This window comes from Monopterus albus, unplaced genomic scaffold (assembly GCF_001952655.1).
Source record: "Monopterus albus unplaced genomic scaffold, M_albus_1.0 scaffold70.1, whole genome shotgun sequence".
Lineage (NCBI taxonomy): Eukaryota > Metazoa > Chordata > Actinopteri > Synbranchiformes > Synbranchidae > Monopterus > Monopterus albus.
The window spans coordinates 1,862,460-1,926,946 of record NW_018127950.1 but is presented as its reverse complement, the minus strand read 5'-3'; the positions used below and the strand labels follow the sequence as shown (position 1 = coordinate 1,926,946).

Below are 64,487 nucleotides of genomic sequence, written 5' to 3'. Positions count from 1 at the left end.
CACTTCTACCTGGTTATTCACTTCCTTGTTGATATCACTGTAAATAAACTGAGCACTGCTTGCACTGAAGTCAGCCACCTGGGTCCGTCATTTTGTGACTCGCTCACCTCTGTGTCCGAGCAGATCTAACAGAAAGAACAGACCTGAGTGATGCTGTACATCACTGACATTCTGTGCTGCTGCTACGCTTGACTCTGAGCTCTGTGTAATAAAAGGTAATGACTACATGTCATAATTAGAAACTCATTTGTTTTCTTGTGTACTTAAAAAAAAAAAAGGTTTGCATGACATGTTGTCCAACCACACTGGAGCAGGGAAGTATTGATAATTGTACTGAAAAGCCTCAGTTGGGGTTTCAAACCTGCTATCACGGACAGAGGTGTGGGTGGAGAGGTGGAGGTGAGGTTTAGACCATCCAGCAGGCACTTAGAATGTATTGGTTTTTGTTTTCATGTTTTCATGATACAGTATATAGCTGCCTGACATCCAGCTTGGCATCTCTGGAGCCAAAACACAAGCCTGTAAAATGATTTATAGCTATAATGTAAATGTTGCTCTGTTCATTGATTTTAATTTCTTTCATTTAAAATGTTTCAAAATGTTTTAATTAACTTCCAAGACATTCGACTTAGATTTTGCTGAACAGTTTTTTTTTTTTTTTTTGTAGTGTTGTTGTGACTCTCTTGGCTGGGACAGCTCCTTTAATAACACATTATCAGCACATGCTGATGTGGAAACCCATAAACCACAATGTCTAGATAGGCCTACAGTGACACATCTGTCTCGCAGTGTTTCGAAGAATGATAATGAAATATTGACTCACCAGCCAGATGGTTTACACTGATTCTTACATATGATTTATGTGAAGGTGAGCATTCAGTCTGTAGGTGAATCTTATTGGGCAAAGCTGATGTGGCAGTGGCCCATTACACTCATATCAACATGCCTATCAGCATACCTTTTCCTACAGATTGTTTCATTTTTCTGCCATTCGCCGCTGCTCTTACTGGTTGCCAGGGAACAGAATCAAATGAACGCTGGTTTTTATCTTGTCACAGTCCTAATTTCCTGTGGACTACCTCTCCCCCTGTGGGTGCTGTTCTCATGACGATGCAGATGAAGAAGTAGAGGGGAGCTAGTGTTGGTGTGACAGCATGGCTCTAGTCGCACAGGGATAGAGTGGCCTGTAATGACTGGGTAAACAATGTGAAACATATGGAGCCCTCCATTGCCAGGGATACCACCTCCACCTCAGCAAATACACCTCACATTACTCATGGAGATTCAACAGGACAAAGGGTGCATTTTGATGACGGCATTAAAAAGTCCTCAGTAAAAAGAGAGGTTTCGCCAAGCCATGACAATACATGCATGGCGCTGAATGGCCCCATTCCTTTCATCAGTGCAGCTAATGCAGTAGTTTTGGCATTGTTGTCAGGGAATTTAAAATAGGCAAGTGAATGCCATTTTATTCACTTTCAGTGGAGCTGCAGTGTGAATACTATTTACACCCCAGTCTAAGATAGATAGCCCAGGCAATTTTAGATCTGAGATGTATAGATAACAGAGGCTGTTTTCAGAGCAGGCAGAGACTGAGTAAGTAGTGAGTGATGGTAATGGTGTTCCAGCTGTGGAGCCTCCTCTGGATCAGCTGCAGGGAGTCCAGGATGGTCAAAATCCATTAAAATCAGCTGGGTATTCTTCCACATTCATGAGACATTTCAGAAAAAAATGAAGGAAACCTGCAGTGTTTCACACACTAGATAGTAGACTACACTTACAGTTGCTTAAGTATTGAACATTGTCCCATGACTTGCACTGTACTTTAATACTGTATTTCCACTTTGTGCTTCTTTATGCTTTTATTCCACCACTTTTCAGGATGAAGTACTGTATTTTTTTTTTACTTAATTACTTGACTGCAACATTTACCACTTGTTTTACAGATTCAGGTTTTACATACAAAGCAAATTAATAGCGCATGAACTACAATGGCCAGTTGTACCCTAGCTTATACAGTATAGTGTGTGTTGAACACAATGAGAAATACAGAAGTTGGAGACACTCGTGTAACCTGTTTTGTTCACGTTGTGTTAGTGTTTCCTTTAATTTGTCACCCATCTGTGTGCACTGTACATGGATGTGTAAGCATTAGCACTTAGCATTAGCATTCTCAGTTTTAAATAACATGCACAGTATATTTCCTGGAATTGGCCCTGAGTATCAGATAAACACTTGTTTTTCCTTTAAAGGCACCTCATCTTGATTATGAAGAGCCTGAATAATCCCTCAAACCCCGATTAGCATGTTGGGATTGCAAATGACCAGGAAACAAGAAATCTTAAAAGCTAGGAGAGCTAAGAGAGTGGTGTTATTCTTTAGCAGCTACATTTTTTTTATTATCTAAACCAGGACTGGAGTCCAGTGCTTCAGTCTGTAACAATTCGTCCAGCAACCAGATGTCAGGCCTGGAGTTGTATGGGTCTGCTCACTGTGTGCTCTAGATCTTATGTGATTAGGGTCTGTTGCAGTGCAGCATAGCAATTCAATTAGTCAAGTGCTAAACAGTAGATTGTACACAAAAACAGGGCACCATGTAACAATAATTAAATATCAGCAATCAATCCCTGTGTCACAAAGACCAATTGCTATTTTTCTCGCTTTTTCCTTACTCCAGTTAAATAGAAAATTACATCATGTAAATGAAAAACGATGCTAACCTAGGTTTTCTGCATTAATTGGTTATAAATGTGACCTGATCACAAGCATGGTGCAAACTACGGGGGAGCTCGGCTCCCCCTAAGGCTTGAGTTTTACTCTAGTTTAGAAAATTGAATTCTATTTGTCCTTTCCCAAATAGAAAGATGAACTGATAAGTGTTATGTGAACCAGAAACATAACAGCTTTTCAAGCTGATGTTATATACAATAAAGTATTATCACAGGCAGTGACAGGCAAGTAAATGGCTCTTTTATTTTCTAGTGTAAATTCAGGTTATATTCAAACACAGTACACATGACATTGCTGATTGTTTCAGCAAGGGCTCAACGACAGCAGAGCAATTCCACAGACATCCTCTGTCTCTGCCTTCGCAAAGCACTAACTCTTCACCTCCCAGTTTTCAATTATGTCGCTCAGTTAACATGTTATCACAGGGGCCACGTATTGACATCTGCTAATCATCTGTCCAGTGCCTGTTCACACATCTGTCCATCCAGTCTGGAGATCTGATTGCCTGTAGTGCCCCCTGTCTGGCCCTGAGTCATTCTCACCTTCTATCTGTATCCATACCTGTATGCCCACTTTTCACACTCATCCATGTTGAAACATGTATGCCCACAATCTGAATGTGGGTATAATGTATAGCATAAAGCAGTAAAATATATCAGTTCCTTATAGTGCATATTTTATAATCATAGTATACAGTATAATGCAGATTTGGGGCACAGCTCTATTTTTACAGATGATATTTTCATCTATTCCAAATGCCTTCACGCCTTCTGATGTTGTTTCCTTTTCATTTTGTTTCTCCAGTTTTCACCGCAACCTGGGGCCGCCTGCATTCAGACTGTGTGTATGATTGTATGTGTAATGTTCCTGCGCTTTTTGTGCATTTAGTGGTGGTGATGCATCTTAGCCACACACCTCAGCAGACGCTGTATAGTACATACTTGTGTCTGTACTGTGTATGTTCTTGTAAACTGTGCGCAGTGATGCATGTATGTACGTAGGCAGGCTAGTAGATGTATGCTGTGAAAGTCGGAGACTAACTGCTGTGATCGTCAGTGCACTGAGCCTAGCAGAGAGTTAAAAGGAGAGTCCATGGAAGCTTTACTTGATAACACCAGTGAGGTCTAGTGAAGTGGTTGCAAAACATTGCACTCTAGGCTCATTTCCCAGAGAGCTGTGCTGCTCTGACCTCAGGGATGATCTCTGCTCCTCTATGCTGCAGTATTCTGCCAAGCACCATATGACACTGTAGCAGAACAGAATGGACTTTCTTATTTATTTGGCTTATCAGCGCGTGTGTGTGGATGTGTATGGACACACGACATACATGAGGTCAAATGATTAGACTTGTGAATTTCATGGAGTAGTATGCCGTAGTAGTTAATTTTCCTGAACACAGAGAATGTGAATTGGTAGTGCTGTGCAGTACAGCCCACAGATTTCTTCAGGGTCACAGACACTGAGCAGCTTCTTTCTCCCTGCATATCTCTAATCTTCATTATGCCGTTTCCTGTCACCTCCATTTATCAGTGACACATCCGGTAATAAATTACAGTTCTAACAGTGAATCACTGGCACTGTACTCTAATGGCGATGAATGGGGGATGGGTTATTGTAATTTTATATAGTAATGGTAAAATATCTCTTGATGGGTGGCTGATATATAAATATGTTCCATGAAATTCTTATTTTTGCATTAATGTACTTTGATTTATCATGTGTTGAGTTTGCTGGATTAGCCAAAATGGATATTCCTGTTTACTTATCACTGACAAATTCACAATTGATTTTCAAGAAGTATATATAGTCCTACATTAATTACAGTACAAAGTAATACAGGATTTTATCTTTATCACCATCTCCTGAATTGACTTGTGATGCCTTAAAATGAATCATCTACTTACAATAATAAATGCATTCTTTCTACTTTCCTGTCATCTTAATTGATCCTCCAGACTGATTATTAGCAGAGCAGGGAACTGCTGCTCTGCTAATAATCAACAACATCTCAATAATGTTATGTTCGCACACCACCAGAGGTAGTGTGACAGAGAGGTGGACTCAGAAGGCTGACTTCACCATAAGCAGTGCTTTATTTTTTTTGTGCTGTACAAGGTAAGGAGTGCAATGACGTAACAAATAACTGTGCATATGACTAGGAGGAGATGGTATGGATGTCGCCAGCAGGATGGCAAAATCAGGGCGGTTGCTGGGCCGAACTGCAGGGCGAGAAGATCACTCACTGGCTGGTTGTGCTGAATTGGTGAGGCTGGAGAGCAGGGAGAAGGTAGAAGGGGACGATAAGTAGAAGGGAGTTGAAGAAGAGAGCACTGACCTGGCTAGTGAATGGTTGTATGATGGAGAATGATGTAGGTCCGGAGGTAACGGTTCCATGTGTGCAGTAAGAGTCCACATAGGAGCGGAGAAGGCAGGAGAGGTCGAGGAGAAGGCGTCGTTGGAGCAGGAGAAAAACAAACAGGTTATTCCACAAGGCAGGTATAAAACAGTTCTTTGGAAACTCAAGGGTGGCACTAACTGTCTGTGTGGAAACAAGACGAACTGGCAGTGGGCAGGTAGGAAGGCAGTGTATATACAGTATAGGAGATCTGGAGTGGAAACAGGTGGTGTTAATGGGAACAGCTGGCAGGTGTGAGGAAGAGAGAGGGCAGGTGAAACCGAGCAAACCTGACAATTTGTCAAATCTCAATTGTATCACGTTTTATGCAGTCACATCATTGTGGCTGCGATGGGAGAGAAATTCAGTTTTGGTTGCTGTATTCCACTAAAGACATCTGAATAGGTTCGACTGTATTGTTTGATTGCTGTTTGTATGTTTGTTTGCTGAGCAAACATATTTGTTGTCACAGTTTATGTGGGTTTGTCCATCTCTCCATAAGTAACACCACCACCCAGGCCCTCAACTAATCATGTGGTGGGGAGTGTCTGAGCTCTCCTCGGTTACAGGTACTAATATGGCAGTGATAAGGTTAAAAAAACACAACAGCACTGACCGCACATGTAACAGCAGGTTCACGAATGAGACATGACGTTGTCATCTTGTCTCTGCTCTGGCTGGAAGTGATGAAACATCAGGAGTCCAATTGCCAATCAGGGATAAAGTGCAGCAGCAATAGCTGGCTGAACACACAACAGGAGAAACATCACAAAGCAGGAATCCAGACTCTTCTATACATACATCAAATTTAGATAGATGTTTTTGTTCTCTGTGGTTTACTATGTAAAGCAGTGCCCCTTTGAAGTTCACTGTCAGCTGAGACTCTGGCAGGAGCAGCTGTCTCCACCTTTAACCTCCAGTCAGCATTTGATGTGCTTTTGTGTAGCAGACTCTAGATTATCCTAGGTGTGATGCAGCCCCTACAAACAGATGTGGTGTTCTCTCTGTGCATACTGTAGATGTGTGGGGGTTACATTATAACAGAAAACCAGAGTGAAAACTCCAGAAAATAAATGTTGTGAAAAATAATGCTTCTCTATCTTATTGTCATAGTTTTGGCCATTATTCAGATTAAATATGCTGCTACTGTACCTGAGTACTGCTTTCCTGAGTCGGGTTGCTGCTATCTGTTATCTCTGGTTTGACATATCAGTGTAAGGAAGGTTACTTTTAAAGTGCAATAATTTACAGATTACTAGTTACCCTGTTTAAAATGTAATAAGTTATGTAACTATTTTAATTTCTTCATCAAAGTAATGTAACACTACCTCTATTTTTTATTTCTTTTCTAAAAAAAACTGGGCAAGAATGCTGAAAAGCCCTATCTTAAATTTAAACAGGCAGTGAAAACCTCACAACAGTACTCGACACGGTGCAAAGTCAAAAGAAGAAAACCAATCGAAAGTTCAAAATTCAATGCAGTGCTGCTAAATGAATGGTGTCTATTTGGACATAGAGGCAGCTCCTTGTACTCCGTCCTACCTGTGATCACGCTGCACTTGAATTCATCTCAGTGGCTTCGCTGACTTGCATTGTTCAGTAATATGCCAAAAGAAGTTGTTCCTGCACAGCGTAAAGATTTAAAGCAACAGAATAGATATTATTTTAAGCTTTTTACCCAAAAGAATATATTCAGATGTAACCCCCTTTGTAATCACCAACATTTTGATTAGTAACTGTAATTTAAATGTGTATTTCTTTTCAGTAACTGTAACTGATTACATTTACATTTATTTTGTAATTTAATTACAGTAAGTGTTACTCCCCAACACTGCGCATCATCATACCACCAGTGTGCACTCATGACTGTCGGCTCAACATGTACACTTGCTGTTGGTGCATCATCTTTCAACCCAGTCATTTGGCTTTGCCATCAATAAACCAGTGTCACAACCAGGGGAACCAAGGTCCTGCTGTCTGTGCTGTCTATTTACATCTTAGTCACCTCTCATTGCTGGTTGTGGCCACCAATTTCCTGACAATGTTCTGCCTCATCTTTACCTACATAATTATTATGAAAACAGTGAAGTATTATGTACTGTTATCTGGAAAAGGTATAAAAAGATATTTTATTGACACAAGATTAGAAAAAGCTGTGAAAGGGGATTCAGCAAGGCTCCGCACTGTTAATCACATTGCGTTCCCTTCCTGAAGCTTTAGATGATGCTAATATCTGTAATTGGCGACTCGTTTGTCGGTGCACACAGCTGAGGAGCATCCCGATGATTAGTTTTCCTCCTTATTTATACCTCGGGCAGACGCTCCGCCTGGGCCGGTTTATTGCGACAGGTAATGGACAAATACCACATGTACGTGTACTTAGTTTGTACCCACAGTACATGATAGTTGTTTTTGTTTTAACCGCGTAAATACACGTGTGCGAGCACGCTACGCTGACAGTGACTGTGCGTTTTGGCTTGGCTTGATCACGAGATTTATGCGTTTAGCAAACGTACTACTCCCAACGCTGACAGTGACTGTGCGTTGGGTTTTGGTTGTTTGTTTCCTTTGTTTCTTTGTTTTCTCTCTCGTCCGCCGTCAACTCACCGGTTTATTCTGGTCTCCTTAACCATCTTCACTCCACCCCGGACTGTATACGTGGACTAGGCCTTTGTTAGGTTCTTTTGTTACTTTGTGTTGTTTTACCAGTAAACCGTCCCCCTCCCAGCACCTGGGTCAACATACTTGAGTCCTACCTTTGTTCTCCCTCACCCACCTGGGGAGGGGGGCGTCTCTAACAGTGAGAGAATAATATCCAGGTCTGTTATGAAAACAGGACATTGTGCTGGTGAGTGGGTGGAAGGAAAGCGTGAAACTACTGCCATGTTGATGGTTAACAGTATTTAGTGTTATTGGGCACTGGGATTATAGGAATTATGGGTATACACGTACTGCCTGTAAAATCCTATTAAGTGCTCATTATCAATTTTATTAAGCAGGGAGATGCACAAAGAGCTTTTCCCTCCATCTTTTACACTTATTTATGCACACACACACACGATTTCAAAGGCTGACATTGAGGCTATTAACTTTCTACCATATAACATTTTCTTTTTATTAAAAAACAAACAAATAATAATTGCAAAGATTTGTATAATTTTTTATTTGTCCCCTTTGTCACACAGAACTAAAATTGAAACTGTGGATGATTTTTAGCAATGCCAGCAGCATGGCTGTGTGGATGGTACCACTTTGTCCCAGCAGTGAAATATCTCATCAACCATTTGATGGATTTCTTTGAGATTTTCTACATTCATAGTTCTCAGATGATTAATCCACATACCTCTGGTAATCATGACCGCAGACCTTTACTCTTAACAATTGTCATGTTTACTTCATCTTGACTGCTGCAGGTCATAAACAAGTTTTAGTCTTTAATTCTGCTTTCTAAGAAGTTTGGCTTCTTTTATCATCAGCATCACAGCCTCATAGAGCTGATGGCACTCTATGATCAGTCATGCTTTGCTTTCAGAAAAGCCAGATCTACAGCCTTTGGCAACACTGATTGGCTAATGTTGAACTTTAACTCTGAAGAGAATACTTGTCTCATAAGGCATAAACCTGTGCCTCTCCCCTGCTGTGGGTTTGTAATTCTTTATGACTGCAGCTCTTCATGTCCCTCATTGTCCCATAAAGACCTCTTAATTAATCAGTCATTGCTTTTTCCTCTTTATTTTAGTCAGTATTGCATTGGTAACACTAGGCAGTGTCCATATCAACAGAAACATTTAAACACAGTTGCTCTGGTGCTTTATACTTCAGAGGCTTTCATAGACTGGCTGTCACTCAGCTGACAGCTGGCTGATGAGAACCACGTCAGCCTGTCTGTGACAGCATATACAACAGCCGAGCAACGCGACTTTGGCAGAATTTCACACATCATCACCCAGAAATAAGTCTTCGCTGAAAAGCTGATGAATTCATGCATGTCTGTTTCTTCATTTTCAAAGTTCTTGAACCATGAATTGCAAGCAGAAATCATGCAATGACTCCAGTGTGCAGAAAACAACCAGCTGCATTATCAATACACAAAACCTCTGTTATTTCAAGGACCCATAATTTAAGAGGGCTGGGTCACTTCTCCAATGTTAATTAAAGCCTATAAAATAATGCTATGGCTCAGTTCGCTGTAATTGAGTTAATAACTGTTGGTAGCCTGACTGTTCATATACCTCCCCATTTAGAGAGGTTGAGAGGTCAAACACACCTACACTGACACCATGGATAGAGCTGGGTCGACACTGGTCACTGTGCCTGATTGTTTTAAATAACTTTTAATTTTGGAGGGTGGGAATAAACCAGCCAGCCTCACACTGATTTGTTAGAATTATAGAAAAAAGCAGATTAACAATGTAGAATTAACCTGTAAATCCACATCAAAACAATAACTAACAAATATTGAATATTTAAAGCTTGCAGATTTATCCAAAGTTTTATTGCTGCAGGTTCCCATGAAACTGTACAGAAACAAACAGCAGGAGGAGGATAAGGAATAAGCCAGCATTTCTTTTTCTTTCTCATGCATTGTAATCGTATAACTCTAAAGTTACCTTTTTGTGCCTTCAATTTTTTTTTTCCTTCAGATCTTTCTCCATCACCAATTTTCTCTCTTCTCCTCTCCTGGGACTCACAAGCTCCAGGACTAGATTAGCTATCATTTATAGCAGGCCTGGGAGGCTGTGAAGAGCAGACTCCATCAGCTGGAGAGATAATAGTGCTTTATGATAGATCCTGGCTAATGAAATGCCACTGTCTGTAATGAGATCAGTAAAAAGTGAGTTTTTGACCCTCTGAAAAGGGCAGACAGCATGTTGAGAACACGCTGAGGATGTTGCTGACATCTAAGATTTCTGCTTCCTCATGCTCACAACACAGCCCTTCTAAATTCATGACAGTAATAGTTTTGTTGTGGGGGTATAAAACTGTGAAAAATGTCTCACAGAGCTACAGTAACGCAGAGTCTGGCTGCACACTCAAGCTGAAGCACAGCATGAATCACACATGCAAAAAGCACAAACAGTGTAAATGCCAAAATGCTAATGCCAACATTTGCCAGAGGCTGTGGGGTGGGGCTGTTCATACAGTGGGAGGTGTGTAAGGTCAAGAAGGGGATTACTCATTCACAGCGTGCCTCAGAGGTCCACACATCTATTGAACGGCAAAAATACACAGTATCATTCCTGACATTATCGTGATGAGCGTTAAATGCTGAGCCCGTAAGGACAACTAACAAGGAAACTTACACCCAAATACCTGACCTGCCTAAAGCCTGAGCCCCGGGAAACATTTGGTAAACTTCCACTCAGATTGGTGTGAGGACAGGTTTTCCCATAGTTCAGAGAACGACAGCCTCTTTGTGAAACCATATGGTGTGCTAAGAGAAACAGGCGGGGGAGGAAAAAGGGTTTTGTTCTGCACAGATGTTAGGGTTCTGGTTTTGAGTTTTTGATCACATTCGGGATATGATCTTTACATGGAACATAGAAAAACCTTTTTGTTATTCACCTCCTTGTGTGCATGATCATAACAATATCAGGTTTTATGATGTGTCTGTGTGTCCTCAACAGTTCAGCCATTAATATCTGTAGTTCATTATGAATTTAGTTCAGGTTTCTGGCAGCTAAATTTCATGGTTAGTATAGTTATTCACAAGTAAGTGTGACGTGGAGCTCGCCTGTACCAGAGTTGGTGCCAGCAACAGTAGAACAAGTTTGTCCGAGTTGTCCTAGCACTGACCTGGTGAACAGTGTCAGCAGCAGCACACAGACCTATGTTAAGCCAGAGGGGAAAATGTGTCTGTCTACTACTGCACTGCCTAAAGCTAAACTTTAAGAGAACGTGTCAGTGTCAGACCTTTGGGTGCAACATACTCTAAGCCTATTTCCTGGAGTCATTATGTACCAGTGTAAACTTGCAAAAATTAGTAGTAGACATGTTGATTCTTTCATTTTGGACCAGCGCTAGTTATGCATTGTAGCATGTATGGCCCTTGCTTCGTAGCAGAGTTCTCACAGTTCTCGTGTGGCTCTCACAACAGGTTCCTTTTAAAGTTCCTCTGTAACCTCAGTCTAAAGGCCCCTTTTCTGGTACAATAAAACTGCATGTTTAAGCAGTAACTCCCTCTCACCTCTGACTCCAAAATGATCTCATATGGATTTAGTCATTATGCAATTAAACAGAAACGCATAGAAACAAAGATTTAAATGCCATACTTTGTATAAGAACCTCTAACTATATCTGATGGACATGCTGACAGCTTCCAGAAGTGAAGCCGCCATGATTTAATCGCTCCCTGGTGACTGCAGCCTTATTCAGGGATAAACAGTATAGATAATGGATGTATGTACATATTTCATCAAACCTAACACTTTTTTATATGCTCTGTATAATGTATGTGACTAAGTCAGAGACAACATGTGATACTAAACTAACTCGTATGAAAAATAGGGTATAATTATTTTGTGTACACTCATCTTAGTTCCTGTGATGCATACTTTTTAAATGTTACAACAATCCTGTCCCATCATCTGTTGGGAGCACATCACCTCACATGAAGCAGGGGCATGAATCTATGAATAAGAAACCAGCACAGCCTTCCTGTTACTAAGTGATTATTGTCTTCGTTGCTTTTGCTCTCCTTGATTTGTTTTTCTTCCTTTATGCTGCACAGGCCATCAGCCTCTCCTGTTCCCTCTCATTTCTGTCCACTTCCCTCCTTGCTTTCAGTAAGTGAAAGAGTTGTGTGACAGAGAAACACGTCTGAGAGCTATCATCTCCCCTCCTCCCATCATGCCATGCAGCTCAGCCACATGTTTGAGTCTCTGATGGGGTGTCACAGGTTGAGCAAATTCGTCTGTAGCTTCAAGAGAATTCAGAAGGGGCTTATATGCAACTTGACAAGATTTCATTTACAGCTTTCTCCCTCTCCTCACTCAACTTCATTTTTCATCTCTGCTGTCTTTACTGGGGGAACAGCGTACATTTACTTCCCCTTGAAAATATATGTTTTGTATCTCAGAAGGAGACAGTTTACAAAGAATAAATTGGTCTCATTTTCTCCTTGTATAGTGTGTTTATTAAAGTGTCAAACTGTTTTATTATATATACTTTGCCTGTATCTATTTAACTATGCCATTTACAATGGGTGTTTTGTTGCAGACAGATGTTTTCCAGTCCACCTGGCTGGCAACAGACAACTAGAGAAGTCATAGAATAATATACTTTTTTAGAGTTTTCTTTAATTGAGGAGTCATAGCAGGACTAAATTTGATTTGGTCCAGGGGAGCAGCCAGTCCTGGTGAGGTGACAAATGAAATTGATTTTGTGCTTCTCATGCTCTCCTGCAGCTTGTGGTTTGCATATGGATGGCACAGCACAGTGTCTTGTTATGATGGGCCAAGATGCAATAGAGCTTTATATGTTTCTTTATCTCAGAATGACAAAGGTTGATGATTTAGCTGTGTGGAGACATTAAACATGAAGGTAGAGTAAATCAAACTGTAGCAAAAGGCATCTTATTTTTTATATATTTCACAGGTGTCGGTACAGTTTTTAGACTAGTCTAGTGTCTGCCAGAGGTCAATACGTGTTAGAAAAATGTATATGAATGCATTATTAGGATATGAACAGATAATATGTTCTGACATACACAGAAGTTAGAGGCCATCCCAAAGTGCATCTAAAAGATTTTCAGATTTGTGCCAATGCCTTTCTCATTTAGATCCTTTCAAACACGCAAATATACAGTATATGTCTATTCTCAGTGTGTGTAATGGAGGCTTCAAGCTCTCGAATCACAGATTGACTTTCACTTTCATTTTTATATTGAACCATAATTGGCTTCCAAACAATCTGTGATGTCACAAAATCCTGCTCATAGGTACATGTTCAACTCAGACATAAGAAGAGCACAGAGAAACCCTTCTCCAGGTGAATGTGAAAACACAGATTTGTTGGTCTGATGCAATGGTCACTATGTCAGGTTACACTATTAAAGAGTCACAAATTCTTGGACCAGGGATATGACAGACTATGCTTTGGTGCCCAACAGATCTCAGCCTGATGCTGGGCAACTGTGGACCTGTCTGTGGGTTGCACAAAGAGCGCAGAGAACTTGACATGGCAATTCAAAATAAATGTTTTAAGACAGTAGCAAAACTGAAAACTAGCTAGCCCTGATAGAGTAGCTACTTCACGAGGCTGCCTGTGAAAGTCACTATGCTGGCTGTATCACTGTGATAATTAATGAACATGGTTAAGTCCAATTTGTCAAAAATGTCGTGAACAGAAGAGCCATCTGTGCTCCTGTTGTTTAGTGCCCACCTCGTAGTAGATGTTGAAAAAATTCTGACATGCCAGGTTTTGTGTCGGGACATTGTTAGGGCATTCCAGATGGAGCATCGGTTGTTGTTTTTAATATAACACACTATATGAGATAAAACGCCCTACGTCTGTTGTGTCAGGCTGTTATCGAGCTTAAATTGAGTAGTCTGAACTTTGCATCATACTGTTTGTGCATATATCATTCTGCACAGGGACTTTAATTTACCTACATGGTTAAAATCCTGTGTAATTTTGCATGTAGTGCTGGCAGCTAAACAAATATGTGCAAATAGAAATGGCAGTGGAAAACAATATAGCACAGAAAATGAAGCAATTAAAACAATTTCTAACTTGTCCACTTCCTGTATGAATCCAAATACAGATGTTTTTGTATTATAAACACATTTGCTTTGTGTTACACCCCTATAGAGAGTGGCATTTAATCCTCTGTTACACTTTATATGCTTTACAGCTGAGCTTCATCATCATGTCAATGGCTCTGCATCAGGTTTTGCCATGTTCTGATGGGCAGAGGGCTGGATTTGAATTTCAACTACATCTGACCAAAACCTTTTAGGCCCATTAAGCTTGAGGGAACATTGCCCTGAATGACTACCTCTGGGCATCTTGGCAATATCATGTGCAGTGGTCACCTGGGACAGTGCTGACAGACCGAAATGTGCTAAACTGACCTTTTGCGTCCAATTAAAGGGTGTTTCTTGTGGCCAGATGTGGCAAACCAGCCCTGTCTGTGGAAAAGGGCTGAGCTCTTGTTCTTGTAGCAGCACATCACATTAGCTCGTCTGCCTCACTGTCACCTCCTTCACAATAATCTGGTACTTTACAAATGTGTGAAGTCTTGACAGCTCACTGAGTGTTACGTGAGCCGCTGTCCGCGAAGAATGTTAAGTGCACCAATAAAACTGATTCAACATGTCCTTGAACACGGAGCAGAAAACCATTTATACAGGCTGCATGTACAAACACACATATATACTATACACATGCTGACACTCTGTAGAGATACTCCCCTTGTGTATTCAGTTATTTTTTACTTCATGTCACTGAAAACCGTGAATTGGAAAGATGGACCATTTCTCACTAGACGCTCGTCATCCTTTCAAAATAATTTTCCTTGGGAACAATCTGTTCATTTGGTGGAGAGCTGCACTTGACGAGGAGACTCTCCAGACATTTTAGATGCCTTCACAAAAAGAAAGGATGAAATACAGAAGTGACTATAAAGAAGGGGGGGGATGACCATTTCTCATTTAGAATATGTCAAAACATTTTGTACCAGTAAAGCACCTGTCAGGCTTTGGCTCAAACTAATGCAGCAGGTCATTTCAGTTCACTAGGACTATAAATCAAAAGTGGCCTCTTTATTATTCCCTAATAATGAAGAAACACCTGCAAGGTCTTAAAGTGCTAATGAGAATTGTCTTTTTCTGTTAATGGCTGTAGAATCCAATGATTGAATCAGCATTTGTTAATGTGAGAAATAGCAGAGAAAAGGTTTCAGTATTTTCCTCTCCAAACTGAATGTATTAACAGCACTTCTCTCCTATTAAAGATACTCGCAAAAAAATTCTCTTTCACATCTTATACTTTGATTTCTTTGAAGGACAACAAATTTGCTTTTTGTGGGATGCAAACTGTCATTATTGACAATACAAATCAGCACTTGTTTGTACTGAAAGGTATTTTAGTGAAACGTACCACTTATGTTAAAAAATAAACATCAAAAATGACACAAAAATACGCCCAACAACTTTATGAGATGACTGCTGTTGAGACAAAATTTGCATTAAACAATCTAAGAACATAATGCTTTGTTATCAAGGGTGTTTTGCAGTAAAACTGTGATCTGAATGAGACCAAACAACCCACTCTACTTTCCAAACACAATGGTGAAACAACATCTGGTGAAACGATTAGTTAAACTGCCTTGATTGCAGGACAGCGCAGAAGGGCTCTGGTCAGCGTCGTCTGATAGGACATTGTCTTGTGCTTCTGATGGTGGACATGCTGTTTGTTGGTTCTTGAAGGCGTCAGGGGAGAGAAATTACTTTTAAGAGTCCTCACACATATTTCAAAGCTGTCACTGGTGGGAGTGTTGACAGCTGATTGCTCTGTGGGAGTGTGATGCTCAGAGAAGCAGAGGGTGCTAAGATAGCAGTTGTCAGAGAGGTTAAGGGTGGACAGACTTTCCCATATGATGATGCTGGATCCTCCAGCTCTCCTTCTCCGTGAGCCTCTGGATCCTCTAAGACTGACAGTGATGCCATGCCTGCACCTGCTGCTAATATCTGTCCTGGATGAGTGAATTATAATTTCTCAGATCCCATATGGTATTCATGGATAAAATTACCAAGTTGTACTGAAGTGGTTATTCTGTCATGTCCAGGTGCGGTTAGAGCAGCATGTAGATACGAACTCTTGATAACACAGCTGAGCAGCCAGTAACAGAGGCTGTATGAGCAGTTTATCAAACAGCTGTTGAACAAGCAGAACACAAACTTGCAGAAATGTGACATCTTTACTACTTTTCCCCAGTCTACTAGTTCAAGTCCGTGTTTTACCCCTAAACCAGCGAATGAATATTTGCGATGTCTGTTTTTCTTGAATAACTTTCAAAGTAATAATGATATCATTGTCTTTCCAAATACCACCAGTAGGTTTTCATGGTCAAGCAATTTTAGTATGAGGGTCAAACTGTCATGGGAATATTACTTTTATGGCATTATGGGAAACCGAAATGCAGCTGGCGGAGGTTTGCGCTCTCTGAGTGTTGTCCAGTTGCCAGTGCTTTACATTTGATTTTTGCTTCAAAATATGCATGTAGTAACATTGTCATTCAGTTTGTGCATCGTAAGTTATGAGATTTAAATGTGCTATTTAAACTGACAGTCTCTCTCTCTTTCTCTCTCTCTATCTAACGTACACACATGCGTTTCCACTCTTTTCTGTATGAAAGGACAATTGATTAGTGTTTTGGTCAGTCCTTAATTAAACTGATTTAGTTCTCCTTACTTCATTTTGGGTGCTTGCACCCTACATTATTTTTTGTGTGATTGTTGTCTCCTTGGCATACTCGCAGAAAATTTGATTCTTGGTAAAAGAAAACAGGGCTCCTCAATGATACAAGAAATGCTTTGGCAAGACTTTATAATGCCATTTACACAGCACACACACACACACACACAAACATACAATTTTTGTGTCAATCAACTTGAAAATATCAGTCCTATCAGTGTCTTATCCTGTTGTCTCCCCATCACTCAGCATCACTTCTCCTTCAGCAACAGTCGGCAGAGTTAAGAGCAGCATGGCCTTTCTGTTATTATTAGCTGCAAGGTCAGACTATGCTACTTTGTGGCAGTCAGTGGCAGGCTAGGACAGTGCATTCCAGGCTGTCTGGAGGCTCAAGAGTCTGTCAGGAGGAGCTGAACACACAGCAAGTAGAGGACAGGGCATCACTGACTCCTACAGAGACGCATCAAGGATAACTGGCTACATTAACTTTGTCCATTAGTGGCTGTCTCTTGTAGACAGGAAGTGACTGATTGAGTCTGATGTGTGGGATTTATTTATACCCAGGCATATTTAGCTGCTTTGGTCGCTGGTTGTTTGTCAGGCATCATTGAAAATAATGTCCAGGGGATCTGTGACAGACAGCAATGGGCAGGGAGCGAGTGTGTGTATGCATGTGATTAACTTGTTAATCTGTGTATCTGCCTTTCTATGTGATTGTGTGTGAGCCAGGTTGTAAGAAGGCCCAGAAAGTCATTGTTTCACAGTTCTGTTTTTGCTATTTTCCTGCTTAATTTATGTACAAAGTGAAAGACCAAAAATGCACTGATAAAGAGAACATACAAACTAAAGATCAGAGAAGCATTTCTTCCAGCCAAAAACAGCGTTTGTTATGCCACTGCCAATACCACTCAGTTATTAGCATGGTTTTGAGAAAACAAACAGCTGTTGGCTTGTTCATTTCATAAAGTTCTTTGTTTGGGATTTAATTGTACAATGACTCTGCAAAATCACCTTAAAGCTAGATTTAGTAGAATTATTCCACTGTCAGAAATAAGAAAATACAAAATATAAACAAAAAGAACCAATTACACCTTTCATTCCTCATTCCCCTCAGTCCAGACTGCAAAAACCATGAGCCAGATACATAAAACTCTGTGTAGACTCATGACTAAAAATGCATGATGATATAATCATGCATAAGCCTAGATATTTTCATCATCATCATTAATTTTGTAAAACTTGTGTTCAGGGTTTGACCAGTTCTATAAGCAGTGTTTATAAGGTTAAAAGCCCAGCTGCTTTTTGCAGCAGACAGTTATCACATCATGATTTTTTTTCTCTGCCTCTCACTGTCTTTCAACGATTAAAAGATTTATTTATATATTATATAAACAAGGAAAGCACAGGGTGGTCTTGCATGAGACGCCCCTCTCATGGTGCACACACCTGAGGCGTATTCCGGTGACTTGTTGGTTTCCTTATTTATACCTCTGGCAGACGCCCCGTCGTCACCGGAGCATTGCGACATGTGACGGACAATACTTACCCTAAGTCAGTCAGTCACATATGCTGTGTTTGGCCCGCATTTTTTAGACGTGTGTAAGATGCAACGCTGACAGTCTCTGTGCGTTTTGGCTTGACCTTATCACGCTAATTATGCGGTTAGCAACACAGAAATACGTGCTTTGTCTTCCACGCTGACAGTCTCTGTGCTGTGGATTGCATTGTGTATGTTGGTTCTTTTTGTTCACCTGTCCGTTCTCATCCTCCTGCTATTCTAGTTCCTGTCGTTAGTTTGTGTGTTTACCGTCCTGGTCTCCTTAGTCATCGCTGCCCTTCCCTTGTTGTATGTATTATGGACCTTGTTTTGTTGTCATGTTGTTTTTATTCCATTAAACCACCTTTTTTGTACTAGCACCTGGGTCAGCCATATTGAGTCCAATCCCAGTTCTAAACCATAACAGTACACGTCTTAAAAACCATGATAAATAGGGACAAAGCATTAATCAACCAAACTGGATCCAGTACTTAGTAGCTAAATATTGTTTTGCAAAAACAGATGACAGAATAAACTAAAAATAAATTATTGCAAGGGATGTTGACCTGCTAGTCTAAGTTATAAGGTAAACCAACTTTTCTGTATTGGGGACAGAACTCGGGGGTTTCTCCGACTGACTGGTGGCCCACAAGACACTGGTTGCCTCTACGTGTATGCGAGTGTGATGCTTCCCAGTTGCTCTGCTCCATTTCAGGAACTGGAAATGTGTATCTTCTGGGTACACCCACAATACAGAGGAGTGGAAAACCAGATCCACATCAGATCTGACCCAGCACGGTCTCCCACTGACCCAAATACAGGCTGGCTCAACTGAACCCAGGTGAAATGAGCACTGTGTCTTAAAAAGAAAACATGAACTATGTGCACACAGCAGTGAGAAAACCAGGTTTTTCCACATATGAATGAAGATGTGAAGTGACTGCAGTCTGATGGTTTGTGTTTAGGGTGGTAGATAGTATTTTTGCCTTTGAAAGAAAGCTGTCACATAAAAGTAATTCACAGTCTGGACATGTTTCTTCTTTCTTTCCCCCTCTCACTCTATATTTCTGTATTGACAGCCATTGTGACACACTGAAAAGATAAATAACCTGTGTGAACATGACAGGCATTTGATAATATTCCAGCCGTTTCTCTCCTCTCTGCCTGAGGTGCTCGATATCTCAGTCTTTCACTCAGTCTCATGTCTTAATCTGAAGCCTAAATTGACAACCAAGATATGATATACTGACAAGTTCTTGTTTAGCTTTATGCTCAGATTTGGTATGAATTACTAGAGGAGGTGTATGCTGATAAAAGATAATGTCATAGACGGCGCTCTACCTTCCTTCTTTCTTGAATTTACACAGCTAACGTGGCTACATAGTCTTGCATTGATTTTTATTCTGTTAAAAATAATCTGCTCGAGATTGTGGTGTAAGCACACCAGACATACAGAAATCTAACTGTGACTTTGTTTGATCATCTGATTTGACATGTAAATCTTTCCTATAAAGCTTTAATCCAAACCAAGACCAAACTGTTTGTTTAAATTTGGAATAAGATAGTATCAAGTTTGTCACATAAGATCATTCATGGTGTATTCCACATGTGTGAAAACTGTGTGAGGTCTAGTTGTGGTGTCCTACTCTCCTCTAGCTTGCTATGCATGTTGTGTTGTCCTCCTCTTATACATCATTGTCCTGTGTGTGTGTGTGTGTGTGTGTGTGTGTGTGTGTGTGAGAGAGAGAGAGAGAGAGAGAGAGAGAGAGAGAGAAAATATCCCTCCTCCAACCACACAGAAATTATTGTGCCACTGCCTGTTTGACGTCAACATTTACACATTTCTTTTACCTAGAGCTACTTAAATGAAAACACCTGCATCCAAGGTTGCAGTCTGGAAAACCAAAGCAAGAAACTAAAAGTTGCTATAAAGTCCCAGAACTGAGAGAGGCTGCAGTCAGGTGATCATTTTCTGGGTTTATCACTACAAGTGACCCCTTTCAGATGGAATATAGTACCGTATACAGATCCGCTCTTAATATTAAAAATATTGATTATAGACACTTTAATGTTCTTGTAAAATGTCACACTTTTGATTTCTTGTTTACACCCCAGAGTGCAGAACCAATCATTCTGCACATTTGTGTGTGTGTAAAATTACATGTAATAAAATCTGATCAAAGGCTTTGGGTTCAACCCTGTGATATTCTAAAAGCTGAAGGTCTACCATGACTTGGAGGTGTGTGTTATGTTGTGAGTTTCTAAACCATCCCCTACATCACCGACAGCTTTCAGGGTTGATAGACAGATAGTAAATGGCCTGATATTCAGGATAAAAACATGTCCATCTTTTCATCTTCCTCCTCCTCCTGTTCCATAAGTGACTGGAGGTGAGTAATCCTCAGCCATGTTGCTGTCATCTGTTTACTGCTGTATCTCTGGCAAATGTTGCTTTTCTATGTGACATGTTGAAATTTTCTACTGGGACACTGAAGTGTATTTTTTTAAATTTTTGCAATTTTTGTTAGTGAGGCCAAAAGTACAGTTACAAATTAATCTAGTACTAAATACAGCATACTGTGATAGCTAGGAAATTACAAGCTGTGTGAGGCTGCATTTAATAAAAAGCAGCTTTTTATACCTCTGCCTGCTCCAGTGCCCACTTGTTTTATTCATGTCTATACTTTCAGTTTGCATCAATGCCTCATATGCCCTCATTTGTATCTCTTGAACTTTAATTAGTGTTGAGGCTATGGATATTGCATAACTCAGAGAGTTGTCCCAAGTAAGAGACTTATGATTAATTATTTTTCAGAGCAAAAAATGATGACAGTATATCAGTTTAATTGGTCTTTACACCGTTGTGTCCAAGCGGTTCCCACTTCTGAAGTGATAAACAAATGATAGCTGATACTGTTAGCAGCAGGGGACCGTGTCTGCACAGTGTACTAACCATGTTTGGCAGAGCTAAATGCAGGAGACCTGTGATTTTGCCCTTCTTCACATAGACCTGTCAGAATCATTTGGAGCCCAGCTCTGGTTTGCAGCAACTCAAAGGCTGCATGTGGCTTCTGCTCCCAAAGGAAGGATTCTGCCAAATTACATTTCCCAAAAAGAATCAATAAATGAATAGTTTGTTTACTTTAATCAGGATCTGGCTTGTACAGTGAACAGACCAGCGCAAACACGGGCAGAGCTTGTTATCCGAGACATAGTTTGACTCTCACTTTGTTAAATAGATCTAATTAAAGCTGCCCTTGTTTTGTCCTATAAATTGACCTGATAGAAACAAATAGGACTGGTGCACATTTTCTTCCCTCTGGACATACATCTATCAGTGCAGAAGAAATAGACAGACACATTTTATTTCAGTATTCTCCAGTGTGCACTTGCTAGACCCGGTGGAGGCGTGCAGGAAACTGAGAGGATGTATGAAGAGCGTATCCGCCACACATCTGTTTTCTTCAGTGTAGACACTGTGATGCTGTTGTTGGTTCTGAAAACAGTTTTAATATGTTATTTTAGATAAAGTTGCTCCAAAACCGTGGGAAATGTTCAGCTCAAACTTTAATGTTACGTGAACAGAGGTGACATCATCTGGTCTGATGTACTCAGAGCTTTTATCTTCTCTTAGTTCACTGCTGTTGTTTTACTGTACAGCCAGCAAAATTAGCTTTCATCAGCCTCGTTTCTGTGTAATGTAATAATAATAAGCAATTTAAAAATAATTTCTTTTTTATATTAAAATAATTTTGCGTGTGTTCTTGTTGCAAAGATGCAGACAGGAAACCTGGGGAGAAAGCGAGAGGGGGTATGACATGTGTCAAGGGTTCCCAGGTGGAATCAAACCATGGACATTGCAATTACAGTATGTGTCATGTGCTGTAACCATTCAGCTACCAAGGAGCTCCAATAATAATTTCTCAGTAATTCAAGAAATTGCCATCCAGGTCCTGATACAGCTCATGCCATAATCAATTTAGTCAGGAGATGATGCCATAAGCAACAATAACAGCGTATAAACTATACATTGTATGTTGATGTTAAGTTGTTAAATTACATTTTACTTGTATTGTTTTAAATTCAGATTTTCAGTATAAAATTTTGCTTTTAACTATGTTTTACAAATGTGTGAGCTCATCTCATCCTGTTAAATTATAGACAGTAATTAGCCAAAATATCTAATTAATCTCCGTCTCAGCTTCAGCTGGTGTTTGCATTACAGCTCACACTGTCACAGAAGGATTTCTAAAGCAATGACTAGCAAAATGCACCAGCAACAATGAATCTACACAAATGTAAGCTGACCGCTCATATTCATTTCTCGTATGTCTGTCAACTCATCAGAGGCCAGACTGAACACTGGTACATAAAGCCATTCTGACTGCACTCAAGCTTGCTACACAGAAGCTTATTAATCCTCACAGCGCTTGCTTTCTCTAGTGTTTCAGTGAAAGTGGTCACTAAATGATTTGATGAGCCGCTCATATCATAACTGTCTTTGTTACTAAACAAATTAAGAAAGAAAGTGAATGATCTAACTCTCAAAACATGAGAAAGTGCATACACAACAAACCAAAAAGTGAGAGGAGAGCAGAATGAACCAAAATTCATGACTGAATCCATTTGCACGTGTTCATCTCTAGGGAAAGGAAAGTCTATAAAATCCTGTTGCAAAAAGGACTCTTAGAAGAATGTTGTGATCAGGTTAACATACTGTCCTCAGTGCAAGCCATTACCGAGCCACAACAGAGCCTCTAGACTCACACTTTTACGACATTTTTGTCACATCACATTCTGTGCTGTTGCCATTATTTTGACGGGAACACTCAGTTTTATTGAGAAGGATAAAACAAGGGCTTTCTCAGCACATACTGTAGCTCAGTGTTTGACTTTTGTCAGATCAGAAACTCAGGATGACCGTACAGTAGCAATCTTGTTTTTTTTTAAACACTAACTGTAATCAGCTGTTTTAAGAAACAAAGAGAAGCTTTGCTTCATCTTGTGGCTTTTATTTCATACAGCGTGAATACCTGTTCTCCTCATTATGGGCTCATTATATATCAGGACAGGTGTTTGTATGTGAGTGAGGGATTGCATAAATGTATGTTTGTGTCCCTGCTGGTAAACGTCAGCCACGTCTGGCAAAGAAAAGTGATTAATCTGGAGAGTCGTCTGTCTGTCAGATGGCAAATGTGTTCTTGTCTGAGTAAAACACCAAAATGATCAAAAGACTACATTTCTGGGTTGCAGGAGGTCACATTCTTTTCCCTTCAGACAGGAACAAAATATTTTTTATTTTGATGGGAACTAACAAGAAGGAACCCTTTTTTTCTTTCTTTGGTTCTTTGCTTGTTTTTATTTGGGCAGTGTGAGGATTTCTTCAAGAAGTGTTTTGTCCACTTAAAGTGTTTGTTTTTTCATTCACCCCAGAGAAAATAAACCATGAATGTTAAAGTGAACCTTTAGTTAAATGAGAGTGTTAAAAAAGTTCTCACATCTGTATGGTAAAAATGAACCTATAGCAGCAGCTGGTTGGATTAGCTAAGCATTAAGACTGAAAAAAGGGGAAACAGCTAGACTGGCTGATAAACATGTTCTATCTTGACATGTAAAAACAGCAGGTTGTGATTTTTCTGGAGGGGTAGCCTATAGCTGTGTCTCAATTCAGGGGCTGTAGCTTTCAAAGAATGTGGTTTACGAAGGTGTGGCCTTCATAGTTGTTGTAGACCTTGAAGACTTAACAGAAATAAGAAGGTCTGGTCTATGGAGGATTTCCTGTTTACGTTACCAGCTGTTCCTGCCCATTGCACTACAAAGTGCTGCTCCTGTCACAAAGCAACCTTGACAGCTGCTCTGCGCTCTGCTAGCGGCGCAAATAATCTTGGGATAGGGTGGCCCGTGAAGGGTCCACTGGTTGGAGCCTTCTTTGCCCAGAAACACTTCTTGGCCACATAGAGTGCCGCAGTAGTGAGTTCTAAAATCTGAGTTTAGCATTTTTGCACTTCTGTTTCCCTCACCCTGAAGTCAGTGGGTTTTGGTTAGAACCAAAAATAAGGTTTGTGGTTAAAGGTTATGTGATAAAATACATCAGTAAACACCCCACTCATTATTTTTTAATGATTTTACACATCTAAACAAAAGTGGTTGCTAACAAGTGGCTAAATGAGACTACAGAGGCTGTCTGGGATATTAACTGTCATCATGCTGAACACAGAGACTCATCTACTCACTAGTCCACCTGTACAGCCTTATGTTTAAACTCACACACTAGCAAACTATTCTAACTAACTGATACTAAGAGGAATGGAGTGTGTAGAAGAAGTAAGCACTAGAAATCAAATTACAAATTGGAAGTTGTGGCGGTGACGCTGAAGTCGTGGGTCTGTGGTGTAGTTCACTTATAGTTCTTTACTTCTGGTGACTGTATCTCAGCTTCAAAAATAATAAAAATGGAGTTCACTCTAACCCTAACAAATCTTGTAAGTGTCATAAACTGTTGTTTGTCACAGAGTTTATTTTCCACAACAATTCAAAAGCCTATGTAAAAATCCCATTGGCTTTATATTGAGGAAACCAGGGTGATGCAAACTTCTGGGTTGGCCTACAAAAATACGTCTTCCTTACAGCACTCTATTTGAGGGAGCCTTTGAAATGGAACAGCCTCGTCGTGATACAGTGATGCAATCTGTCTTCAAATGCAGCCTTCGAAGTATGTGTCCCTTGAACTGGGACAGAGCTTATATGTGCAGGACTATTTCTTGGTTGGCACAGTAACTTTGCAGAGTCTTGTCATCCAGGTAACAAGCAGAGAAAAATTCCTGTAAAGCCACACATTTATTTCCAAGACACAACCATGGATGTACTGTAAGAAGTAGACACCTAACTCAAAGATGGCCTCTTCTCACTTGAATGAAAATCGCTCACTAAAAGGTTTCTAGCTGAGGTTTCATGCCCTGCTTACAGAGAATAGTGTTTCCTATCCCCCTACCTGTGTCAAACAGGGTGACAGGAGGTCACAAAGTATGAGAAGAGGATAATTAGAAAGTATATGACACCATGTTGTGTCGCCAAGCAGGCTGACATGTTTTAAAGACATGCTGCTGACATATTTTGTCAGTCGTGTCAAACTTGTTGAACTTTGTTGTAATGTGTCCATGAGAGGAAAGATTCCAAAAAAAGGTTCCTGTTTGTTTGTCTACACACAAAAAACCAACAGAGAATAGTATGAAATGATAGACAATTTTCTATCATCAGATGACATATATATATATCGTCCTATCACATGTCCCTGCTCTCTGCGGTTACCCCCTGCTGAAACTCTGCATGTTTACCAATACGAGAACCTGTGATTCTGATGCTGGATAGCCCACTTTGAAGTGACCTGTGTGATTTAATTAATCTGCCTGTGTGAAATTTCTGAAAAAGTCTGAGGCTCCCGTAACAGACAAGCTGGCAAGCAGGCAGGCAGGCAGATGTTCAAACAGTATGCATTCTTCTTTTGTGATGAGTGGGCTGCTGTGTTTGGCTGATTTTAAAACAGACATGGTGTGATGGAGATTAGGAGCAAGCTGTGCAACCAGTGTTTACTGGGTCAGTCAGGTAGGCGGATGAGACAGATTTTACATATCAAAGCCAAAGAGACAGAGGGAAGAGAGTAAACATCAGGCATGGCAGTCTGCACCCCACTTCATACACAATGACATCAGACTTTCAGGGGCCCCATAAGCTCCACATTCTCTACATGTAGACCGATATGTTGTTTGTGGTTTAGTTGCTAAGATGCCTATTGTGAGATAACAGAGTTTTGTCTGCTAGTGTGATTATTGCAATTATAATTACATCAAAATAGAAGAGTGTCCCCACCATGAACATTACATCACCATCATCAGTATGGTGACCTTAGCAAACACATGCTTAGCTGTTACCTAACAACACGATCATGCTTCTAAACGCTCCACTATGTTCCCCAGTTAGTAACTAACTGTAGTGCAACAAACTACTGTGGCCAAAATGATGCTACTGTATGAGAGCAATGTGCAGTGAACCAAATCAGTAAAGCTATGGACTGTACAGCTACTGGATAGTCAGTTCAGTCTCACTATAAAACAAGGTGAGCTGCAGATTCAGCTAAGAATCACTTCAAGTGACTCCGTTCATATTGTCATGTTGTTTTCACCTTTGATACTTTGTTATTACTGTATAAAAATACTGATGATAAGCACTTAAAAGCCTAACCTTAATAATGGCGTAGATCAGAAAGCGCTGTATGAATCATTCTTGTATGCAGCCATGTGCACTTTGGAAGGAGCCGTCCTACTGATGGAGCCAGTCAGTCATTTCATTTGAAAAGTAGCTGTCCATTTATTACCTAGACATTTAAGGCCACTGATGACAATGTTAGAAATCAGTTAAATGGGTTGCTATATGGATGATCAGATTTACAAGATTCTGCTGCAGTGTAATTACAGATGTCGATTAGTCAGGTATTAGATTCACCTCTAGATTAGACTAGCCAGATTAGCTCAAAACCAATTTCTGCTAGGTTTTTTTATGTATATAAATGGTTCTCCCATTGAATTTACAGTACAGCAGGATACTATATCACAGTGCACGTCAATATCTTTACATAAACTTACATATAAAAATAATAACACCTCATTTTTGCCCAAGATCCTAAAGCAGTTTAATCTAGCCATGCTCACAATTTCCTTCCTGGTTGTGTGAATAGTTGAAATAATAGATGGATTTAAAGCGATTAACCACACCTATATGTCAGGTATTACCAGAGGACAAAAAACAATCAGACAAACCAAATGACCAATCGGTCATTCAGTACTCTCTTAATAATTTCAGCACTTCATCCTATTCACATCCTGAGAAAGTGGCTTCCTATGTAAGTTGTCGACACCCGTCACTGTAGAATTAACATTCTTATTCTCCCGGTGGCAATGCAGCAGTGACCATTAGTGTGTGAGAACAGGAATTATTATTTCCAGTGGAGCCCTCAAGGACTGTTTGCTGCAGTCGTGGGCTGAGCAGGGCAGCAGTGGAAGGAGACAGGACAATTGCAATTTAGGTCCTAAGAAATTTCCCCTGAAAACCCAATTATGTCTCTGTGGGGACGACAGGGTGATAAGGGTCATTTTGCTCTTTATAATGGAATGATAGAAAGGCTGTGTGTAACGATGGGGTCTCTTTTTATTCTCTGGGCTTTCACTCACTGCCCACATCATTGTCACACTCACACACTGTACAATATACTACACTGCAGGAATTGGAGGAAGATTAAAAGTCCTTCAAAAGAATGTCATTAAAAAGTAATAGACTTTTCACTGTCTGAAGATGGATTTCAAATAATGTCTCAGAAAAAGTTCTCATGCTTTTGCTGAAGGCTGTGAAGTGAGGAATTGAAAAGTAGGAAACAAAGGGGAGTAGTGGGTGTTCGCTCTCTTAGCAGTCGAGCCTCTGATGTTGAAATTTGTGTGCGTTTGAATTTGTGTGATCATATTTCATTAAAGTGCATGCCTGCATGTGACAAGTACAATTTCACAGAAGAGGTGGTGTCAGATAAACGATTTGTCCAAAGTTAAAAAGTGCTTATCCGGCACAATGTACCCTGGAGAACACAGTCATAAAACAGCAGAAAGGAACCAGGAAAACAGACAAATGAGGAATAAAGGGAGTAAATACTTAAATGGAGCCTGGGTTTTCTCCAGGCTCCATACATATTTTTAAAGGGTTGAGACTCCAGGCTTTCAGTTGTAGGAGCCAGAGAACAGAAGAATTGTGTAGTGTGATGTAGCAGTAGTGTGGAAATGCCTAAATATGGAGGAAAAGCACATACACTTTCCTTAACAAAAACAGCCGTATGTTTGCACATAATTGTGTGTGTGTATGTGAAAGGGAGAAAAGTTAATAGTGCCTTTAAGTTTCATTTATTCTGTGCTTCCTAAAGTAGCTGTGGTTTTGATGCCGATAGGTTGAAAATTTATTATAAAGCCCTTGGCATGCTTTCTGTGTTATCTACTTATGCTGTACCTCCATGCAGAAGCAACTCAGTTCATACAAGTCTCGTGAACTGCTGCTGGCGAGAATTTTGTTTTTCAAACCATGTAAAGTGATCTTTTCTGTTTCCAGGCTCCACATTTCCCTCCAACTCTTCTGTTCTACATCTTCCCATCTCGTCCACTGTCCCTGCTGAGCCTGGGAGACTTTGCACATCTACCTGCCTCTTCTTGCCTCCTAATCTCATCAATAACCATCTCCCATCTGTCAGCTGCTGATGCTTTACTTCAAGAAGGCTGTGATGTGCTTATACCAAAACCACCACGTCCATGCTGTACCTGCCCTACAATATCCTAACCCTGTTTAAGAGCTGCCTGAGCCTGCAAAACTGCCTCCTTTGGGTTTCACGTCCTCCCTGCTGAGACTGTTGGTGCTGCGCTCTGCACCACTACATCCCTGGATTCCAACAGTGTTATCTCCAGTCTAGCCTTAGCACATTTTAACGCCTATGTTAAACTGGTTATAGGGAGCTCTAAAATCCCTTTTCCATACAGGGCCACACTGCTGAGGCAGCACGATGCTCCCAGCCACTTCCTAATGTATGTGCTAAACATTCTCTCTGGCTTCTCTACCTTAGAAATTGGTACATCAAACACTGTCCGACGCACAGCAGAGGCATCATGAGTGTCTTTGAAGGACATATTACATTTGTGTGTCTTGTGTTTACCACTGTGATGAATACCACTCACAGCTATTGATTTTTTTGTGAAGGGACATGGAGTCATTGCATACATTAACACCAAACTTCTCTCAACGCTACAGATGGACCTGCATATTCCAGTCACTCCTAGCAGTCCCTGCAGAATCACGTGATTATCCAAAGATCTGAGCATCAGGTTGTGTCTCAGGCTGTGGGTTGGGTTTCAGCAGTGAGGCAGGAATTGATTGGTCCTTCGATCTCTCGCCTGGTTACATTAGGAGGAGCGATGAAAGGGATGTCCCAGCGGATGCTTGGAGTACTGGAATGAACGATTCACTCCAGCACTTCAGTCCAGTCACAGACACTAGTTTTAAGGAACCAGTATTTACACATTCCACACGCATGGTCCACAGGCAGGGTTTATGGTAATATATGCATGGAAAAATCAATGCAGTCAGCTATTCATTCTTTTCAAAGCATGTCAGCATCAGCTGTTTCCATTGTGAAGCAGACAAGTTGAAATTAAAGTGGCACACAGAGAGATGAGGACTGCTGATGCTATTTGCTATCCTTCTTTTTCCCATTTCCCACAGGGTTACCCTCCATGGATAAGGGGGAATAAATCACAGCGCTGCAGATGAGACACTTGATATCTGCAGTTTAGCTCACACAAACACACACGCAGTGTTTTCATTCCTTGTGGGGACTTTACATTGACTTACATTCATTTCCTGTAGACTTATCCAAACCTTAACCATAACCACTACTTGCCTAACACCTAACCCTGACCCTAATACTTAACCGAGAGGACTGAAGGACACAATGAGGATCTCCTCTCTCACACACCAACACACAGACATACACACACACACCCCATCTGTATGCTTGCTGTCACTGCTGAAGGGCAAAGAGGTTACCATGTTGCCATGGTGACTGTGGTGTAAGGAGGTGGCTTGTGTTTTGATTGACAGATGCAGCATCTGTTTGTTGTGTGTGTGTATGTGTTTGTGTGTCTTATTGTTTGTGTGCATGCAGACACTTTGGTGTACAGTATATCAGTAAGGTGGATCAGTGAGCCACATTTCCCTATTAGACACCACAAGTGGCCTAATTAGCCATTCATTCACAGTTTGTGCAACACAGCCCAAACAAACAGCTCACTGTGGATAATAAATGAATCAGCTCCACATCAAAACATCCCCAATCTGATCTCTACGATGAGAAAGAACTGAAAATTATTGTGCATAGTTTTTTTCTTTTTCTGACAGAGATTAGATTAGTGGTCTTTGTCATTTAGAACTTTTTCAGGCAGATTTGAGCTGGATGACAGTGTGAGGAAGTCAGCAAGACGGGCTCCTGATGAGCCTCTCCATGCCTTGTTATTAAGTATTCATGTTCCAGATATTTTTAACCTGTGGAGACATCAGTGTCAGGGTCGTTAGAGCAGAGGCTGAAACGCCTCAGACAGGAGCTGAGTCTCTAAAACTGACAAATATGGTGTCACCAAGGTCTGCCATGTGATTGCTTTAAGTAAACAGAGGAGGAAGGTTTCTGGCATTGGTCTCAAACTGTGGCCCTGACAGGTAGCCTATTGAGTGGCATTAGGAAAATCACTTTTTCTCAGTGAGTAAGGTCAGTAACTATAAATTATCATCAGGGGCAGTTTGGCAGTGGAATTAGTTCAGTGTAACCCAGGACACCGTGCTCCAAAACTACAAGACGATGTCACAGTCACTTCTGACTCACCCTGGGAAAGATTATGAGCATGCAGCTACAGTATTTCTGCTACTTGTAAACTAGTTGTTTACAATGTGTTACACTTTGTTGCATCATTCATTCATATTCTACCACTCCACAGCCTGCTTCCTTACTAGGCTAAGGTCACTAAGGCTTCACTCTTTTGTTTGGTCAGGGAAACACAACAACAAATAAGTAACCCCCAAACTTTAAGATACTTACATTAACAGTTTCAGGGTAAATGGAAAAAGTAAAACTGAAAAATTACTGGCACTGTGAACGTTTTAAACTATTAGCTGTGAATATAAGGCCCATAATATCCCAAGCCAATGGCTGGCGGTTGGCCACTGTCGGGTCATTGCTGAGTGTCTGTCGCCATCGTCTTCTCAGTGTGTCCGCACTACTCGAACCCTGCTGGCGGCTTTTCAGCCGATTAGCTGTGTTGAATCGGCGTCGGACCTCAGTGGTGAGAGAGTCCACTCTGACTGTTCAGTTTAGCGATTCAATGCACAAGAAGAGAAATGTTCGAGGAAAGACCCTTGAGCCTGTCGCTGAAATATCCATGATTTAACCTATTTAGTGTGGTGAGTCCTTGTTTTTTGCTTCCATGACCTCATTTCTTCTTCATCCACAACCAAAAGACCAAGGGCAGAGAACAGAAATGCTATTTATAACTTCTTATCAGACATATTCTCGATTAGAAGCAGCTATAAACAGCAGTTATGGAGCTACTTTGTTTAGAGCTTGTATTTCCGCAGCCTAGTTCTTCTTCTTTCCCTTTCTGAATGGCAAATACAGATATCGCCACCTGCTGGTAGAGGGAGTTATTTCTCTAACGCGGGCGCAGAACGTATGTGCTAGTTGGCCATTGTGTGTAGTCTGTGCAGTGTGCCACTTTGTTGACCTGACTGGCTGAGACAAGGCGATGTGAGGTGAAGTAAAAGTTGGCCTATGCTGCTGCTAGTTCTTTCACATCAGCTTTGTGTGTCTCTGGCCTAATATTAATAAGTGTCATTGTACGCTCGATATACAGTAGGGGGCACTATACTGTAGCTTCTCTGATGATCGGCTGAACTGGTAGTTTATGCATACATCAAGTTTCCTTAAGCAGAAAACTTTTACAGCAAGTAGGAGATTAGATTTGTACATTTTGTATTATTTCATGTGACAGATATGAAAAATGAGGCAGTGTTTTGAACTGCTACCCCCCAGTTTTAGTAATAACTGCACAGTGGGTGGTTGACGGTTGACTGTGTAAAAACTGATTTCCAGACAGCAGATGATAGAATAGAGCATATTCATATGAAATGCCCTAAATGAAAAAATAAACCCACTACTGCTCCTTCGGCTTTATTATTCAATTGAATCAGTAGGTCATGTATTATGTTGAGCGGTGGGTGAGTATCATCAACAGTGTATGCTTTCGACCAAATCATCATATTAGTTTTATTATTACTCGTCTCTGTGTTTTATTAGCACATCTCTGTATTGTAATGAGCCAATTTCTCTCCATTGATGTATAATTTGCAAATCATACACAGCATGAGAACAGTGGCAAACCTTGTGTAGTGAGTAAGTGTACAAACACACACACAAGGATTGAATTATAGGATTGAAGTGTACAAAGCATTTTAGGCTCTGTGTAACTTGAGTGGGTGGTTAAAACTGCGGCTTCATAATGAGAAGGGGAAAGGCTCTGCGAGTGAGGAGTTGAAGCAGGGGAGATCTTCTTCCATTGATTTTCCTGTCTCTGCTGCTGTAGTGGGGAAATTAAGGCTAAGATGTTCTTGTAAAGTAAGATACGCTGACTTTGTGGTGTTGAAGAAGCTTGTGTGGAGTTACCACTGTGCAGCATAGTGAGTTAAGTACCTTTATTTAGTTTAGTTTAGTGTCTTCTGCTTCCTGTTGCTCTGATCTCAATTTGTTCTTTGAAGAAATGTCTTGTCTTATCTGAATCTTCATTTCCATTGAGTGTTAATGCAAAAATAGACCAAATATGAGCAGTTCAATAAAATGAATAGTAAAAAGGCTGAAAAATAAAAGGAACAAGGCTTCCACAATGCGAGACTGTGTTGCTCCGCTCAGACATACTGTACATTTGAGAGAAGACCACATAATGCATTGTTTGGGTGCGTTTGTTAGGCATGATGCATACAGAAGGTGATGGCATTACTCCTCTGTCTGGAACAGTGGGTTGACTCTAATCAGCCTCTATTCTCCAATAAACACTCTTCATATTTCTCTCTCAGCATCAGCAGTGTAGCTCTTTATTCACACACCTTCTCTCTCTTATATGCACTTTATGCATTGAGGAATTATGGGATTGTCCCTGCATTAAGTGTCACTTGCCAAGGCACTATTGGATTACTCATTAATATCGTGCACTAACAATCATAAAGAGCTCATAAACCAAACTTTGATTTTTTTGTTGTGGCAGCAATAAAAACATAAAGCAGAGAGAGCTCAAACAGCATTTATTACCATCTCAATATAATTTCTATTTAGACAAAACTAAGATTGACTATTAAGTGCAGTGTTGCACACGTTAAACAATGGATTTAGTGTATACATGCACAACTCTTGCAGAATGATCAAGTTTGTGTTTTCTTATTGTTTTGTGTGTAACAATGCCTTCATGAATGCCTCTGCTATGAAACACTAAGATCACAGTAATTCCAGTAATGATTGTGTCTCAAGAATAAATCGAGAAATTGCAAGTAAGTGATCTGTTCTGTCTCCCGAGGGCAAGTAGATCTCTAAAATGTGTTTCCATACATGTCTCCTTCTGTCTGGAGTCTGTTGTTGTGGTCAGGGACCGTCTGGGTTTCAGCGGTCAGCATTCATCTTCCGTAGCTTCGGTGGCAGGTTGTCCCCCAGCTTCCCTCCAGCTGAGAGCAGCGGGCTGTGCATGGGGAGTGGAGCAGGAGACAATGTGGGCTGTAGGCTGTGCTGATACAGGTCTCCAGTAGACTGGGTCATGGGTTCAAAGCCCACCTTGAGGGACTTGAGTTGCAACCGATTCTCTGCCTCAGGGCCAGTCGAGGAGCTGAGGCGCTGCAGCTTCAGAGGCAGGTCTCCTGTGCTGCAGGCCTTCTCAGAGTGTTGGGAGCTAAGCAGAAGCACTTTCCTCTGCAGGTCCTCCTTCCCAGATGAACTCATCCTCTGCAGCTTTCTAGGCAGTTGACCACCAGTACCTCCCTGATGGCCCCTTTCTTCTGAAGTGTTGATGCAATCCACAGAAAACACCCGGTCACGCCTGGTGCCATGGCTTTCAGTCAGCGCAGGGGTGGGAGTGGACAGAGGTGAGGGGAGTGAATTTTTCTCTTCATACTCCTTGACGCTGTACGGCGGTGTCGGTACCTCAAAAGTGTTGTGAAACTGAGAGTAGTCTACCCTGAAAAAGCCCTCCTCCAGGGACATCACCGGCAGGAAACGATGGCCCCATAAAACCTCATCCTCGGTATATGACGTCCGTGCCTGGCATGTCATACCTATGAGAGAGTGGAAGGGTAGGAGTTTTAATAACTACCATAGCTCCAGTAAAACTATTATTGGCTGATAATGAGGAACGTGAATGGGCTGCAATCCCTCCAGTTTTTTACCTCTCTGCTCTGGGCTTTTTTATATTTTGTGGAAAATACTGCTTCTTGCACAACCTACCATATAGTTCAGTTTAGTCATATACTGGAGATTTCAATATTGTCTGAACAGCAAATCCATATATTCTTATTTCATACTCTAAGCATGTTGCCTCTCATAGACTTAATCAAATAACAATGAAGATGACATAAAATGTATTATTACAAAAGGAGAAGTTTTATATACTAGTGTTGTTTGTTGCTTGGTGCTGTTTGTTTCCACACAACAGCGAGCAATTCCCATGTTTTCAGCCAATAGTATAGGTGAAAGGGGAGTGATGCTTGCCATCAACATGTCCCATGCTGGTTGTGATAATTGCCAGTTTAAATCTGATCAAAATAATTAGCGTTAGGTTGTCTAGCACCATTCCTACATCAATATATCAATGGCAGGAGCCATGGGTCTTGTCTTTACATGTCTTTATTGAAACATGTGGTGGTGATTGTGAATTACACTGGCTTCTCAAAACAATCTATGCTCATCTGGTAGCTGTTTATTAGTGTGCGTATTTATCTGTTATTTAAGGATCACATTTTGAGGGTTGGTATAAGCAGTTATTCCATTGGCCTGATGCTATTCCAGGCTCCACCGAAAACATTTAACAGTCTACATGTAGTCCAGGATAATTTTTCACCTGCATTCTCATCTCTTATAAGGAGAATTTCTGCGGTCTGTAGATAATTAAGACAACACTAATACCAGTGCTGTGAAACTTTGTGGCTTTGAAGCCTGATGGGCATGTCAGTTTTATTTCATCTTTTTGGCATCAAATCGGTATTCAACCAGCCGATTAATATTTGGTGCATCTTGCATGAAAATAAAATCCCTCAGCACAACTTCGGAAACACTTGGCAGACAGTGAGCAATGTTTCCCTGAAGAACACATGAAATTCCTGCATGTGGCCTTTGTGGGCCACTGTTCAGAGAGTGGTTTATGATGCTGCGTCCTTTATGTGAGACTCCTTTAACTCTGACTGCTGTAACTAAGCAAGACTGTAAATTATATCATAGTACATACATAGTGGTATGTGTCATCTGCATATTAGTGAAACCGTTACCTACCTGTCACCATGTCTGAGCAAAAATAGAGTAAAGGGGCCAGTATCAAGCCATGTTGAATACACAATGGTTTACAAAGGTTTGTTCGATGGTATCATCTGTTCCCACATTGGGTTCTGCTCTCTTCTTCACTGTTTTCTTGGTTTCTAGATATTCAGTTTAATTGGATCCAGGTAGGGTCCCATTCTACTGCCATGTCTCTGGTCTGTGAATCAATATATCTGTATCTCATACACATGTATCTCAGCTATCACTTTTGATCACGTGATGTGTCCTGATCATTTCAAAAGGACACGCATTTGTTTTATAAACAAGACAGGATGTGAACATTGGTGTCGAGAGGAAAAATGGCCTGTATCACTGCTTTTTTGGACCCTTTTGCACAGGGTCAGTTTTTTTAAATTAATTTATGTTCATCAAATTTTTGTAGGTTATGCATGGGTCCATTTTGCACTTAGTGGGTACCTTTGGTTTCCAGATTATATATGGTTGATTGAACTGGAAAACGCTGCTTCTTGCACAACCTACCATATAGTTCAGTTTAGTCATATACTGGAGATTTCAATATTGTTCAAATAGATTTTCTAATTGCCATTTGTTTTTCTACAGAGAAGGGTTTAAGGACAGTATACCAATGGTGTTAGCCTAGTTTTGTCACATGAATGAGTCACTGAGTGTCAAACAATAAAACTGTAAATGTTATTTTATAGAGACTAAATTCTACATTCATCCATTCTGTATAGCTGCATATACAGTACCTACTCAGATTCGCCAACAGACCTAACAGAGAAACCTTTTGGTCACATTGTGAACATTTTGTTCTAATGTATATAAACAGAATCAGTATCAATGCTAATCAAAGTCATTGCATGTTTGATTGATAAATAGAATGAGACAATCAACAAACTGAATACCTGTGTCCGCAGTTACTGGATGTGAGGGGATAACTCTTAATGTGTTCAAGCTAAAGGGACATATGTTAGTGTGAGGATGATGGAATATCATGGCCCCCTGAAGGTGACACTGTTAGGGCTTCTGTCTTCTATTCCTCGAGAGCCACAGTACTGCAACACTAAACTTCTGCTGCACCCTGATTTGATGGCATTATCAACAGAGCACAGACCGTGTTGCCTGTCTACCTCTACATTTCCCAGCTGATCCCTCCCTTCTGCTCTAAGCCTATTCAGCTCTGTGGTTTCTCCTACAACAGTGGCAGATTGAGGGTTATCAGGGATAGACTGAAGCAGAGCTGAAAAGAATAGAGGAAGATGGATTTATTTGTATTGACTGTTCTGTTAAATTTGCAACAGAGAGAGCTGTATTGTCGTAAGAGTACATCAGTATGGCAGCCTTTAGTTTACAGCAGTGGCTGTATACCAAGGTCTCACAGGCTCAGAATTACCTCTGCTCTCGGCTGTCATCTGAAAAATGGAGTGGAACTTCTACTAAAACCTTAGCTCATTCATCAAACTGACATACACATCTGACCATGGCCTTTTATTATGCATAAAGTCGGCATAAACTAATTGTGCAGCAATAAAATATCCCTTATAATTCCATCGCAGTGTCATTCTCATGTATTGTTCTCATTGTCACTTTTTTCTATGCATTCTTCAAATATGCAAAAATGGGAAGGTACACTGGGAAATAACATTGCACAGTCTAGATTATCTACTAGACAAGAAAATTATGTTGGTTGATATTAATATAAGAGTTTACATTTAGATTGGGAGTGAAGAAAAGAAGCAGTGAGAATGGGATGGGAGGGGACAGGATGGAGAGAGCTGAAAGAAATAATGGGAACATATTTCTCACCAGTGGTCTCCACGATGCCCTCGAGGATAACGACAATCTCAAACTGTTCGTTCAAGAGAGAGCGCTGGGAAAGGTCAAAAAAAGGGCTCTTGGCATTGATTTCATGGCAGATGGTGAGAGGAGACACCAGGAAGAGCTGGTCTGCACCTGTCCCAAAACCAACATCTAACTCACACTGGTCCAGAGGCAGGAACTCGCCTTCCGGTGTCTGACGAGACTGAAAGGCAGTCGACAACAAGAGAGTAACAGAAGTGGACAGAGAGGAGGAGGTGTGAAGAAAGTGTAATAAAGATAGAACAGAAGAAGAAAGACAGGGAAGAGAGGATTAGATGCACTCATTGCAAAATGGAGAAAGAAAGATTTTTGTTCTGCACTGTTTGGCCTCATTTTGCCTAATGAATGAGAACGGATACCTTGGTAACACCTTTTTAAGGGCCCCGTTTACCAGCTAATTTAGTGGAAACTTTCCATCCATCCATTATCACTTATTTGAGGGGGGGAGCTGGCGCCAATCCCAGCTGATATTGGGTGAGAGGCAGGGTACACCCTGGACAGGTCACCGCACACATCCACACTCTCCCCTATGGGCAATTTATTCACAAGTCAACCTAAACCTAAAAACCTAAAAATTGGCTGGTATTTAGCTGTAAATTTCTCTGATATTTACAAGAAAAGCCTCTACAATTTGGTCTTAATTCTACAGTAAAGGAACATGTTCATTGCAACAGTTAAGTACCTGCTATTTGTGAGTTTTAAAGAAAAGACTAGGAAATTATGTAGCTGATCAGTGAAAAATAAATATTAACTCGTATCAACAGTTATCTATCAGAGTTTCCTAGAAAAACAAGTGTTTGGCCTCCAACAGTTGTCTAAATTAAACCATGAGATATGTTTAGAAATGTCTTTTTGGTGAAACAGCCAACAACTCATTGTAATTTTGAAGCACGTTAAAGACACCTAGACACGAGACACTTGTTTCTAAAGGAGAAACCACTGGCTAATTATATAATAGTGCTGTGTGTTTTACAATCAGTCTGTTCAAAGGCTAGAGTAGCAGAGCAGAAATACTCAAGTAGTTCAAATACCTGAAACTACAGTATTTGACTTAGTTATTTGCATTTTTGTATGCAGTCTAAAAGTGTGATGCAGCAATTCTCTAAAAACGTATTCCTCATCCTCCTGGAAAGGTGATAAAAGATACCGTCTATCTCTAGTCTCTTGAATATCCATTGGTGGCTTTCTTGCAGTGGCTACAGACTTGGCACTTCACACTGATTTTTAGAAGAACTTGCAGGTGGACATAGTGTATGAGACAGCCATGCCTGGACAGGACTTATACACAGAGTGTTAACTGATGGGGAAGCATTTAATTGCCCAGATGATGTTGAAGCACAGCACCAAGGTCTTGGATGTATTTTGTTCTTTCCTGTTTTGACTTCAGAGAAACAAGCTTGTGCTAATTGGGATCAGGGTTACTTTGTGAGATAAAGCACTTTATTTTGTGTTTTACTATACAGCATCTTTCTTTTCTACTTCAAGCATCATCACAAAAATGCTCTGTTTGGGAAACTATGTATTTAATCAACTTTTAAAATGTAAAAATACTAAAAGAAGTGAGATTTTTTCCAAATGTTATTCTTTAATACTCTTTTCTATTTTTCTGCATTGTTTCACCTCAGTAGTTGGGATACATCAGCCACCAACCACCCACACAAACACACACACTACACTACCACCCCTTACAGCTTCATAATGATCTCCTGCACAGATACACACTCAGTCCCACCCCCTTCTTTATAACCCTCTCTGCCATTTCTGGATCTTTTGTTCTTGTTGGAAATCTTAAAATAATCGACACATTATTCCCACAAACACGAGTTCCGCTTTCAGCATTTTTATTTCTGAGCCACTGTCATCTACTGTTTGTTCTGGTCCAAAATACAGCGATAATCAAATAGACAAATGAATAATGCTTGATTTCAGTGCACTCTGGCTCAGAGAAGTTACATCATTCTGATATTACCTAGAAACAGACTGTTTGCTGAGCCCCACTCCCTTTACTGTTGCTACAGCCCACATTCTCTCCATTCTCGCATGGTACATATACCATTTATAGATAACACTGGCAGATTTACTGCTTGTTGAAACAGTGGGTCCTTGATATCAGACATACACTGACAAATGCAGATGTCTTATTTATAGCCAATGACAATTGAATTTGCTGCCTGAAAGATTATTGCTAATAATCATAAATTAGGATCATACTCAATGGCAAGAAATCACTTCATTCTACAAGATGTTTTCAGCCTTCATCAGTGTCACAATCACACAGTACAACTGCTTCTACAATTTTACACCATTGAAACCTCTTGAGTTAATTAGCCTGCACCTGGTTTAGTAATCATAGATGAAACAACATGAGCTCTTAGAACACAGGTAACAGTTACAATATATTCAAACCCATGTAAAACCAAAGAACAGGCTTTCTAATTTAACTGCATCAAAAAGCAGAATAAAGAATAGAATAAAGTGATTTCTTGCCATTTAGTGCAATCTTAATTTATGATTATCAGATAATACTACTGGGAAAATGCACCAATTTTTCCTGAGTGCCCAGAATCCATACATCAAAGACTGTTGCTGACAGACTTTATCAGATGTAGCTAGCTAATTTAGCTAATGTTAGGTCTATGAGGGATGGCACAGCGGCCTCACAGCAAGAAGGTTCCAGGTTCCAGCCCAGGCTGACTTGGTGCCTTTCTGTGCAGAGTTTGCATGTTCTCTCTGTGCCTGCATGGGTTCTCTCCGGGTACTCCGGCTTCCTCCTACAGTCTAAAGACATGCAGCTTAGGTTGACTGGTGACTCTAAATTGCCCCTAGAAGTGAGTGTAGTTAGGCCCTGTGATAGACTGGCAACCTGTCCGGTGCGTACTCCGCCTCTCACCCAATGTCAGCTGGGATTGGCTTCCTATTCAGGAATAAGTGGTATAGAGGATGGATGAATGGACAGATGAGGTGAAGATGCTGACTTTAAAAAAAAAATCTTATCAACTAACTCATTTTGTATCAAGAATCATGTAAAAGTCCACACAATATCATAATAAATGTGAATGTAATGTTTACCTATACTTTTTCTTATATTTCATTGTAGAGCTAGTTAGCCCAAATATTATTTAGAAGTGTATGTTTTAGAACCTTTTGTGTGGCTGACTGTATTTGTAGAACTTGGTACACACACCATCTAAGGTAATAGTTAAGGCTCCTACAAGGTAAACTTCCCAAATCCAGTAAAGAGCAGGACAGAGCTGCTATCATTTGCCTAAATTGTGATGGCATTCAGGATCAGCTTTCACACTGAAAAAAGCTACTCAGTAGATGTACTAGTCATAAATAAGTCTTTTGTCACCTGTATCCCCACACGCTGATTAAATTAATTATGGGTGTGCTTCTTGGCCTTGGAAGAACCTGGATCAGATTCTTACTGGAGGTGGGAAACTAGTTAGCTAGACATGCTGATTGCAACTTATGTTAGAGCACACACACACAGCGTTTAATTGGTCTTTTATACTTTTAAAAAGGTTAAAAAGAGACACCACACTCCAAGCTCTTTAGATACGGAGTATGCATGGCTCTAACTACAGCCCTGTGCATGCCTTTCTATAGAGACAGCCAAAGCTTGACAGCTCTGCAGTGCCCTAGTCGTGGTTGTTAATTGGACAATAACTGCTCAGGACATGATTTTACTGGCATAAAAAAAACAACTCTTAGCAGAAAACTAACTATAATAAGATTAAAACAACTTTGAGAATAGTTTTGAACTAGTCTCTGCTGACAGACCGGTGGTGCTGCCAGTTTTATTAAATAAACTGGGGGAGCTTAGGGGATTTAAATCAATTTCAAAATGGTAAACAAATGAGTTTCATTCGTAAATGAACTGACTTTCAGTGGCTTTACTACATTTCTGGTTCTGCTTTCTCACTCATCCTCCTATCCAGGCCTTTCCAGTGACATCCCAGTAACACTGCCCTCTAGTTTATCCCTCTGAGACACAACCTATTACTGTAGTGTGAGTAAACAGTTTTTATATTATCAGAAAATATTGCATTCTATTTCTGTCTCCTCTGAATATCAATGAGATGAGATTCTTGTTTACACTGGAGAATGGCTTTAATGTTGGGGGTGGGCATTGTTCACTTGTCAGGTGCTTATAGGCAGCTGAATAGTGTTTGGCATTGTTCCTCCATGTGGGTTATCTCACACTAACTTAGGGAAATTACACTACTTTCTGTCTTTGTTTAAGATTAAAAAGATGGATGACTAATTTGCCTTTACAGTCTATATAGCATACAGACCCTCTGTCCTAAGACCCTCAAATTTTGTGTTCACAGTTTCAGCAGTTTCAGGTTGACTTTATAAAGGTCTCCATCCACACGCAAACATCAGAATAATGGGGGAAATCTTTTCTTCACTTTGGATTAGAAAACAACAAAACTGAGCATTATAGTCCACATCTGGCAAAGAGTTAGTAATCCACAGCTGGGTAAACCTCTGTTGAGTCCTCTCAACCCACCTACACTGGGTTTTAATTCAGCCAAACTCATAATTTGGTCTTCTACTGCATCTCTTCTTCTGCTGGGAAAATGTCTGCACCATGGCCCAATTTCAACTGACTGATTACTGTTCACATTTTCCACTAAACTTAGAAGTCACCAAGATGACAAAGAAGACACCATATAGTTCATCAAATGTTTGGGACAAACAAGAACATGTTTTAATATTCAGTACCACTGTTATTTGAATTATTTATTTCTGCAGTATGCACATATGGCAGTTATTATATGGTGAAGGTAAGGGAGCTGAAGTGCACTTGTTTAACAACATGAATTGTTGTTCCTCTGGCTTTATAGTCAGACAAACTGCAAACCCAAACACCAGGTAATTTCTATGGGTATTTGACTGTATTTCTCTTCAGTACTTTCTGGAAACTGGAAATACAAACCCTGCAAATTGTGGCTAGACTGATTGTAACTAGTGATCAGGAGACATGGGATTCTTTGACTGTGGAGATTCATGCGCCACCAAAATTAGAAATTAGACAGGTTGGTACAATTATCAGGTCAAGCAAAAAAAAGAAGAAACTGGCATTAAACACTGAAAATATTAAAGCCGGGAATGTGAAGCACTTGTTTTGTGTTCATCCCCGGGAAGGGTTTGAATTCTCAATCTGACACTTGGTAACTTTGGCAGGAGTGGGCAGAAATGGTGTTACAATGTTCTTGGCCAAATATGTGTTTTGTTGTGACTGTGCGGCCACTGAGTTGTACTTGGGTGTGGAAAATACTGTAACAAGGCTCTTACACTATTATTATCAGAAGCCTGAAAATGTAGAGTTTATTCAAAAATAAAAAGGGATACTTTAGTGCTAGTGAATTTTTGACTTTGGCCTGCTGGCTCAGGCATTACAAATAGTACACACTCCACCTCACACATGCTCTTTTTTAATGCCTCTGAAAGAAAACCTAGCGAGGAAACCAAGGTCAGAAAAATTTGTAAAAATTAGTTTTTGTTTGTACACTGTTTGTGTGAGGTTGTGCAATTTTGAGCAAAATATCCTATTCAATAACTGAATAACATCAATAATTCAACCACAAGAAAAAGGAGCACGAGTAGTCCAGATTCTTAAGATTTTGGTCCTGGGCATCACTATTCAGTGACTGCAAGGCTTCAAGGACTTTTTCCAGTCCTCCACAACTCCATCTCTATGCCTAGTAGAAAAGAAATGGAAATCAATTCTAGTTCTCCTGACTAGTATTTGTAGCGTACCCTGAAATCCTTTGAGAAGATACAGAGCCAAGATGGTTTGTCTTCCTTCTGAACTAGAAGTGACCACTCATGCAATATAAATATCAAGAGATAATCTGTAATTCTTTTTATGTCTCCTCTCTTTTACTGTGAGTCTCTCTCTAGTTTTTCACCACTTTCTGTCACATTCAGTCAACTCCTTCTCTCTCTCTCTCACCCTCTTCCCACCCTTCCGGTAATACCAGAGTCATATTTTCAGCGAGGATGTTCCACCAGGATGCCTTCTGAGGCTGTCATGGATGCCCTGCAAAGCTGGATTTCAACTGTTTGTGGTGAGACTCTTGTATGACAGCTCCCACAGGTCTGTCTCTTCCTTCTTTCTGCTGTCATTCAGTAATCACCCATGACAGTTGATAAGAGCTCTGCTACACCTACATACTGTCCAGCACCAACAAGTGGCTTTGACATTTAACAGGGCTCATTAGAATTGACTAGCCTCATAACTGCATGTGTCTGCTCACAATGAACCTATCCACACTCATGTACATGCAGAAGCACTTTTTGGAATCACCATAGAGACAGGGAATACCAAAACTGTGTACCTAGGCGTGGGCAGATGGTCAGAGGCCCACCAAAGGTCATTTATTATCTTCTTACACTGTATTGCGCTATGATTACTTTTGTGCCTGCTGCATCCCCACCCACATGAACAGGACTGAGATTTAGGTGGCCAGTATGCTTCTTCCTAAATACTCGTACAGTAGCTTGAGGAACCCCCATCAACTGCACCGAAGCTGGACACAAGATTCAAAACTTTATTGCCATTTCACCATAATTAATAGGATTAATTTGGTTTGGTGGATCATTTTGATAACTTTACAAAGCTGACAATCTGAGACAACCACTTCCTGATGTGATTGACCAGATGTTCAGAGATGACAAAGAATACAGGGTTTGAACTTTGTTCTCAGGTTTCCTCTTTTCATTGTTGATACAACTACTTCTGTCACTTTTCATGTCCTGCAACACACTGAACGGTGTCCAGGTGTCTCAACATATGCACCGTTATCCTCATATTTAAATGATATCTTTTCTCTCTATGAACGCTGGCTTTTGACTACACCTTCAAACGTGGCCAATCGGAACACTTTCTTTTATGATTTGGTAAGTAATTACATCAAATCCAGTAGTTATAACTGAGAAAAACCCGACCCTCATCGTGATGTGATGATTATTTAATTTGATTTTCTGTGTAGAGACCAGCTTGACTAGAAAAAAGGTGCTGTTTGCCTTCTCCCCATTGAGGGTGAAGCCTGTGTAAACAGAAAGTGGTTGCATATTATAACCCTTGCTCATTGGAAGAAGGTAAAGTCTGACAACAGGCACCCATTTTCACAAATACAACAAATAAAAAAAATCTATTCATAAAATCTATTCATTGCCAATTGAACCTGAAAAACATGCTGCTGCTGGCCACCGCTATTCAGATGCTCAAAAGCTACCCTGCAGCGCGAGGCTGAGAACTGTTTGTGGGCATGTACTTTGAACAACGTAGAGACAACCAATCACGTTTGTTTTGATTCTCCCAGGAAACAAAAGTCACTTTCACAATGAAATGAATGGAAAAGTGTGAGCAAGCTTTTGACTGGTAGAGGAGGTGTTTTCTACTCCAACGCAACTACAGAAAAGAACTTCATACGAGGAAAAACTGATCATCATAGTCAATGGTGTGCTGATTCTTTCAGATATAACTTTACCATCTTGAGTAACACTCGAATAAGGAACACAATGTATGGAAACAACACATTTCAGTGGCAACTATATGGTAAAGATGCCCATATGCCACAGGTCCATGAGTGGCAAAGGGCAGCCATTTACTCTGACTCCATATGAGTCAACAATGATGTCGCCTAATCTTTTAATTGACAGAGAATGGAGTTAAGACAATCCTTTTACAGGCAGAGACCTAACTAAACCAGTCTTTATACATGTAGAGCTTCTGTATTCTAGTATATCTGCAAAGGTGAGTGGTCTGTAGAGTCCCATTAAAGGACCTGGACCACAATCACAGAACTGAGGTTATAGTGCAGAACTTAAAGGTTGTATATACATCATACTTTGACCAAAGATTAAAATGCAGCCACCTAACAAACAGCAAAAGTTTCAGAATACAAAAAAAAAAAATCACATTTTTATAGTGTAAGTTGGTGCCAGAGAAATTATTTTTCTTTGATTTGAGGGCAGATGAAACAGATTTTATGTGACAGCTATTGATTTACTGTTTCAGATGCAGCCTGATGAACAAGTCATCATAAAAGCCTTTTCTCAAACTCTGTCCCTCTCACGCTGTCTCCAGTTAAAATGATTCCTCTGCCAGAGTATTTTAAATGAGGCACGAAGAGGGCTGCAGTTCAACAGCACCACCAATATTTCTATACAGGGACTGCACTGAAAACATTCAGTCTAGAATATGATGACTTCAGTTTATTTTTATTTAATTGCATGAGGTATAAGGTTTATTTAAACAATATTATATGTATTGTGTTATATCTTAGGGTATGTTCAGTGTGAACTGTGCTTTTGTTGATGCATGACAAGTCACTATTCTTTTGTTTTTTGTGTATTGCACTCACAGCTGCTGCAATAATTCTGTCTCGGTAAGAGAGTCTTTGAAGTGAAAGAATACGGTTGGATCACAAAGCCCTGGAGTGAAAAACAAAAACAGTGGAGCACACAGTGGATGCTGTATTTATTGTAGGTAGGGAGAGGTAGGGAGTGTAAAAATGTTGTGGGTTTGGCAGAGAGGTCATGGATTTATCATATTTTTTGGAGGCCAGAAAAAGGTAAAAGGACCATGGCTTTACCACAGAAAGATTCCTGGCACTTCAGTGATTTGTGATGTCATATCTGCTCTTATCTCCTTTGGCTTGTTGCCCTTCTTTTGAAAGTAACACGAATCCTGATCATTTCTCTTTTAGTTGTGAGTGCCATGCTTTAAAAATGACTGTATTTCAGTTTTATCACACTTAAACCAGACTATTTATTACTGTTCCAATGTGGTGATGCACTACAATTCAAAATATCATAGTAACATAGATGGAGAAGAGTCTCTTTGAGATGCTGAGACCTCATGGCTCAGCCTGGCTCAGAGAGACAAGGGAAATCAGTAGACGTGTGATTGTACCTGAGGTCTATGGGGCTGTTCACTTCGTCCATGTTTGTAACTGTGGAATAGCTCAGTCTTCCCTGCCTCCCTCGCTGCCTGCCTGCCTGCATGCATGCATCATTAAGCTGACCAATGCTGTGCTCGATGTAGCTGTGTGGAGGAGACCACGGATATAAACAAGCTCTAAACACCTCACTAATGCTGGTTGTCTTCATTATGGCCCATTTTGCACACTGAACGTGGTTGTGGTTGAGAGGAGCTCTATTATAATAATTAAAAGAGGAGCCAGCCAACCTTGCTACTGTTTGTTGTAATTTTCTGCATTGTTGCTTGTTTTCAGAGTCCGAGGTTCATTAGCTATATTTCCCCCCAAAGCTGCTGAGTTCTTCATTAGTGGGTAACCAGTGTGGCACAGTTGGTGGTGGTGGGGTTTTGTTTTACTACTTGTTGAGAGTTTTGTTGCAGCCATAATGATGCTAGGTAATGCATTTTATATCTCAGTGAAGATAAAATAATGAACCATAAGGAAATATGGAAATCAATGTTATATGAATGTCATAAAGACCATTTATGCCTTTATACTGTCTCCCAGGAGTGCTTTTTATTGTGATCTGTGGCTGTGCATGTTCACTCTCACTGTTTCACTAAACCTAGCTTTCTTCCTCAGAGGGACATCTTTCAGTTTCATCCATTTCCTGGTACACACCTGACTGTGCTGGTGTCACCAAGTGAAGTGGAACTGATGATGGGCACGGTGTCCACTAACCACAATGCAGTGTTCCTGACCAACACTCCCTTTGCTTTGTTATCTCAGTGGTTTGACATGCATGAGGCTACACAGACCCTGACCATCCTGCAACTAAAGGATCATGGTAAAGCCACATATTTTGTTGAACAAAGCATGCATCGTGCAGCGAGACCTGCTAACAATTAAGATTTGAGTTGAAATGTTAATATTAACATTTGATGCGCAGTAAGCAACTGTTTCTCTTCCTTCTGGGCTCAGATGGAGGAAAGTAAAGGCACCAAAGTTTCCTCTGAGACACAAGCTGTCAGTCAAGAGTGCAGTCATTGTGTAAATTTCCAGTCAAGAGTGCAGTCATTGTGTAAATGGCTGTTTTCCCCTTTCCCCTAAGCTTCCACTATTTGCACAGGCCTACAGTATGTGAAGGAGTCCACATTGCCTGAAACACTGTGCTGTCCATTTCAGAAGCAGGGACTCTCTAAGTTAAAATAAATTATACTGCATGTTTATTTCCATGTAACTCTTATTCTACTATTTTATCTGTGAAAGAAGGTGTAATGTATCTGCAGCATGTTGCTAACTTCAACCCAGCCCCTACAGATCCTGGTTTCGGTTAGTTTTCAGGGAGTTCTTATCATCAGAGGCAACCTGCAGCTTCAGCTTACCTTGATGAGTTTGCACCTGATCTGAGCGGACACCATGTGGCTGTTCCGCAGGTTGCCAACGCGGAACATGAGGCACAATTTGCCGTCTCGCTGAGAAATCACCGCGTCCTGACTGAACATGAGCGTCTCTGCGCGTTTCTTAGGCTGGGACATTTTTATGAACATGCAGCCGATGTGAAAAGCGTCCACTATGGAGCCCAGCAGCGACTGGAACAAGAAAAGAATGATGCCCTCCGGACACTTTTCTGTAATGTACCGGTAGCCATAGCCGATGGTGGCCTCAGTCTCAATGAAAAAAAGAAAAGCTGAGGGGAAGTTGTAAACATTGGCCACACAGGGGGTGTAAGACGAATCGTGGCCGTGATTGAGGTCTCCCCTGATGTAAGCGATGACCCACCACATAAATGCCATGACCAGCCAGGCGATGGTGTAAGTTAGGATGAAGATGAGGAGGTTCCATCTCCACTTTAGGTCTACTAAAGTAGTGAAGAGGTCAGAGAGGTACCTGCTGGTCTCTCCCCCAAGGTTTCCGTGCTGTACATTGCAGCGACCGTTCTTCTCCACAAAGCGCTGTCGTTTTTTCTTGACTGGCGCAGAAGAAGTGGTAGCCCGATTAGTGTTAACCACCTGGTAGTCTTCGCCAAATTTCCTACGAAGTGCCGCCATTTGAGTTCTCCTGAAGTAACGGGAAAAGTACTTGCTCTTTAATCCATGTTTTTGTTAACTGAGCTCCCAAAACACTAAATACCTGCAGTGCGTTAAAGGCGCCATGGCCATTTTTAGCGCACATAGAAAATCATATAAATAAAAAAAACGTGTATATCAGTACTTATAAAGTTAACTTTTTATTTAAAAATATCCGCTGTTCTTCCAGTGTTTTTACATGACACCAGAAGATCGCTGACTGTGGCTGTGCGCTCTGCTCAGTCTCCACTCACTCTGACTGGCGTGAGTACAATACGCAGAACCGTCTCCCATTCACAGCTTCTGATGGGCTCAGGATGAAGAAGGAAGTGTGCGAGAGGGAGAGAGATGCGAGGAGAGTGAGAGGAAGGGGCTGGGAAAGAGGAGGAGAGAGTTACACAAGCCTGCGTTAAGGGGCGAGAGAGAGAGAGAGAGAGAGAGAGAGATGGATGATGCGCGCAATCTTAAGCGTCAGTGTAGTCCATCAGGTCAGTTAAATTAACGCGAGACATAACTGATATATTAATTAATAAATTAATTAATTTTTATTCAATTTTCAATTACCCAACATTGTCTTAACATTGTAGCTGATTTCCTGCACTATTAACAACACTGAGAGTCACACAGGGATCTAAGTGGTGAGGGATTTTAAAGGTTTCAGGTTGGACTGTGCCATCTACTGGATGGACGACCTATGTGCATATTTGCTCTAATCCGTGCTGTGATAGGGGCAACACAGAGAACATTGACTAAATGAGTTACACATAGGCTACAGTATTGTTTTGTCCTTCTGGTAACCTGCTCAAACCTGTGCCAAAACGGATGGAGTTATTTAAATGGAGGTAATAATGTTGAGTAAATATAGTGCTCATTTGACTTTTAAATATTTGTCTGAAACGTTGTCATTAACTGAACTGGTTGCCTTAATAAGATTAAATTTTACTACCTATTGTTTTCAGGTTTTGTCCATTTTAAGTCTGTCATTAAATCTATGCTTCTCTTCTTTCCTTTCAAGGCTTCTTATTGATTTAAACACTGGATGGCTACTACGGTGGAGGTTTTCCTGGACTATTCTCCCAAAGGACAGCTGTAAAAGGGATGGTTCGTCCTTGCATCTCTTTTGTTCTCCGTTTAATCAGGCAGAACTCAAGGCCCGTATTGCATGTAAGTACTAGCTGATGCACAATCACAGTTTCAGATGTCAAGATGCCTTTGTCTGATCCACAGTTGACCCTCATATCAAGTGCTTCTTCTCCAGTGCTTTAATTTGTTTTGACACCCATTAGGAGAGTTTGACACAAAAAACAAGATCCAAAATAAGTTAATTTACTGATTAAGTATTTTTTCCAATTTATTCTAAGCACTTCCTTGAAAAAAAACTCTTTTGAATTTTGTTTTCATGAATGTCAGCCTTTGTGTACTTTTTTATGCCCCTGTGCCAGCGATAGCTGTGGCAGGAGGCATTGTGTTTTCCAGTTGTTCATCCCCTTCTCGTGAACAAAATATTTCAGACATGCCCTGAGGCTGTTTCTTTAAATTTGGCACCGATTCAAGGATGAACTGATTAGATTTTGGTGGTCAAAGGTCAAAGTCACAGTGACCTCATATATGTCCCATGATTTTGACTGGTTGGCAGAGGCATACAACTGTAATGTGCTAATTCTAAATGTATAGTTAGTTAGAATTAAGCAACACCCCAGAAAGTGTTTAACAATGTAAACGTAAATTGTTATTTTATAGACAGTTGTAAATCTGACAGATATATTGTGAAGAATCAGCTGCTTCAACAGTGAAGATATTAAACTGTTTTTGAGCCTAGGGTATTTTCTGTGAATGAAGGTGCTTTTACTCATAAACACATTTAGAATGAGACCACTCAGTCTGAAATGACACTGCAGGTTTTGCATCATTAATCTCTCACTCAGTACTTTCCTTTGTAAATAGCTGTATTAGACATGTTGATATGAGTACATCAAGTACATCATTAGTGACTCTAATGAAGCAACAGTACTAACTTTGATCTCACAGTCCTGTAATAAATCCTCCCTTCACGAAGGCGATGTTCAGTTTTTGTTCAGACTGTTTTAGAGAGGTACTGATTTAACGGCGCATTTTAGAAGATGTAGTTTGCGAACAATAAATAAATGAATAAATAAATAAAAATCCTTGAGCACATCCTTTAGATACAATGACAAAGAAGTACAATTATCATTCAACCCTGTGACCATTGACCTTTTAGATCATTTTGGAATAGGCCTCTTTCATGCAATAAATGCAAATGTATGCAGTCACTTAATTGTCTGTTATTTAATGAAAGTGTATCACATTTCTGTCACGCTGAAACACTGACCTAATTTTTCACCATCCCAGCTGCAGGTGATAAAACCAACATAAAAATACATTAGAATTGATCTAACATTTATTTGAAAGGTAAACTGATTGCTGTATTAAAACAATTAGAAAATAACCTTTGCATTATAGATAAATGAATACAGACAAAGAGAAGGTTTCCATATATCACAGGTGCAGAATTTAGTGACTATTTAATATGAAAACACACAATCAGCAAGGAATCCTTAACAAGAAGAACAACATTCTTTTGTCATTAAATAACAGAAAATGTCATGCTCTCATTCTAGAGATTGATTTGGAATACAGTTTAAGCTCTGATTTCATGGTTTCTCTCCCTGGCCACTGCTCTGGCCCCACCCCTACATATACTACCTAACATCAAAACAAATATAATTGTCGAGGGACTTGTATCTCAATAGAGGGAGCTCATAAAGGGCTGTGATTCTACAGACAATCGAGAAGTGAGTAGATGGCCAGGCTCGCCATCTGTTATGAGTAGGCATCAGGCTTTCCCAGTGAGAAGAATCCAAATCAACACAACACAGCACAGTTTTCTTGGCTTCCATTATTAGCTGAGGAAAAAAATTTGAGTCATAGCTGAATTTATGGTGTATTATGTTGGGATGGATTCAGAAGAGGAAGGAGAGGGAACAAAGACATGCTGCACAGGCTGAATTATTCATGAGGATTTAGGACTGATAATCATCTCTGCCATATGAAATTGCCACAGATTCCAGACATGAAAATATTGCACTGTTCATCTTCTTTCCAAGCTGCGATCAGTGTGCAGGTACAGACATGCTCACTCCTCTGTTCCCTCCACAATGAGGGTAAAGCACTCTGTTCACAGGGGAGTCATTGACAGATTGGCATTACTCAAAAGTACAGGACTCATATTGTCTCTGACCTTAATGTCCAAAATACTCAGCTGATAGTAGGGACTGGTGGGAGGTTGAGCCATACTTTGACATTTTCAAATCTCAGTTTAGATTGGCATATTAGTTTCAGAAGACACTGTAATCAGACCACAATTACAGGATGTCTTAGGAGCTTTTTACATGTTTATTCTGTAGCTTTACAGGATTTTTGCTACATGTTTGAACTGACTAAAAATGCCAAAGGCAGGCCGGTTCTCTGATATTGGTGTTGTTATCAGGTGGCAGATGATGATGTGCTTTTCTTCATTATAACAGCTGTAATAAATTTCTCATACATATTTAAACAGACCAAGCTGAGCATGATTCCAAAAATGCCACTGCCAGCCATGTGGTTTGTTATCATGGACATATGAAAGGATCAGGCACATAAAAATGACTCACTGACATTTTTTGCATTACTCTACTGTTTGCATTTCAATTATTCCTTATTTTATGAATTAAATAGTTCATTAGCAAAGCCAGTTAGGAGTGGAGGTGCGAGGCCTGACTCTAATGTGCTTTTAGATGTAGTAATGCATTCACAGATCTTAGAGCTTCACTGTCATAGTAGTACATCTGTCATGGTTATCTGAATGGCAGGTCCAAGATTGCTCTGTTATTGTGGTGCTGTGATCTGAAAAGATCTGCCAAAACCATCATTTCATTACAAACATCATCAATACAAAGCACTGTGTATTACTGTATGTTCTTTACATTAAAGCATAAACAACCTATGCTCAGTGGTGCAGAGCAACTAAGTATATTTACTCAAGTGTTGAGGCACTTGTATTTCACATTTCATATTTATGTCATTTGAACTCTGCCACATAAATAATATTACATACATAAATATTGTAGCTACATTAAACACTGCTCACTACATTTTTTGAGATCTTACTCTGATTAGGATTTTATTTGTGAGACAACATTATGTGGTGTTATTGTGGGGTGAAACAACTCACCAATATATTCAGTAATTAGCTGTGCCTCAACCAGCCACAACATTAAAATGCTGCTTTCATGTTAACACTACTGTGATAATAATCCAATAACGTGAAATGTTGTGCCACTCGGAAAACAGTCACTCTACATAATGGTATGAGACTATTTGGGCATTTAAAAGAAAAATTTGCTAATTGTGCACGTACCTTGTTTTAATGTGTTATTTTGTGCACATATTAACTCTATACATATATTGCATATTATATTTAAAATTATTCACCTGAAATGAAATAATTCCTTGTGTTTATTAGTGCGTTTGTGACTTTTGATGTCGGTTGTGTTTGCAGAAAACAAAGATCCTGATTTTTACAGCTAGTGTTGGTCAAAATAGCAATTTCCTAACAGCATAATTCCGATAGGAATCGCAATTATAACAATTTTAACGCCTATGAGATTTTTATTATTGCATCTATGTTCAGGACGTGTCCGGCTGCGGGACCCAGAATCCTCTGCGCCGAGGCAAGATGGAAGAACCCAGCAGCTGCGGGAGAACAATGTTTTGGCTCTAGATATCGAAACGGACAGCTGAGGGTGAACTACACGAGCCGCAGCAGTAGGTCATGGTCCTGCACCGGTAAGAGACATTCATAAATTCACAGTCTTCTGCGGAGTCGGTCGCTCGGTGTCATGTTTACACTTCTCGTAGGGGACAAAGCGGAGCGCACGTTAGCTGCTACGTTAGCCGCCTCAGCTAGTTGTACGAGCATCATTGTTCGCTGGAGTTGTGTGGGCCGTTTGTTATGGGTCATGCCTGTGTTGTCGCTCCATCACCTACTGTCGGCTCACTGTCCTGCAAACGAAGCCAACAACTTGGAGAAAACGGTCAACAATAAGTATATGTAATTAAGATAAGTTGGTCATATTGTTTCTGTTATTTGTCAAGAGAAAAACGCAGTTCATCCTTGATTATATTTCGCCTATTAGTTTATCTTGTGCAGCGCTTCTGTGTGGCGTTATCTGCCACTAAAATCGCTAATCTTTAATTTCAGCTCTTTATAAAAGTACAACGCTAACTTTATTTACACGGTTTAAGAGCACAGACATCTCTTGGGCTTGTGCTGGTTTTCTGGGCACTTTTGCTCGGTTTTGATGTTCACCAGCGCTGCTATTGCATGACCGTATTAATTATTGCCTGATCCTGCATCACAAAGAAGAAGGGCCCCACAAAAGTGGTTAGCCAGATGGTTAGCTTGGTAGCTAAATGAGTAGCGAACAGGCATGGTGTTTTTCATGTAGATCCGCAGGCCACGGGGTTTACTCAGTGCATTGTTTGACTGATGAAACTCGTTTGGAAAGACTGGATTTAGTCGGAGTAACTGAGGTCTTTGTTTTTGTTTTTTTTTTTTTAATTGGCTCTTTATTAGCAGAGTAGGTTATTGCTGCTAGCCCACTACCAAAGCTAAAGGCATTTGGCATCGGATGCGCTGGATGGGTCCTTCACACAGTGGCCAGAAATTATATAAACATACAGTCATGATTTTGATAAATCTTGACTGATACATTTGAATGAAAACTGATTTTAAAGACATTGTCCTATGACTTTATATCACCCTCAGATAATTTCCTTTGGTCATAGCTAATTAGAGTTCATTTAAAAACAGCATCTAAACAACCCATATTGAGCATCGTATTTAGAAATATTACATTACATACACTCGATTTGTTTATGTACCAGCCACATAATTATGCCACCAGTCTTACTAATGCAGTCTGAGTGCACTCTCATTGGCAGATAAGCTCATGTAAATAGGATGACTGGGGCACACAGTTCCATCAACCAGATTAACACACAATATCAGTCCCGTCATTCCCCATCTCATGTTGTGTCTGGCACTGCCAGAACGCTGACCTTTTTACCAAGTAAAATAATTTACATACATGCTGTAATCAAGCAGAGTGACTTTTCACAGTGTTGTGCTCGTTTCTGATTTTCATCGTGCCAGACTGTAGCCCTTTCTTGACCAAAAAACGGTTTTAATCCGACTAAGCAGCCAGTTGTGAGATCACAGGTTGTGACGCTGATTCAAGAGAGTTGACTTGAACTGGCTTCACAGTTGTTGTCTGTTGGCTAATATTTGTGTATCCTCACAAATTAATTGGGACTTTTTTGTGCATGTTTTTATAAATTACACAGTACACTTACCTGTTACCAATTCTTACAGGATGACACTGATTGCCACCTCGTAGTTTTCCTGCCTGCTGGCCTTCACCATGAACATCATTCAAGACAAACTAGGCAATGAATTCCTGCGCTCCAATGGGAGCATGGAATCCAGTTTTGCCCCTGGCATGATTATGTTCAGTCACCTCCCCCCCGTGACCAGCTTCACCCGCCTGGCTGCACACTCCGTCATGCAGGACCTTCCACCGCAAGAAATGATCCTGAAGAAAGAGCGTGACTCACCTGACTGCAGCATGGACACCCAGGGGGGCACCCTGGGCTGTGCAGGGGTGGGCGATTATATTCATGCCATGGGCATCAAGCAGGAGAAGCTGTCCGAGCATGATTACCGCCTGCCACTCTACCCTGGAGGGCTGGGGAAGAGCACAGAGCTGCTGGAAGTGACAGTCGGTAACAACCAGAGTCTAGTGGTACATGACCTCAGCATGGACAGCGTAAGTACCACTGATACTGTAGGAAATCAGAATATGTAGGGGAGTTAGTTTTGTTGATTTTGAATAGATGTTTGGCTGACAAGTGGGTACAAGTCCTCCAGTAGAGTTTAGAGCTTAAAGGATTAGTCAGTTAATTGTTCTACTCAGTTAGTTGATCTAAAGAAGTTAATCTGCCAATATATTGATAGTCAGTTTCAAGCCAAAATACCAAACAGTTTTTAAATGTGAGAAATTTCTGCTTAAAAAATTATGTGGACAGGGCAAATGTGTATCTAAATATCAGCTGTATACACCCACATATTCAAATAAGATCAAATTTCTTATATTAGCTTGTCCTGTCCCCAAAAACAATTGTTAAGCAGCTTGTATTTTAAAAACCCTGGGAGGGAGGAGCCTGATGAAGCCGCATAAATCTACTGACAGCTTGAAATGCAAAACATAAATGAGCCCACCCTCCCTCCTTCTGTTACTCTTTCTCGGTAGAAGGGTGATGTTATCCAGCCTCAGTGTGAATGAAAATGTCTGAGCAAGGCCACAGCTGTCTTGCTCGCTTGTTGCTTGCACTTCATTTCAGACGCCTTTTGTGCTCATTCAAATAGAAATACGCATGTCCATACTCTCCTAACACTAGCCAGGCATCAGAGGTCATCAGGGCTCTAGGTACAAGTTTACTGACGAACAGAACACATTCTTGTCATCACTTCAGGGCTGTCCTAACTGGCAGTTTTCAGAGATTCACGACTAATAATCGGTGAATATTTGAATATTGAGCATTGAACATTAATTAATATGAATTTCTCCTCCATAGATAGGTAAACAATGGTATATGAACCGATGAAAAGAGATGTGTAACACTCTAAACAAAGCAGGTAGTTGAGAAGCCCCATATTTTAACTGGCATAATGCAGATGTAGTAACATCTCCAGCCTTACAACAATTCTCTCTAATGTTACAGAAACAAGGCATTAACAGATATGCAATGTGTACTTTTTTTTTTAATCCTTAAACGATCATGTAATACTTTATTTTGTTAGTAAAAAGTCTTGTGAACAAGCATTGGCAAGATGTGTATAAACCAAATTACTTCTGTATAGAAATACTAGAACATGCAAACACCTAATTTTTTGAGCTTTAGGTCACGTCTAAGACGATAATTCACCCTTGTAACATTGTAGATAAGTCAAAAAACAAGGAAAAGCGTGTCATGGGCTCTTTAAATGCTCGGTAACAACAGTCAAAAAGTACCATCACATTATTCTAGATTTTGTAAAGTGTCTGCTTCAAATTTCTTGTTTTGTCCAACCAATAATCCAAAATTTAAAGGTATTCAGTTCAGGGCTGTAACAGCGATTGATTTGCCATTGTCGATCACAGTTTCATAAAGCTGCCTCTTGCTTCCGCCAAGAAAACAGTGAATAGCATCAGTTACAACAAGGGAGTAGTTGGAACTGTCTAGTATTTGGTATTTTGATTGAAACATGTTTTAAGTAATTGATTATAAAAATAATTGATTCATTTAGGTTTTTTTCCCTCCCTAATTGTTGTGAGTATTCCCGCTCTGAATTCACTCCTTGTGTGTACAAGTATTTCATCTGCCGAACTCTTCAAAGTTAGGCTGATTTTAAAAACAGCAGGTGCACCCACATTTGCCCTGTCAGTCTCCATATGGCAGTGTGGAGCAGTGTGTTAGCTGAGAAAGAAACAGCAGTGCAGGATGGTCAACAGAAGGAACAAAGGGGGAGTCAGGAACCTGTTTTTCTTCTTTTCTGAATTAATGACCCACACAGATTGCCCGTGATGAGGTTTAGTGAAGTGGAGTCATTTTGAATATTTAGTTTAGAGGGATGGGTGAAAATCTCTATCAGAAATACAGGCTACTTATCAATGAATGGGCCGAAGATTTCACACTTGGTTTGGATGCCCACTAGAAACATCTTGCACCATGCGTCTGAGTGTTTTTATTTGCTTCCACAAACAATGATTCTGGACTTGTCTGTTAGATAAATCCACCCATTTCCTTGTCATCTCTCGCTCTCACGGGCACCTCCCTCTCCCTTTGTGATCCTCACAGCTGCCGAGTCAGTTAGGAAAGGAGCCCACTGGGAAAAAAGGTCGACGGTCAAACGGTGATGGACAAGAGGGTAAACCAAGAAAGAAGAGAAGTGAGGGAAAGGTTTGTCATCTATTTATATTTGTGAATATGGCATTTTAAGTCCTTACCACACTCAGTTACTGTATGTACCTCAGCATTTACTTACTACAAGAAAGAAAAGAAGTGAATTCATGTGTTTTGCTGATATTCAAAATAGGCTATAATATTTTATTGTTTTTCTACTGGACATGCATTAGGCATTCCATAGCGGGTAATATATAATGTTTTTTTAATAGGAACATAGACCGTAACACTTTTTTGTAATGGATTAATATTTTCAGGGATTTACAAGCATACATAGACTTTCAGTGAAAAAGACCTCTGAACTGAACTGAACAGACTGTATCGTAGTTTTTTGAGTTTTGTTGTATATTTTTGTATAAATAGTGAAACTGTTTTGTTTAACACTGAACTGATAATAACTGATATAATATTTTGAGTGATTATCACAAAAAAATTAAAGTATATTAGGCACTGTTTGTGTTGGGGAAAATATGACACCATGAATGTGGAGTAAGGGCAGCTTAAGTTGTGCAAATGCAAAGAAGACATTGAAGAACGCTGACTGAATCCTTTGGTTCACAGCAGCCAGTGTTGCTGGATGCAGATGGAGCCGGCCTGTCACCAGGAACTAAGCCTCACACCTGTGAGCACTGCACTGCATCCTTCAGAAGCTCCTATCACCTGCGCAGACATGTCCTCATTCACACAGGTATGTGCTTATTACCACCACAATGCTCATATTTCTCCCTTTGTGCTTATGAATGTTATTACCATTATTTCGCCAATAGCACAGTCGGCACTAAATAGAGAAACATTGATTCCATCAATACGCCATCTGAAGAAACTAAATCTTGGCTTAATGTTGGCAGTCTTGCTTGTACGAATTATCCAACATTATCTTCAGATAGTTCTCTGTCCTGGAACGAGCTCTCAGTTTTTGTACAATCTCAGGTTGTTTAACATTGAAGAAGCAGTAGCACTGTGGCTTGTCCATAGTCAACTCTGGTCATTGAGGGCAACATTGTGCGGTGTTTTGGTCTGCCACATAGTTACTGAGACTCACGTGGTTTCACATGCAGACAGGCCAGGTGTAGTGCTGCCCACTAAAAGTCGAAGGTTGGACTAATCACTTGAGAAGTCGCCACGTCATCTTACATTTTGTCAGTTAAGTCGTTGCACTTTTTCTTCTTTTTGAACACGTGCAACAGGTAATAGAAACAGAAGAATGTCTGTTACATCACTCCCACTGAGCACATGGTTATTTTTAAAGTTTGTCTAGTTTGTATTTGCTGTGTTGTACCACGGGTTGGATACACTGTACATATACACATATTTCCTGTGTAGCCAATAATTCCCTCACTGTTTACTATTTGTCAGAGATTTGGACGTAGCTTTTCCTTCTCCAATGTGTTTCTGTAGGCTCCTCTGTGCACTGTTTGTACACCAAGTGCTTCCAGTACTTCTGGTACAGACATGAGCTCCAACCTCGCTCGAGGTGCACACAAGATGCTACGTGCTGCACACGCTACACTTTTGGCTTGTGCCCCTAAATCTGATAGGCACAGAATCTGAACGGGCCATTTCCAATCTCCACCAATCAAACAGTGCATCTCTAAAATGACCTAACCAGGATGGCAACTTGACAGCAGCAGGACAAATGTGCTTTGTCATGGAGCTGCTCTACCAGTGTTCTCAGCTCCGGTGCTCAATGTTAGCGAAGTCAGCTAAGTTTATTTTTGAACCAGACGCTGTCACAACCTTCTGTACTGTTGCCTCATGTGGCGGAGTCTTCTCCTGGATAAACACTCTGTGCTGTGCTAGGATGTTGTATCTGAGCTATGTTTAGGACACACTTTTCTTCTGTGAGTGTGGGTAAATGATGTTTTCACATCAAAAATGAGAAACGAAGGCAAAAGCATGAGACTCAGATCAGCTTTTACTGGAGGGTGTGGGGCAGCAGCTCTGTAGGCTCAAACTTTGTGGAGCAGTGAAAATGTTTTCTAATCACTGGTAAGGTGTGTTGAAGAATAATGTTCATTGTTTATAAAAACTAATATGTATCACCTGATCTACAGTATTATTGCTACATTATTATTAGTAGTATTGTTGTTATTTTTTGGTTTTGTCCGAGTTGTAAATCGTTTTTGTTGCCCTGACTCCACACAGGACTGATGTCCTCATCTGAGGAGCACTCTTGCTTTCTTTATTCAACCTGATCTTTCCCATTTCTGTTAATATGCCAGTTCAGTGATTTAGAAAATTGATTTTTAAAGGTGAAATATCATCTCAAGATCATGCACAGTTTATTTAATTTAGCCTTCCAGAATGACTTTGCGTGTATTTATGCTGCCCATTTTAGAGCTCTTTTCACAGCTTCATTTAACTAATTAAACAGATTTATAGCCATTAAATTCAGTTATGTTATAAAAATGATTTGATTATGATATTAGGCATATTTAAAATTTTTGTTCATATGTCTGTGAAAACAATTGGCTGCGCCTTTATAGGCCAAAGTGAGAGCGTAAAAGGTGGTATGTCATCAAGAGGTGACCACAATGGCATGAATTCCTGTGAAATACAAAGCTCTCTGTTGCTTTTGGTGACATGTGTGTCTAGTGTTGGGTTAGCAATGGTCCAAAGAATTACCACAGACATGGGTCGACACCTGTGTGAAAAAACAGCAGGAAATTCTTATAATTGCATTACATTGTGCTGGCGTTTTTACACTGATCCAAGATAACCGTGTCACAAGGAGGGTAATGACCATCAGTGGAAGACAACATGGTAACTGTAAATTAATGTGGTTTTATTGCAGGTGAAAGACCCTTCAGATGCAGTCAGTGCAATATGAGTTTCATTCAGAAGTATCTTCTCCAGCGACATGAGAAAATCCACAGTGGTGAGTGATTTAGCAACAGTCATTCGTATCATCAGCCTGATGCAAGCTGCGTTTCCAATAAACTGCAAGATAACTAGCCTGGAGCTGTGCTGTGTTTGTTGTGACAGGGGAGAAGCCTTTCAGCTGTGACCAGTGTAACATGCGTTTCATTCAGAAGTACCACATGGAGAGGCACAAGAGGACGCACAGCGGAGAAAAACCGTACAGGTGTGAGACCTGCCAACAGGTTAGTGAACCTATTACATCATCCTCTTTGCAGGGTATGTAAGGGATACTTTGTACTTTAGAACCATTGCTTGGAACCATTGCTTAAAATTATTTTATAGCATTTACTTCAAAGGCACTTGGTGCCCTTCAGTATTTTTCTAGGACAGACCGACTGCTGAAGCACAAACGAACCTGTGGGGAAGCCACAAAGAAGGGGCTCGATCCGGGGATGATGGACCTGGGTTGTGTCGACATGGAACATGGCGGTTATGGAATCACTCAGGGAAATGCTGGGAGCACCGGGAGAAAGAGGGGGAAGTCCAAAAATTCTGGAGATGGAGGGGAGCACAAAAAGAAGAAGGGAGATGGAGGGGTGAGGGTACCTCATGTTCCTGGGGCTGTATCTGGAGGCTACAGCATCCATGAATACTCTGTGGAGAATCAAACAGTGTCCTCTTCTACTGGGCCCAGCATGCAACAGGGCCACCACGGACGAGCTCCAAAGATTGCATTCAAGAAGGCCAACCGTAAAAGCCTGGATAAGGTGGGTGTGGGACAGGACAAAGCAGGTCCACTAGAGCATGGTGGGGCAATTGATGGACTTGGCCTCATGCAGGGTAACGGGGCTAAAGCCGGCACCAGCAGCAACTATGACGAAGCCATGCAGTTTCTGAAGAAGAGACGCTACCTTCATGCAGCAAATAGTACAAACTCATCAGTGCCTGCAGTAACTGGAGCATCCAGCAATGAATATGATGTTAATGTTCACTTGTCTTCCCAGCCATCTGTCATCCAGGGTGTTATTTCCAGTGTGATGGATAGCGACACACCTGTGAGTCTTGACAAGTCAGGGATCCCAGATGAGGTGCTGCAGAGCCTCCTCGACCACTACACCCAGAAACCCGACAGCTCACACCATGATATGCACTTTGACATCAGCGACCAGCATGTGGAACTGAACCCCACATCAGATGATGGTCCTGACATCGGCCACAACCCCAACACCCCCAGCCCTTCAGGGGACAAGACCGTCATGATGAATGAGTACTCCCGTTTTCTGCTGCAGGCTTTAGAGCGCACCAGCCACAGTTACAGCTTCACTCTGGGCCCTGGGCCCCCAGCCTCAGGACCGTTCACCAATTCTCACCCAGGAAATTCCCTCTATGCTGACAAGAACATCTACACTACGTTGCCACTGGAGTGTGGGTTTGGCCAGTCGGTGGCATCGCCTTCGCTGCCGTCCTCTGTGCCAAAGTCTCACTTTGCGATGCTGACAGGCTCCTCACCACAGCACAGCTTCCACCTGAGCAGCCTGGAGCCCTCCACACACCAGCAGCTCACCCCCTCTCAAGAGCTCACTGACCAGATGGAGAAGCAGCACTCCTCCACCCCCACTTCCTCCTACCAGATCAGCCCATCTGACCTGAGCAGCCAGAAGAGCCAGCTGCCGGGCAAGAACGGCACAGTGGTCTACCCTCTGGCCCCCTCGCAGGATCTGGCCTCTCTGGACTCCTCAAAGTCTTCCTACCAGATAGAAAACTTTGCCCAAGCCTTTGGCTCCCAGTTCAAGACGGACAGCCGTGGCTTGTCCTATGGAACTGACTCTAGCGGGGAGGTGGATCACAGGATACCAACACCTGTGTCTGAATTCTCAGGGTATAGTAGTTTGTTATCAGATGTCAATGAGCCAGCAAGTAAAGGTTCCAAAACTCCGACAAGCCAAAGCTACAGATGAGAGCCTGAGAGGGAGCGAACACTCTGTTGTTAAAGTTGGTGATCTTATTTAAATTTTGTTTGCTCCTATTTTATATTAATTATTATTTTTTAAGTGACATTTATTTTAATTATACTGATGCTGTGTTCTTGTGCCCACCTTTCTCAACATTAAAGCCTGCAAGGCTTTCAGCAAATGCTTTTTAAAAATGTTTTTAAGTTAAAAATGTTGACTTCTTGTCATGTTAGTGACATCAGCTGTGGTCATTAATCATGATCAGAAAATAAATACCTTTTAAAGCAAGTGTAGAGTAGGGCTGGATGTATGTCTTTTCTAGTGGGGAGGGAGCGCCACGAACTGAAAAAAAAAAAAAAAAAAAAAAAAAAAAAAATCTGTTACAAGGTTAAAAGTATTACTCAGGAAAAAGTGGTCAAGGAGAAGCCTGCGAGGTGCATTGAGCAGTCGTTTTGTTTTGTTTGTGATGTCAAAGAGGATTTTTCTTATGTTTTATTACTTGTTGAATGAGTGTAACCTAGACTGCTGCCAGCTCACTTGAACACTGAAACACTTTCTACTTGGCTGTATAGAGATTACGGTACTTTGGTGTCAATGTGAAACATGTTTTCTTCAATAAGGGCCATATCTATATCTATATCTCTATATATATTTATAAAAAATATATATATTATGTATAATAACAGATTTAATCATTTGGGGAACAGTTGAAGTAGAGGGAGAATGAGGGCTGGTTCTAGGGGTTCTGGTCCTTGGTGTATTTTGGGAGAACAGAAGTGATGTTAGGGCTTTTCTTTGGCCAATAGAGGTTGCTGTTGGACAGTGATAGAACGGTCTTCTCCTTTTTCTGCCCTTCTCTTCTTCCTTGGTTTCTCTGATTTCTTAAAAAGAATCCAGTTAGCACTTTGAGCCGTTTTCTTACATCCAGGACCGGACTAGCTCTTTTGACAGAGACATGTTGCTTTTTGAGCATATGCAGATTGGTTTCGAACATGTTGCGGCTTGATGACAGGAATACCTTGTGTTTGGGCAGCATGATTTTTGCTGGGTGAAAGGGTGCTGGAGGGAGGATTGATACATGAATGTGGGGGTTTTAAAATACAGTAACATGTAAGTGGGATAATGTAAATGTAATTCAAACCCTTAGTTTTAGTTTGATGTGTTACGCAATGTAGCAGCTTTGCTTTCTTATTGAAGTTGATGACAAAGTGTGTTAGTGATCAAGCATTTTTTGAGCTGTTACTCAGGCAGCCATATGCAGTGTGAGCAAAAAGGTGGCTGACCAAAAATTTGTATGCATTTAGATTTTACATGCGTGCTGGCAGGACTGAGCATATTTGTCCCATTAGAGACTGGGTGCCTATTTCTGATATGTACAGGTGCAAGATATTGTCTAGTAAATGTTAGATGTAATTTCTTGCTGACTTTTAAATGTATTTATGCTTTTTTTTTGTTTTTTTTGTTTTTTTTTTTTTTTTTTTTTTTTTGGTCAAGACAACAATAATTGCGCTGTCTTCCATAGCTGTGCTGGAAACGATATCACTCTGCTGGATGAGTCATTAAACCCCTTTCTGCCCTAATGGCCTGTTTTTTGTTTTTTTTTTGTTTTGTTTGTTTGTTGTTTTTAAGCAATCACAATACATGGCAGAGTGAATGCAATGCTGCATTATCTTTAATAATATGTTGCCATGTTGAGGTGTAAACAAGAATTTGCCTCACATATACCTCATCACAGTAAACCAGGGACAAAGGAGTGGAAGTCTAATGTATGTAGCAGAGGTGCTGTTGTATGTTGGGGAAAGAAAAGTCATGATTCTGTATGGCTGTTTTTAAACATGTGTACATGACATTTATGTGAGCCATTAAGAAGACGTTGCGTAAGGGTTTCTATAAATGTTTCATGCCAACCAGTGTTCAGTCTCTTCACTTCAGCCTGCTGTCTCCTCCACAACTTATTTTCCATGTTGTTTAAAATACGTGTATTGTTTACAAAAATGTACAAACACTACGTCTTACTTCAGTTAATTATGACCCCTGTATAACTTTTATTTTACAATTTTCCCTTTTTTTTTTTTAAATCACTGCTATATTTTGTAGCTGATGGTATCTTCCATTTTTATGTTCTCGTGACATATTTCATAAGACTGTACTTGTCGACTGAATTTAAAACTGATTAGGGAGAAAACAATAAAAAAAAATGCTATTAAGAACTGTTACTCTCATCCTTTATATAGTAAAGAGTAATGAACATGTTGCGTTGTGCATTTTTATTTTTGTGCTCCATTTTTATTTAACTTTTATTTTAGCATCAGAAAATCTCATTGAGCTTTACAACCTCTTTTGCAAAATAACACAATATAAAATCTTTAGGATGCTTAACTAAGAGCAAAACAAGAAGATGAAGCACCATACACTGTATTTGCAGTAGTCTTAAGTTTTCCCAGTGATGCTAAATGTGTTCATTTGATTTCCCTTTGCAAACTATTCCTAGTGGCAGGGGCAGGAAAAGA

The 64,487-nt window shown here is 40.5% G+C and overlaps 2 protein-coding genes and 1 long non-coding RNA gene across 6 annotated transcripts; 1 reads left to right on the top strand and 2 right to left on the bottom strand.

The window, feature by feature from the left end:
- Positions 1–4,839: 4,839 nt before the first annotated feature.
- LOC109963176 (uncharacterized) lies at positions 4,840–7,927 on the bottom strand. Its single transcript, XR_002275365.1, has 4 exons — positions 7,733–7,927; positions 6,668–6,748; positions 5,742–5,868; positions 4,840–4,999 (listed from the first exon to the last, which is right to left on the bottom strand). It is a non-coding gene; the product is annotated as an uncharacterized LOC109963176 (long non-coding RNA).
- Positions 7,928–33,018: 25,091 nt separating this feature from the next.
- Positions 33,019–48,407, bottom strand: LOC109963163 (G protein-activated inward rectifier potassium channel 1-like). Of its 2 annotated transcripts, XM_020605486.1 has the most exons (3): positions 47,417–48,407; positions 37,039–37,255; positions 33,019–34,016 (listed from the first exon to the last, which is right to left on the bottom strand). In XM_020605486.1, exons 1-3 carry the CDS (start codon positions 48,080–48,082, stop codon positions 33,352–33,354), a joined length of 1,548 nt encoding a protein of 515 aa, XP_020461142.1. In that variant the 5' UTR covers positions 48,083–48,407; the 3' UTR covers positions 33,019–33,351. The 2 variants fall into 2 exon arrangements, with proteins under 2 accessions (XP_020461142.1, XP_020461143.1); XM_020605487.1 differs by lacking the exon at positions 37,039–37,255 and having other exon boundaries at positions 33,938–34,016.
- A 777-nt stretch (positions 48,408–49,184) lies between these two features.
- On the top strand, positions 49,185–62,295 carry LOC109963161 (zinc finger protein 281-like). 3 transcript variants are annotated; one of them, XM_020605483.1, is made up of 8 exons: positions 49,185–49,264; positions 52,791–52,945; positions 54,534–54,987; positions 57,059–57,160; positions 57,725–57,851; positions 59,958–60,041; positions 60,149–60,267; positions 60,382–62,295. In XM_020605483.1, exons 3-8 carry the CDS (start codon positions 54,583–54,585, stop codon positions 61,981–61,983), a joined length of 2,439 nt encoding a protein of 812 aa, XP_020461139.1. In that variant the 5' UTR covers positions 49,185–49,264; positions 52,791–52,945; positions 54,534–54,582; the 3' UTR covers positions 61,984–62,295. The 3 variants fall into 3 exon arrangements, with proteins under 3 accessions (XP_020461139.1, XP_020461141.1, XP_020461140.1); XM_020605485.1 differs by having other exon boundaries at positions 49,187–49,264; positions 60,400–62,295; XM_020605484.1 differs by lacking the exon at positions 49,185–49,264 and having other exon boundaries at positions 52,775–52,945.
- The last annotated feature ends 2,192 nt before the right edge of the window (positions 62,296–64,487 follow it).

Bases quoted from the DNA above. Each gene is read 5' to 3' on its own strand.
- LOC109963163 (XM_020605486.1), bottom strand. From the start codon at position 48,082: ATGGCGGCACTTCGTAGGAAATTTGGCGAAGACTACCAGGTGGTTAAC. The intron at 37,256-47,416 runs GTAAGCTGAAGC...ACTGCCTTTCAG, and splicing joins TCAGGTGCAAACTCATCAAG to TCTCGTCAGACACCGGAAGG. The intron at 34,017-37,038 runs GTGAGAAATATG...ACTCTCTCATAG, and splicing joins GGGCATCGTGGAGACCACTG to GTATGACATGCCAGGCACGG.
- LOC109963161 (XM_020605483.1), top strand. From the start codon at position 54,583: ATGAACATCATTCAAGACAAACTAGGCAATGAATTCCTGCGCTCCAAT. The intron at 54,988-57,058 runs GTAAGTACCACT...TGATCCTCACAG, and splicing joins ATGACCTCAGCATGGACAGC to CTGCCGAGTCAGTTAGGAAA. The intron at 60,268-60,381 runs GTTAGTGAACCT...TTTACTTCAAAG, and splicing joins GGTGTGAGACCTGCCAACAG to GCACTTGGTGCCCTTCAGTA.